Source organism: Cervus canadensis, chromosome 12, assembly GCF_019320065.1.
Source record: "Cervus canadensis isolate Bull #8, Minnesota chromosome 12, ASM1932006v1, whole genome shotgun sequence".
In the NCBI taxonomy this organism is placed as follows: domain Eukaryota; kingdom Metazoa; phylum Chordata; class Mammalia; order Artiodactyla; family Cervidae; genus Cervus; species Cervus canadensis.
In genome coordinates, this window is record NC_057397.1 from 32,816,220 (window position 1) to 32,877,167 (window position 60,948).

A 60,948-nucleotide genomic window follows, 5' to 3' on the forward strand; every position below is an offset into this window, starting at 1 on the left:
GGTGTCATCTGCATATCTGAGGTTATTGATATTTCTCCCGGCCATCTTGATTCCCGCTTGTGCTTCATCCAGCCCAGCATTTCTCAGAATGTACTCTGCATATAAGTTAAATAAGCAGGGTGACAATATACAGCCTTGACATACTCCTTTCCTGATTTGGAACCAGTCTGTTTTTCCATGTCCAGTTCTAACTGTTGCTTCTTGACCTGTATACAGATTTCTTAGGAGGCAGGTCAGGTGGTCTGGTATTCCCATCTCTTTACGAATTTTCCATAGTTTGTTGTGATCCACACAGTCAAAGGCTTTGGCATAGTCAATAAAGCAGAAGTAGATATTTTTCTGGAACTCTCTTGCTTTTTTGATGATCCAATGGATGTTGACAATTTGATCTCTGGTTCTGTATGATTAGCTATAAAATTTTTGGCAGGTTAATCTTGTTGAATCTCAAGATTCAACAAGAATCTCCTCATCTGTAAAACAGACATCTTAATGTCTGTCTGGCAGAGTGTCTCTGAGGATAAACTTAAGAACTGCACGGAAGAGGCCTGCCTGATACCGAGGTGAGTGCTCGACTAAATTTGGCTCCCTTCCCTACAAATTTATAATCAATTAGCAAATGATAAAGGTATTTGACACAGTGCAGAATCAAACACTTTTTTTTTCATTTGAGAGTGATTATTGCAGGGGTTGGGTTTTTCCCAGTGGCTCAGTGATAAAGAATCCATCTGCAATGTTGGAAATGCAGGGGACTTGGGTTCGATCCCAGGGTCAGGAAATTCCCCTGAAGGAGGAAGTAGAAACCTGCTCCAGTATTCTTGCCTCAAGAATCCCATGGACAGAGGAGCCTGGCAGGGTACAGTCCATAGGGTTGTAAAGAGTCAGATACGACAGAGCGACTGAACACACAGTCGCTCACATCACAGGGGTAGTTTCTGGAATCCTCTGGACACGATAGAGATCAGACTAGATTTTCCTGCAGTTCTTTAACCATCTTTGTGGTTCTTTGTAGAATCCTCTCCAGTTTTTTTAAAATTCCTCTTCAATTGTGGAGACCACAGCTTATCAACATCGTGTAGTCACTCTCGCTGCTGCCTAGCCATATAAACCCAGTCAGCTGGTCCCAGCTGACCAACAGGTTGTGTTCCAAGAGTTCAATAGTATGTGGGTTGTTTGGAACACAGAAAGCCTTTCCCCACAGAAACAGAATTATAGATAGTGGCTTGTTTCCCAGGCCAGTGCGTAAAAATCTAGTTAACGCACACACAGCTGAACCAGGACCTGGCAGTGACAGTCACTAAAGCCCTTGACTTGCCTTAGTCCCAGTGGGACTCCTAGTGCCATGGAGCCCTGAGAACCTCTGAACCCTTGCAACCCCAAGACCTCTGAGGGAGGTAAGAAATGGGCTGACAGCCTTTTCGGAAACCACAATTTGCAACATTATTTCGAAGAACACTTCTTTGAACTAGACTTTTACCTGCAATTGGGGCTATTAGCATATACGCAAATAATCAAGAATTACCTTATGATAAGGGGCTTCCCTGATGACTCAGATGGTAAAGTATCCACCTGCAATGCAGGAGACCCAGGTTTGATTCCTGGGTTGGGAAACCTCCTGGAGAACGGAATGGATACCCACTCCAGTATTCCTCCTTGGAGAATTCCATGGACAGAGGAGTCTGGTGGGCTACGGCCCGTTGGGTCGCATAGACTTGGATACTACTGAGCGACTAACATACACACACACTCCTTATGATAAATACACCTAAAATATGCTGGACACTTTTCCTAAATCTACCTTAGTTATCTTTAATCCTCATGATAATCTTATAAGAAAAATACTCTTCTCGTTTTGCTGGAGTCTTGAGATTTTGCATGGTCCTGGAACAGGCAGGTAGAAGGTGGTGAGAGTGATGTGGGAGCCAGGCATACATGCAAAGCTGAGAGCTTTTCACTGCACAACACTGCCTCCCAGTGGAGTGTGCTTGACACATACCCCAGAGTCACTAAATCAACCACGTATGATCTCCCCTTGAAGTAACAAGTTCTTCATTCATACATCCAACAAAGAATCTTTGAGTGCTTCCAATGAGCGAGGCCTTGGGAACGCAAAATCAAATTAGACTTGGTGCTCTTACAGAGTAGTTGAGAAATGGAACAAGTAAATCAAGGGTTGAAATCAATGAGACAAGAATATGATCAAATTTAAAATAAAAAATTACCCAGAAACCCAGAAGAGAAATTAATCAGACTAGGGTGGTTGTGATGGTAATCCAGAAAGGCTTCCTGGAGAAGGTGAGATGAGCTGAGTTTTGAAGAATGAGTTGGAGTTAGATATAAATCTAATGACAAAGGGTTGAAGGATTGTCCTTGTATTCAGAAGGAACAGCATATTTAAATGCACAGGGACACTGAACACATCAAAAATATGTCAAGCAGGGATTTCCCTGGTGGTTAGTAGCTAAGACTCTGCATTATCATTGCAGAGAGCCCAGGTTCAATCTCTGATGGGGAACTAGATCCCACATGCTGTAACTAAGACCCAGGGCAGCCAAATAAATAAATATAAAAATAAATATCTTTAAATATGTTAAGTATTTCTTTACCCATCTGATTTGTGATATGTCAGTGCCATGCAAACATGGAGTAGCTGATAATTTACCTTGTGGGACAGTAGGCAAGTGAAAATAGCATTTATTATAGCTTTTTGTAAAAAAAAAAAATTATGTATTTGGCTATGCTGGGTCTTAGTTGCAGCATGCAGGATATAGTTCCCTGACAAGGGATCAAACCTGGGCCCCCTGCATTGGGAGCAGAGTCTTAGCCACTGGACCACCAGGGAAGTCCCTATTATAGCTTTAATTTGCCTTTATTTCCTAGTGATGTTTTTAGATTCTTTATATATATATGAGTGTATATACATGTATTTTTTCTTTGAACTGTGTATATTTTGTTGATTTCTCTATTGGGCATTTTGGCCATTCAAATATTTGATTTGCAAGGAAATGAAAACACTAATTTGAAAAGAAACCTGTACGCATGTTCACTGCAGCATTATCGACAATAGCCAAGATATGGAAATAAACTGTGTTCGTCATTGGACGAATGGATAAAGAAGCTGTGATACACACACACAGACACAATGGAAAATTAAAAAGAAATGGAAAAATAAATGGAAATATAAATGGAAAAATAAAAAAAGAGGGAAATCTTGCCACTTGTGACACATGGATGGAACTTGAGGGCATAATGTTAAGTGAAGTAAGTGAGACAGAGAAAAACAAAGAGTATGATCTTACTTACATGTGAAATCTAAAATAAAAACAAAAATAAAAACATCTTGAACTCATAGACACAGAGACAGATAGGTGATTGCCAGAGGCAGGGGGTGGTGAGTGGACAAAATGGGTGAAGGTAGTTGAAGCTACGAAGTTCCAGTTATAAAATAAATGTCACTGGGATAAAACATACAACCTAGTGACCATGGTTAATAATACAGTGCTGTATATTTGAAAGTTGCTGAAAGAATAGATCTTAAAAATTCTCATCACAAGAAAAAAATGTGTATCTATATATAGTGATGGATATTGACTAGATTTACTGTGGTGATCATTTTGCAATATGTACAAATACTGAATCATTATGTTGTACCTCTGCCACTAATACAATGTTACATGTCAATCATACCTCAGTTAAAGCATTGATTTGTAAGAGCTCCTAACTCATTGTATGATCTTTTTATCTTTTGATTTTTAAAAAAATCCCTTCCTAAAAGCCTTCCCCAACTTGGACTATTTTTTAAAAATTAGGTTCTCTTTTTACCTTCACATCTTTGATCCAGCTGAAATTTGGTCCAGTCAGTGTAAGGAATCTGGTAGTGATGCCACTATATTTCCCATCCTGCCTTGCAGCTTTTTGCCCTCAAGGCTGGGAGCCAGGAGCCAGGCTCCACAGGTGAACCTGGAGCAGAGATGGGCTTCCCCTCACGTGATAGGAGTCCAGGAAAGCTGGGGCCATACGTATGGGCTGCAGCTGGGAGGAGGGTAGTCGTTCACTCTGGCGGGATGGAGCTGAGAGACTCAGACCAAGGGGCTGAGAGCAACTCCAGAACCAAGTCTAAGCTGCCTGGTGTCTCTTCACCACATGCCCCCAGCCCCGCAATTCCATTTCTGTTGAATGAGAAAACCTGGTATTTGATGCAGGCAGCAATAAACCTGCTACAGGAGAGTGAGCTCACAGAGAGCCAACCACACACACACACACACGCACACACACATGCATCCCTCAACAAAAGAAAATAAACAAAACAAAAATTCCAAAGCACAAGACGAAAATTAGCACTAAGGAAACCAACACACGGAAAGGGGGAGAGATAAATTGGGAGGTTGAGACTGACATATATGCACTACTGTATATAAAACAGGTAACTATTAAGAACCTACTGTATAGCTCAGGGAACTCTACTCAACACCCTCTAATAATCTGCATGGCTAAAGAATCTTAAAAAAGAGTGAGTCTCTGTATATGTTTAATGGGTTCACTTTGCTGTATACCTGAAACCGACACAACATTGCAAATCAACTATACTCCAGTAAAAATTAATTAAAAATAATAATTCAGTAGGGGTTTAGACAGGAAAATCAAAATATGTTTTGAAAATTAATAATTTTATATTTCCAAAGCAAGTGACATTTATAATTTGTAAAACAGAAAAAAAAAAAACCCAGAAAGCTGACACACTAAACAAGGTAATTTAACTACTACTTAAAAAACCAAAAAAACAAAACACTGGCAGCCTTTCCACCAAAATCTCTTTTCAGTCTATGAGGACTTGTCTCATTGTACCTTCAGCTGTGCTCACTCACTCCCCAGATAACTAAGCCCCTTCTCTGCTCCTACCCTCCTCATCTCCACATGGCATTACCCTTCCAATATCCTGAGCACGTCTCCCACCCCTCCTCAACCCCCCAAACCCTTGGCCTTTTGAAAACCCCTACACCCTCTGCCTCATTTGTGAATGCTCCCCTTAGCTTCTTATTCTAAACCTAACATGGACACCCACCCCCACAGGTCACTGCTACCCAGTCATTCTCTTCCCAACCCCCCACTCCTGCACCCTGGTACTCCTGAGCCTGAAGCTGTCCTCCTCTTTCCTCATTGATGTTTCCAGGCCATTCCCCTCATCCTGCCTAGATTCATCCAGCTTTGACCTCATATCATCAGACTATGTCACCCACTATCCACAACTCCTTGGGCTGTATTATCACTTGGTTCAGTAATTGGAGCTCCCAGCTCACGGTCAATCTCTTCAAGTTCATTCCTGTCTTGGTTCTTGGTGATTTTTAACATACACACCGATGGTCACTTCCATACCCAGGCCTCTCAGAATCTTGAGCCCCCCATATCATCTCTCCTTCCCCATCTGCACTTACCTCTGTGGTCATTCTCTAGACTTTCTCGATACCAGTCACCACGACCCCTCCAGGCACTGCACTCTCTGAGTGAGACCTCCTGTCTCTCCAGCTCGCTTTTTAAAACATTGAAGTATGTGACATATAACAGCATATTAGTCACAGGTGTACAACACAATGATTTGTACATTTGTACAATGATTTGTATAGCATGATAATATATACATAATCATTTGTATACATTACAAAATGATCACCCCAATAAATCTAGTTAACATCTATTACCACACATAGTTACAATTTTTTTCCCTGTGATGAGAACTTTTAAGACTCATTCTTTTAGCAACTTTCAAATATACAACACATTATTGTTAACTGTAGCCACGATGCTGCATGTGACATCCCCAGGATGTATTTATTTTATAACTGGAAGTTTGTACCTTTTGACCCCTTTCATCTATTTCACCCATACCCCATTCCCCACCTCTGTCTGCTCTCTGTATCAAATGAACTTGTTTTTTTCCCCACAAGATTCCACATGTTAGTGAGACATATAAGTCTTTGTCTCTCTCTTTCTCTGACTTATTTCACTTAGCGTAATGCCTTCAAGTTCCGTCCATTTTGTCCCAAATGTCAAAATTTCTTCCTGTTTTATGACTGAATAATATTCCATTCATTATTTCTTTATCCATTCATCCACTGATGGTCACTTAGGTTGTTTCTGTATCTTGGCTATTTTAAATAATACAGCTATGTACAAGGAGGTTCCAGCTCACTTTTCCTAGATACTCAACCTCCATCTTTTCACTGCCCCATTCTCCCCCAATCCCTCTCTTCTTACACAAGTTAAATTCCAAAATCAAATAGTATAATTACTCCTTTGCATGTACTGTCAATTACCAAGGCCCTTTCTCAACTTATACTAGAAATTTAATCATATATTATATATTCTTTTGTGTCTGGCTTCTTTGCTCAATATTGTATTTATGAAATACTTCTTTTTGTTTGAGCAGTTTATTTTCATTTTGTATGGCACCCTATAATATGAATACCCCAGGACTTATTTCTTCATTATGCACTTGCTTTTGGCTAGTGTTTCGGTGAACATCCTCCCACCTTCTGTGCATACATTTCTATTTGGAGTGGAATTGCTGAATCACAAGGAATGCACTTCTTCAGCTTTAATAGGTGATGCTAAACTGCTTCATGGTGGTGGTACTAATTAATTTATAATCCCATTTGCAGTGTATGAAAGTTCCAGTGGCTAGCATCCTTTCTTACTTTTGTATTATCAATCCTTTTAACATTAGCCATCCTGGTGAGATTGTAATTGTGTAACATTGGGATTTTAAATTTGCATTTCTTTGATTAAGGAGGTGAAGCACTTTCATACATATTTATTGGCCATTTGGAGAACACTCTTGTGTTCTCATTTTACCAATGGGTTGTCTGTGTTTTCATGTTGATTTCTACGAGTGCTTCATAGGACTGTAAGTTAAATGTGTTGCAAATAACCTCTCCCATTCTGTTGCTTACCCTTTTATTCTCCTGCTTTTTTGATGAATAAGAAGTCTTAATTTTAGGGAACTCTCATTTATCAATCTTTTCCTCTGTGGTTAAGAGTCTGTGGTTTTGAGTCCTATTTAAGAAATCTTTTTCTACCCTGAGGTTATGAAGTTAATCTATATTCTCATCTAGATTTATTTTGCTGCCTTCCACATTTGAATCTACAGATGTTCTGGAATTTTGGTGTGAGGTAGTATTCAGCTTTATTTAATTTTTTTCTATTTGGAAATTGTCTCAGAACTACTTGTTGAACTGTTACTCTTTGTATCATACCTTCATTGGGCTTCCCAAGTTGTGCAGTTGTTAAGGAATACACCTGCCAATGCAGGAGACCATTTGATCCCTGGGTCGGGAAGACACCCCTGAAGAAGGAAATGGCAATTCACTTCAGTATTATTGCCTGGGAAATCCCATGGACTGAGGATCCTGGCGGGCTACAGTCCATGGGGTGGCAAAGAGTTAGATATGACTGAGCGATTGAGCATGAACACACACACATAACTTTGTTGTGAATGGCAAGTATACAGATGTGAGGGTCTGTTTCTGTTTCATTTAATAAGGTCTGCTTTTATAAGAATGTATCCATTTCATTCAAATTTTCAACTGTGCTTCCGTATAATTGTTCATAACATACTTCTGTCTTTTCAATGTCTGAAAGATCAGCAGTGATATATCCCTTTTCAATTTTGACATTGGTAATTTGCCTTTTTTCCTTTTAAAATCAGTCTCGCTAGAGATTTATCAATTTTGAAAGTATTTTCAAAGACCAATTTTTGGCTTTTCCATTCTTTTATTTTAAACTTTCTGTATCCTTATACTATAAACATAAAGTTGAGCATATATGTGTCTATGTATATGTCTATGTATCCATGTCTAACAGTCTAGGATCAAATTACATGAAGTAAAAAGTATGTTCATATATCCAGTTTGTAATATATACATGCAAATTAAATGCCTCAGTGGGGTAAAAAATTACAGTACTATACAATCTGCGGTTGGTTGAAACTTGTATTGTTTAAGGGTCAACTGTAAAGTAATATAAGAAAGGCACTTAGAATGGGACACTGACTTGTAATAAGTGCTCAGTAAATGATAGCTGATCTTTTAAAATTCTCTTATTTTTAGTTTTTTGCTTATATTTTGTGCTAGTTGTGTTGTCTTATAAATAGTAAGTCAGTGAGTGTTGTTTTTAAAATGTGATTTGGGAATTCCCTGGCAGTCCAGTGGTTAGAACTCAGCATTTTACTGCTAAGGGCCTGGGGTTTAATTCCTGGTAAGGGAACTAAGATCCCACAAGCCGTGAATCACAGCCAAAAAGAGAAAACTGTGCTTTTATTAAAAACAAACATCCAGAAAGCACACAAACTATAAATCGATAGATATTCATAAAGTGAACAGAGCTGTGGAAACAGCCTTCAGATCAAGCACACCCAGAAACTCTCAACTTGCCTACTTCCAGGCACTGGTCTCACCAAGGGCACCATTTCTAACAGCACAGATGGCTTCACATTGTTTTGCATTTTATCTGAATTTATATAATGTGTGCACCTTCATGTATCAGCTCTTTTGCTCAACACTATGTTTGTGAAATTTGTCCATATTTGTAGGTGCAGCTGCACTTGTTCACTCTTATTGCTGCATAATACTTTATCATGTGGTGTATCACAGTTTAGTTTTGCAAGACTCTTGAGAGTCCCCTGGACAGCAAGGAGATCAAGCTAGTCAATCCTAAAGGAAATCAATCCCGAATACTCATTAGAAGGACTTATGCTGAAGCTGAAGCTCCAATATTTTGGCCGCCTGATGTGAACAGCCGACTCTTGGAAAAGACCCTGATGCTGGGAAAGATTGAGGGCAGAAGGAGAAGAGGGCATCAGAGGATGAGATGGCTGGATGGCATCACCAAGACAATGGACATGAACTTGGGCAAACTCCAGGAGATGGTGAGGAACAGGGAGGCTTGGCGTGCTGCCGTCCACGGGGTCATGAAAAGTCAGACACGACTGGGCAACTGAACAACAACAAATATGGTTGATGGTCTTTTGGTCTTTCTTGGCTAGGACTATCTCAAATGATGCTTCTGTGAACACTCTTATGCATATATTTTAGTGACCCTTATATGCATTTTGGTTGGGAATATGCCTTGAGATGGAATTGCTGGCTCATAGGATATGCATTTTTTCAATTTTACAAGGCACTGTTAAACTGTTCTACAGAGGGGCTGTGCCAGTTTACATTCCCACAAACCTTGCCTTTTAATAAGAGTTTGTAATTGTCATAACTGTTATGACCAATGTCATGTTATTTTGTGGTTTTGTTTTCGGTTTCCTTGCTGTTCTTTTAGATTTAGTTCTCCTTTCAGTATAAACAGAACTTTGTTTTGCTTGCCTTTTGAAATAACTTGGAGGATAAAGAACCTGTTTTTAATTTTACTAATGGTTACTATACAGCAATTCACAATTGTTGTCACAAGTCTGTCTAATTATCAAAATTACAATAAAAACAATTATGTTGACTCACTTTTCATGAAAGGCAAAGATTGCAGTGCTTTTGCTCCCTTCCCTGTCTTCAAGAAATTAATGCTGTGTCATAAATTCTATCATCCAAAATTTAGCCCATCAGAGAGGTGCTAATTTGTAGGGCTTGATATTGGCCCATATTAAATTGATCCAATGGCACAATGCCATTGACCTTGAATGCTGTTGCAAGAAAAGCTATGAAACTCCTGATTGTAATTATGAGGATCTTGTTCATTGCATTACTGTGTTTTCCCAGCAAGGCATTGTTCCCAGATCTCAGAATCAGAAACTGTGCTTTTCATGAGCATGTGGCTTATTTTTACCTTACGAACCCAGATATTTTCCTTTTTATAACACTGATTTGTAAGAAATTTAGAATACACTGGGTTGGCCAAAAAGTTCTTTCAAGTTTTCCCGTAAGCCAGGAAGAACCCAAATGAACTTTTGTCCAACCCAATATTTTATTTCTCTATGTTTATATCTTTGAAAACAATATTATACTCTTTTGGAAATGAGACAAAATATGAATCAGTGTGGCAGGGCAAAGATGGCTTCCATGTCAATGGTGGTTATCTCCAGGGAGAGAAGTGCGAATGAGAAAAATAAAAAGTGAAAATAGTTTATTCATTTGCATTATTTAAGTATGAATTTGTATGTTATTAGCATAATTTTCAAAAGAAGTATGTGTACATTGAAAAGAAAGAAACTAAAGGCAAATACATGTAGGAGCTGGGATAGAACTCCCTAAGATATGAAACCATATAGAAATGATAGAGCGATTTGACCCAAAATTTAAAAACTTTCTCTCCAGCAAAAACACTAAAAACAAAGTCCCCAAATCAGTAGACTACTGACAGACAAGATTAAAAACAAATGCTATAGACAAAGATGAATAACCTCAAAATATAATGAGCTTCTACTAATCAAGAAGAAAGTGAGAAAGAGCTAATAAAATAGGATATAAACAGGCAAATCACCAAGAAGAATGATAAAGGACCTATTAACATATATTAGTTAAACTAATAAGTTAAGAAATGAAGAAACGCAAATCAAAGATAGATTTTCTATTTCAGTCTAAGTTTTTCACTTACCAGATGGGGAAATATTAAAAAAAATGCATATAACTGATGTAGGTGAGAGGGAAAAGGACATGCTACTGATGGTTATAAAAATAGCACAGCCTGTGGGAAGGATAATTGTGTATTATATGAACTAACAATCCCATTTTTTAAACTATTCTACAAATACATGAAGATGCATGAATATATATACATATATACATGCATATAGGCAGGCCTTCACAGACTTGCACTGCAGTATTATTTGTAGGAATACAGATAGTAGAAATTGTTTAAATGATCATTTTGGGAGAAATTTATTAATGGAACACTAAGCATCTAATTCCAGAAAAACATCTACTTCTGCTTTATTGACTATGCCAAAACCTTTGACTGTGTGGATCACAACAAACTATAGAAAATTCTGAGAGAGATGGAAATACCAGACCACCTGACCTGCCTCATGAGAAATCTGTACGCAGGTCAGAAAGTAATAGAACTGGACATGGAACAGACTGGTCCCAAATCAAGAAAGGAATACGTCAAGGCTGTATATTGTCACCCTGCTTCTTTAACTTATATGCAGAGTACATCATGAGAAATGCCAGGCTAGATGAAGCACAAGCTGCAATCAAGATGGCCGGGAGAAATATCAATAACCTCAGATATGCAGATGACACCACCGTTATGGCAGAAAGCAAAGAAGAACTAAAGAGCCTCTTGATGAAAGTGAAAGAGGAGAGTGAAAAAGTTGGCTTAAAGCTCAACATTCAGAAAACTAAGATCATGGCATCCGGTCCCATCACTTCTTGCCAAATAGATGGGGAAACAGTGGAAACAATGACAGACTTTATTTTTTTGGGCTCCAAAATCACTGAAGATGGTGACTTCAGCCATGAAATTAAAATACACTTGCTCCTTGGAAGAAAAGCTATGACCAACCTAGATGGCATATGAAAAAGCATAGACATCACTTTGCCAACAAAGGTCCATCTAGTCAAAGCTATGGTTTTTCTGGTAGTCACATATGGATGTGAGAGTTGGACTATAAAGAAAGCTGAGCACTGAAGAATTGATGCTTTTGAACTGTGGTGTTGGAGAAGACTCTTGAGAGTCCCTTAGATAGCAGGAAAATCCAACCAGTCCATCCTAAAGGAAATCAGTCCTGAATATTCATTGGAATAACTGATGCTGAAGCTGAAACTTCAATACTTTGGCCACCTGATGTGAAGAACTGACTCATTTGAAAAGACCCTGATGCTGGGAAAAATTGAAGGCGGGAGGAGACGGGGATGACAGAGGACGAGATGGTTGAATGGCATCACCGACTCGACGGGCATGAGTTTGAGTACACTCCAGGACTTGGTGATGGACAGGGAAGCCTGGTGTGCTGTCGCAAAGAGTCGGACACAATTGAACGACTGCTGAACTGAACTGAAGCATCTAATAACAAAAATACGGTAGTTTTATCTATACTGACCTGAAAAAGCCCACAATATTTTAATCATGGTTGAAAGAAAGAAAGAGCAGATGGAAATACATAACCTGAATGAAAGCTCAAGTGGATCAAAACTAGATATTAAATAACCTCTGGGCACAGAGGGCACCAGAGGGGATTCTGGCTTCTTCCACTTCCTTAGGGTTTGACAAGGAGGCAGTGTAGTCTTAAGTTTCCAGGTGGTGCAGTGGTAAAGAATCCTTGTGTCAGTGCAGAAGATGCAAAAGATGCAAGTTCGATCCCTGGTTGGGGAAGATCCTCTGGAGTGAGAAATGGCAATGCACTCCACTTCTTACCTGGAAGATTCCATGGACAGAGGAGCCTGGTGGGGTACAGTCAGTGGGGTCTCAAAGAGTCGTACTATAGGACTACACCTTTGTAGTCTTAAAGGGGCACTGGCCTTTCAAGATTAGCTTGGAGCTAGTTTGCCTGAGAGGATTATAGTGTCCTAGGGGTGTGTGTGTGTGTGTGTGTGTGTGTGTGTGTGCACGCGCGCACGTGTGTAAGAGCTTTGTTGCCTGTATCTTTGTTTGGGATCGGGTCATGAATTGGGTTCTGTTTTCACTCGCCACTCTTCCCCCTCTCTGTGACCACCCGTAAGGACCTAGCACCTAGCCAGGGAAGCCAAACAAGATCTTGAAGAGAAGCCAAAACTCCTCCAAACCAGTAAGGCTCCCTCTCCCCACAAAGCCTGCCTCCACATTTCCTCTTACCATTTAGAAGTAAGTGCAAAACGTGTTCTCAAATCTTGTACCATCCCTTCCATCCTGGATCTGCTTCCAAACCCCCAACTCTGATGAGAGGGGAGCCTGAGTTCTCAAGATGCATGGGCAACCAAGAAAGGAGTTGGGTATCTGTTTCTATGCTTGGGCGTGATCTAAACTTCTCCTGGTCTGTCTGGTTGGACTGCTTTTCTCCACTTCTCATTGCCAATGATCCCGTAGCTCACAAGGAGCCTGGCAGGCTACATTCTGCGGGGACACGACTGAGCCGCTAAGCACAGGACAGCACAGCACAGGAAGGTCCTAGGAAGTGAGTGGATGCAGTTAATGGAAGATGTAGGGAAGCACTCCCTGCGTCTCCTGGCCCCTCTGCACCCCCCCACCCCACCACACACACACCCCCTTTAACGACATACACAAGTAACTGGGCCTCACGTTATCAGGAAAGATAGTTTGTTCCCCTTCAGATTTGACTTAACATTTTTCTAGCTCCTTTTTTCCCTCTGTTCCTCCTATCCTTCCTGTTTCTTGTTTTTTTAAAAATAGTCTTTTATTCCCCCCTGATATCCTAGAAAATAATCAAAATAGCCTATGCGATTTCACCACAGGTAATGAAGTTCTGACCTCAAAATGTATTGTTGAATGAAGTCCTGCACATGAAATAGCCTACAAACTTCTGCCAACAGCAAACATACCAAAATGAGGCTACAGAATGTATTTCTTGGAAAACCAAACAAAGGAAATAGGAAGAAACAGGCAAAGTCCATTTCTTTTCTCTGCCCGCCTCCTGTTGCCTAATTCTGTTTTCATGAGGTCTTTGGAAAAGGGCAAGATTCCAGAGTTGTGGGCCTGTACTTATTTGATCCTGTTTTTCATGCCTCCCTTTCTTCTCTTTAGCTTCTCTCTCATGGATGGTGCTCACTTACTACATGAACCGTATTATTACCAGATCACATTCAGTGGCAACACCACATATGCCTTTTCTGGAACAAGCTGTAACAAGAGTCTAAAACATGATTTGCGGTTCTCAAAGGGTTTGGTCAGTGTCCATGCACTCTTCCTTGGGGAGGTTGAGACTTGCTGTGTTTGAAGAGTGTGGGGTCTTTCTTGATAAAACTGTGGTTCCACTTGCTAGGTTTGCAGGATGAATACAGAGCAATGGGGTGACAAGTGAAAATGAAACCCTTTATTGAAAACACAATGCGGGCCACTCCCCACACCCCAGCCAAACAAGTTCCCTTGTCTGTCTATCGAAAGGGAAGTGTGTTTGGCTAAGCAAAGATGGGGTGTGGTGGGCAAATGCAGGGGAGAAGGAGACAAGGGGATGGAGAGGGAAAATGGAACGAAGTTTCTGTGCTCTCAGGGCTCCAGATTCTCCACAGCTTGGAGCTCCACAGTCTACCGCAGCGCCCGTCAACTGGGCTATCCTCTCTAGACCCTGCCACCCTCCCTCCAGGCCCCCTCATAGCTGGGTCCCTACTCACTGATGTTGTGGCCAAGAAAGAACACACGGGGCCTTTCTGGATAATTTTCAGGAAATTTAAGAAGAGATGAGAAAATGAAATGTAAAAAATCAGTGTTTTAGTTTTTAATTTCCCTTCGAGAAATCTCATTGGTGGAGGCCTCCTCCAATGGTCGGATGGCTTAGATTTTCTCTGAGCTAATTAGGTCTTGACATATATTTGCCAAGTATTCTGTACTATTTTTTTCTTTTATTTCCAAAATTTTAAATCTAATTCATGGAGGCTTGAATACAATAATATACCAGCATGGAAAATAAATGCACTTTGAAAGTGAAAAAAGGGAGCCTGCTGTTTGATTTACATCATTTTGTTAACGGGTTAGTCAACATTTACTTAGAACCCTCTGGGTACAGAATGTAATAGGCATGTGGGAAAATTACAAAAGATATGGGAAGATATTTTTTTCTGCCTACAAAAATCCAACTAATTCACTCTAATGGAAGACACCAACTAAAGACATATGAGAACAGCTAAGAATACAAATAAAGGGAACTGGTTGTGTCCACTAAGGACATGTTAATTTCAATTACCCTAGAGTGCTGAAGGCTGGCTCAGACTCGCTGGCAATGAAGTATCCCAGCTGGGGACTTTGTGGCATTTCCCTGGTGAAATCCATCCAATAACAGGTTTCACCTTTCTTAGCAATCTAGGAGGAACCACACAGGTAAATGTGGCGAACTTGAAGAGCTGATTTCCTAACCATAATATTGTTTAACCATAATGATATTACAGTGGCCATCTTTGGATTTATGCCAGAGGCTTTGTAGCTATATCAGCTCAGGACTCTTCTATTTTCCTTAGAGTCAGAAAAAGCAGACATGACACTTGGGTCTGAAGACATCAGTTGCTCGTTGTTGTTCAGTTGCTGTGTCCGACTCTTTGCAACCCCATGAATTGCAACATGCCAGGCTTTCCTGTCCGTCATTATCTCCCGCAGTGTGTGCAATCTCATGTCCATTGAGTCAGTGATGCTATCTAAACATCTCATCCTCTGCTGCCCCCTTGTCCTCTTGCCTTCAATCTTTCCCAGCATCAGGGTCTTTTCCAATGAGTCAGCTCTTCGAAACAGGTGGCCAAAGTATTGGAGCTTCAGCTTCAGCAGCAGTCCTTCCAATGAATATTTAGGGTTGATTTTCTTTAGGATGGATTGGCTTGATCTCCTTGCTGTCCAAGGGCATCAGTGATACCACCCAATCCTTCTGTGCCTCCTTCTGACCAGCTCTCTTTTTGTGGACTTCTTGTAAAATCAAGTGTCTGCTCTGGATAAATAGGAGTGTGTTATGCTTTTTCAAAGCTTCCTTATCTGTGTTTACTGCTGGCAGAAATCTGGAAAGCTGCTAAGAACCTGGCCAAAGCCTCTATTTTGAATGAGAAAGTCTACAGGGTAGGTCCAAGCTCCCTTCTGACTCGTCAAGAGTGTTTCTGGGTCCTTTTGAGAACTATCAGGTTTAACTGCCTGTGCTTTTGAGCGAAGTGCCTTTGAGACCCACTTATTTTCTTGGGCTTCAAAATCACTGCAGATGGTGACCGCAGCCATGAAATTAAAAGACGCTTGCTGCTTGGAGGAAAAGCTATGACAAACCTAGACAGCATATTAAAAAGCAAAGACATTACTTTGTTGACAAAGGTCCATCTAGTCAAAGCTATGGTTTCACTAGTAGTCATGTATGGATGTGAGAGTTAGACCATAAAGAAAGCTGAGCACCGAAGAATTGATGCTTTTGAACTGTGGTGTTGGAGAAGACTCTTGAGAATCCCTTGGATTGCAAGGAGATCCAACCAGTCCACCCTAAAGGAAATCAGTCCTGAATATTCATTGGAAGGACTGATGCTGAAGCTGAAGCTCCAATGCTTTGGCTGTCTGACGTGAAGAACTGACTCATTGGAAAAGATCCTGATGCTGGGAAAGATTGAAGGCGAGAGGAGAAGGGGACAACAGAGGATGAGATGGTTGGATGGCATCACCAACTCGATGGACATGAGTTTGAGCAAGGTCTGCAAGTTAGTAATGGACAGGGAAGCCTGGAGTGCCACAGTCCATGGGTCGCAAACAGTCAGACACACCTGAGCAACTGAACTGAACTAGTGGCTCAAAACAAAGCATGTCAGAGCACCTGTGCGGAAAGACCAATTTTTTTTTTTTAATCCATCACAGAACAATGTTTTGGAAAATAATAATGAACTACTAGGAAAATTTCATTTTAAAAAAAGCCCAAAGACTACTAAACACAAGTTTAAATCTCTCTCTCTTTTTAGATTCAATACACAAAAACTATTCTGTCAAACTTCCATAAAAGTTCTAAATGTTTACTCTGTTTCTAAACTTATTTCACTGAAGATTTGTTACCAACAATTTGCAGGATGAACTTGGGTTCTATCTCTGGTTCCGGAAGGTTCCCTAGAGAAGCAAATGTAACCCATCCCGGTATTCTTGCCTAGAGAATTCCATGGACAGAGGAGCCTGGTGGGCCACAGTCCATGGGGTTGCAAAGAGTTGGACATGACTGAGCACAAGGTCCAATCTAACAGTGCTCGATAAATGCAGGGAGGAGGAATGAAATAATGAAATAATAAAATAATACCAATTAAATGTGCTAGAAAATAAGCACATGTAAGCAGGCACCTTACCTGTAAGATTTAACAATATTGCTGAGAGTGTCCCAAGAAATATCACTTTCACTGGCATCTTCAAAGGAGAAAGACTTGCTGACAAAACAAGACGGAAAATGGATGAAGCTTCCTAACCTGGAACCTGCCCACTATACACCTTTAGGCCACACTTCTCCATGAAGATGGCAGGAACAGAAATACCTTGGAGATACGTTGGTACCAAGGAAAATGGGTGGACCTGGCAGCCCAAGGCCTGTCATCAACATCTTAAAGACCCCACCCTGCTGGCCTCCCCATCCAATGGCACATTTATCCTGGGTGGGCTGCTCTAACCAATGCCCCCTTCGCTCTTGGCCCTAGTGGTACTCAGCCTGGTAAGTACAATACTTCTCAGCTTACAGGCAATTTTCTCAAGAGATGCCTTGCCTCCTCTCCTTCCATCCTTTTCTCTCTCTCTCTCTCTCACATTCGGTGGACCCCTTTACAGTACTTAACTGGTGGCTCAGTGATAAAACATCTGCCTGCCAATGCAGGAGACACAAGAGATGCAAGTTCAGTCTATGGGTCAGGAAGATCCTCTGAAGTAGGAAATGACAACCCACACCAGTGTTCTTGCCTGGAAAATCCCATGGACGGAGGAGCCTGAGGGGTTATAGTTCATAGGGTTGCATAGGGTCAGACACGACTGAGCCCACACCTCTACCTTTCCAGTACTTATGATGTGTCATTGTATTTCTGTACATGGTTACTTTCTTCACACTTTTAGGTCAGTGAGGGTTGGGAATCATACCTGTGATGTCTGTTCCTGTGGATTCTGAGCCTTGCCATGTTGTCTGGAACCAGGGCACTCATATCTGTGTGAGCTACTGCTGGGCCTCAGCAACCACGCTGCTTGTACAGGCTCACCTTGTTTTATTGGGCTTCGCAAATACTATACTTTTTACGACTTGAAAGTTTGGCACAACTCTGTGTTGAGCAAGTCTGTTGGGGCCATTTTCCCAACAGCATTTGCTTGCTCCCTGCCTCTGTGTCACATTTTGTCAATTCTGGCAATATTTCAAGCTTTTTAAAAAATTATTATCTTTGTTTAGGTGATCTATGATCAGTGATCTCTAATGTTACTCCTATGACTCACAGAAGGTTCAGATGATGCTTAGCACTTTTTAGCAAAACAGTATTTTCTACCTAAAGTATGTACATTTTTTAGACATAATGCTATTGCACACGTAGTAAGCTACATTATGGTGAAAACATAACCTTTATATGCACTGGGAAAGCAAAAAATTCATGGGACTCTTTTAATTACCATGTTCTGCGTATTGCTTTAGTCTGGAGCCTAACCCTGCGATCTCTCTGAGATCTGCCTGTAATGGATTTTTTCTCCATTTTCACTTGTAAACTTTTAATTCAATGAACTGACTTTGATAGGGTGGAATCATGAAGCATCTTAATTTTGTGTCACTGTCCCTTCAAACCCACTCTGTGGGCTCCTTCTCTTTCTGCTAGTGGGAATGCACTTGGGCAGGTCCTATAGCTTGTAATGTCTGTTGTGGGTCATAAAAAGCCACTTGTGTCTCAAGACTTATGTTACTAGTTACAGCCACTGCGGGGCCATGATGGAAGCTGTGAACGTTTGCCCACTCCACCCCCAACCTGAGGTCTCTGGGCTGCGGGCCTCACCTGGGTCCTAGCAACTGGGGATCTGATCACTCCCATCAGTCCCTGTGGTCAGGGTCTTTAGTGGGGACGGCGGCCCTGCTCTGGGAGCCCGGCACACAGCAGACTCGGGAAGGCCCTAGCAGGCTTCCAGTGACAGGGGCTGGGGGGCAGTGTCCCCGGGCCCACACCCTTTCCTGCACTTTTCCACTGTGGGTGTCCTGCACGCTGGTGTCGGGTGGAGAGGGGCGTCGCGGTGGGGTTGGGGGTGAGGGGTGGTCAGTGTCTCTCCCCTCCTGCTGGGAGGGGTCCAGCACCGGCCGTCCTGTGGGCTCCCACCAGACCCTTCAAGGCCCTAGGTCTATAAATGGAAGCGAGGCAATGTAATGTTACCTAGCCCAAGCTCACTCTGCTAACTGCAGGACAGGCCAATACATCGGGAGGCCCAGTTGTTGGGGGGAAAGGAATTCGACTTTAATCGGAAAGGGAACAGATGGAGCAGATGGCAGACTAGCGTCTAAAAACATCATCTCCCCTCAGCCTACCTCAGGCTCCTTTTATACAGAGGAAGGGCAGAGGGAAGGACCTACTGAGATGTTGACCAATGGCTGAGCAAGACTGCTAATGGTCGCTCCTAACGGTCACTAACCTGGGGGAGGGGCCCACTGCTGATGCTGACCAACGACTGAGCCAGATGGCTAACAGCTGGGCCCCGCCCCGCCCCCATTACAATCACATCTTTTGCTCTTCTTAGGGGGACACCAAAGAGTTCCTCAGAGATACATTTGAGGAAATTTTTTTTTCAGTCTTTGCTTTCTCTTGCCACTTCTGACACCGTTGACCACTTCCCCCTTGAAGCCCTTTTGCTTGGTTTCCATGACTTCTAGCGTCTCTTCACCTCTTTCGCTTCCCTCTCAGGCTCTCTCAAAGGTTTGTGTTTTCTTGATTGCTCCTTACCTACAGTGTCTCCAAGTTACCGGCCCAGTCTCTCTCCAGCCTTGCATGCTAAGTCGCTTCAGTTGTGTCAGACCCTTTGTGACCCTACGGATTATAGCCCCCCAGGCTTCTCTGTCCGTGGGATTCTCCGGACAAGAATACTGGAGGGGGTTGCCATGCCCTCCTTCAGGGGATCTTCCTGACCTAGGGATCGAACCCACGTCTCTTCCATCTCCTGCATTGGCAGATGGGCTCTTTGCCTGGGAAACCCTCTAGCCTTAGCTGATTCCTTCTTTCACTGGTGGCTTGATTCATTCACTCCTTTCTTCATCACTGGGCCATGGGCACAAAGCCCTGAAGCACATTTTTCAGATTCAAAACTCAGCTTCAGGACTTCCCTGGTGGTCCAGTGGTTAAGTCTCCACACTGCTAATGCAGGGGATACCAGTTCAATCCCTGGTGGGCAAACTAAGATCACACATGCCGCGCAGTGCAGCCAAAAAAACCAAAAATGAAACAAAACTCAGTTTCAGGTCATTCCTCCAGAAAGCCTCTCCTCAGCTTCCAGACAGAATTCAGCCTCATACCTGAGGCACCTTCTGCTTGAGGTGCTCCAAGACTTTGCCCACTGTTGTAATTATTGTCTGGGATGTCTGCCTCCCCCTTTAGACTGTGAGCCCTTAAAGGCAGGGACTCTGTTTAGTAAATTTTGTACCCCTGTCATATCCAGAAAAAGTCTATTAGTGATTATTGAATAAATTAAAATGCTGTGTCTGATTAATGCTGTGTCTACAATTACAAATAACTTTATCTTTGCAATACTCCCTGAAAGTAAGAACAGTGAACATCAGATCTAAGGCTCCTCTTCTACGGGCAGGCTTGGGTGGAGGAGGTGTGGGTGGAGGAACAGATCAAAGACACCTGTGTCTAAAGCCTGGCTTTGCATGCTTGTATGCTAAGTTGCTTCAGTGGTGTCTGACTCTTTTCAACCCTATGGACTGTAGCCCACCAGGCTCCTCTGTCCATGGGATTTCCCAGGCAAGAATACCGGAGTGGGTTGCCATTTCTTCCTCCAGGGGACCTTCCTGACTTATGGATCGAACTGGGCTGAGAATGGACCCTTTCTATTCATATGGTTCTTATGAAGAGTAAAAATGAGGGTTGGGGAAGCACTTACTATAATTACAACTTAGTAAGCCTTCAACAAATGCTAGCAGTTTTTTACTGCATTTCATAGAATCTAAGAAATCATCGTTAAAAAAAGTCCTTATTTTATGTACATTGAGAAAAAATGCTGCCAATCATGACATGCCATTGATTGAAAAACCCCTACTTATTTCAGAGAGGCTGAAGTATGGGGGTGGGAGAGTCCAGTCTAGAATCAATAGAGTATTATTGTATCTTTTGGGGGGAAAAAAAGAGTGTGGAGGATGAAGAATGGGCTGTGGGAGGGTATTTTGGGGATTGATGTGGGAGAGGCTAGTGCTTTGCTCTACCAGAATGTAAAGATGCAAATATCCTGTCCCCAGTTCTTTCATTTCAAATGCAAGATGCTAGACATTGGGACCCTGCTGCATGCAGGGAAAGATAAAGATGCTGTGGAATTAATGGAAACAAGATCATACATTGGCAACGGGGAGAGAAGGAGGGAAGGGATTGTTAGGGAGTTTGAGATGGACACTTACATGCTGCTATATTTAAAACAGATAACCAACAAGGACCAGTTGTATAGCACATTGTATCTGCTCAATGTATGTGGCAGCCTGCGTGGCAGGGGAGTTTGGAAGAGAATGGATACATGTATATGTATGGCCAAGTCCATTTGCTGTCCACCTGAAACTATCACAACATTGTTTATTGGCTATACTCCAATATAAAATAAAAAAGTTAAAAAAAACCAACAGACATTTGCAGAGCTCAAGGGGAGGCAGAGCCGAGTATGAACCTATTAAAATTCAGCATCTCTGAAATGGAAATCACCATATAAAAATACCCTACATAACGGTAACTTCAGTTTTTTTTATTTATGTGAATAGAAATATCAGAAAGAAACTTCCACTACTTCTAAAGCCGGACTTCCAGATCAAAGAGTGAAGTTGTGGATCTACATTCAGCTTGGTCCCTCCCATTGGCCGTTCTATCACATCAGATCATAATAATGTGTAGGGCTTCTATTTGAAATTTTGAAGCCCAGTGTGTGAAATGGGAGAGGATTCTTTCAGCGGGAAGTGTAGCTCCTACATAAAGAAACAGCTGAAATAATCAATACCAAAAAAAAAAAAAAAAAATCACAAGCCAAAACTGTTTCCTTTAGAAGAGAATTTGTGACATTAGTTTTAAGAAAAGGGAACAAATGTCAAGGGCAGCTGGGTTAATGAGTACGGGAAGTACAGCTGCTCTTGCCCATGGAGACTGGAGCGCTGACGTGGACGAGCAGGAGCAGAAAATGACGGTGGTGACTGCCGCAGCCCTAACCAGGCACTTACTCCACGTCCATTCATAATGGGGGATGATTGGCACTGCCGGCAGAACGAGAGACGCTGGACTGTAATTAGAACGTTGGCGCTCATCAAAATCCAGTAAAACAAGGAGAGCCATGATTACTTAAACCTGAAGCTACAGTCCACAAAATGGCTTTGCTTTTCAAATTCTTTATTGTTTCAATATTCATTGAAAAAAAAGGGAAAAACCCACAGACCATGCAAAATTAAGATGCTATATCACAGAAGAATAAATGAGATGAGCCTGCTTTCTGTATAGTGGCCAATATTTAGAGATGTGCTCTATAAACTTCAATGAAAATCACTGCAGAATATTTCACTTCAGAAAGACATTTCTTTTGGCTAAAGGGCTATTTCCCCATCCTCCTCTTGTTCCTAGATACCATTATTTCTGCACTGAGACAGAGCTGACCCACTATGTCATGGTATCGACTGAGAAATGACTTCTAGGTTAGAACTGGGCTTTCTATTCATGGAGAATAACTGATGTGTAGTTACCCAAGTTCTCTTTGAAGATAAGGTTGAACCAAGCCTCGAGTATTTTCTTTTGAACTCTTTAAAGCTTCATATGTGTATTAGAATTTGGTTAATCACCAGTCTTCTAACGTAGTCCTGGTAGTCTTCTAGACCTTAATCCTACAGAATTGAATTCATTTTTTAAAAGCACTTAATCTTTTATTAGCATAGATACAGTATAAGCATTTTCCCCTCTGATCTGAGTTACAAATAACCTGTGTCTTACTGTTCTGGGTTTTTAAAAACTGCTTGTTTTTGCCTGTGCCCTGTGGCATACAGGATCTTAGTTCCCCAACCAGGGATCAAACCCATGCCCCCTGCAGTGGAACTGTGGAGTCTTAAACACTGAGACTGCCAGGGAAGCCCCTACCTCTGTCTTACTGTTCTGTTTGTTGTGAATGAAATCAGCAAGAAATAGAAAAGGACCACTCTATTTGATCAGATCACTAATAACCTAAATTTGGTGAAGTTGCATTTTTGAAACATTAATCTCAAATTGTTCTCACAAGGAGTATTACCATAGTTTCTCATATTTGAGGGGGGAAGAAACTATTAGTCCCGAAGTCAGTCAACCAACATATAACAAGAGTAACAACCTCAGTCTTCAGATTTTGGTCTGTTTCATATATTATCCACACTTGGGTATCTGCCACATCTAGGCCCTCCAGTTCAGTTGTAATTTCTAGGACATTTTATGAGATCAGCTCAAATTTCTTGATAAACACTATCTTGTAATACACCCTTTTCATTTCCCAGGTAAATATGCTCATTTACCTGATGGAGTTTGAATCTGTTAGAAGGTAAGGCAATTCTAAGCAGCTAATATAGGTATCTGATTTTTAAAAAATCATTTTTTAGAGATTACACATACTATTTGCTTTTATGATTATTGTATCACATAAATGTAATTCATTCGATACAGACTTGAAAGTTTGCTTTATGGACATTCATGTTGGGTAAAAGCATGCATGCAGTCTTCCAATGACTAAATGCTGTGATGGTGACTTGAACATCTCTTGCAGCATCGCTGGCCCCTGAGCTCAAGGGCAGCAGCCATGGAGCCCTGTCCTTGCGCAGTGAGTAAGTACTCATCAGCCTCATGCAATGAGGTCTTACAGGGAAAAGCAGTTAACAACTAAAATTACTTAATAATACTGTGAGCCATTCATTCCATGAACTATTTGTCACAGACTTATGAGCTAACAAATAACATTTGATAGGCATCAAGCATGGAGCTATGCACAATCCATTCTTAGAATTAGTTCATGGGGACAGGACAGTGCTATCACTCTCAGGAAACTGAGTCACAGATGTTAACTAGATCATACAGAGCTGATGGGTGGAGTCAAGATTTGAAGTTTGGCCTTCTAGTTTTGCCACTATGTACTTATTAATGTTCATGGAAATCAGCAAGCTATTTATCATTAAAGTTTGGATCTTCAAAATAAGAGATTTCTTTCTTTGGCTGGTGTAAATTCAAAGTTACTAATAGTTATGTGATGGAACCTAAGCTTCTTAAGTTTTCGATTTTTTTTTAGAACACAAAATGTTTGATTTCAGCTTTAAGCAAATGTAATAATCTTTTCACAAAAATAGTTAAGCTAGGCAAATTGGCTTAGCCTTTCCTTGAATTTTGGGTAAATCTGGTTGATGTGTGACACACAGGTACCTAGTGCAGCTTTTTGTTAAGCAAGTCATGCTTAGGTAAGCACAAGACTAGTTTCTTTTTTTAAAGACTTGGCTGTCTGCTGTCTTCATAGGATAGAGCTGAGCCCTAGGTGGGTGCTGCCTAATGTGAATGGCTAACGGCTTTACACAGTGTTTAGTAATCAGATGGTCAAAGTCCTATTACTGAAGTACAGTTGATTTACAAAGTTGTGTTAGTTTCTGTGGTGTACAGCAAAGTGATTAAGTTATACCTATGTACATTCTTGTTAATTAAAATTTTTTTTGGCCACACCACATGGTATATGGGATCTTAGTTCCCAGACATGATTGAACTTGTACCCCCTGCATTGGAAGCACAGTCTTAACCACTGGACCTCCAAGGAAGTCCTCATATTCTTTTTCAAATAATTGTCACTATGGTTTATTACAGGATATGGAATATAGTTCCCTATGCTGTAGGTTTGCCTTCTTGTCTTCCATTCTAGTGGGTTGAGCTGTATATCCAGGGCTTCTAAAACATGTACTCAGTTCAACCCCATTTACTCTCCAGGCCCTTCGTTAATTAACTATGTCTTTAATTCTTTCAACACTAGCTAATTTCTATTCTGCATTATCTTTTGTGTTGAAGTTTTATAGTAGATGATGCTTTGTAACTGAATCAAGTATCATACCTAGGGTGAAAAACATCCCTTGGGGGAAAAACATCTGTTTAAGCGCTAACCTATAATTTCCTTCAGGGTTACTCTGAAGGCTACTCTTTAAAAAATGCAAACAGGTGATCAATATCAACTGATTTTTACTGATTGTAGACAGGCCACAGAACTAGTTTTCTGTGAAAACATCTGGGAACACCTTGGAGATAAAGGGTGTCATTAGCTGTTGCCAACATCTGTGTGACATGTTTCTCTCCCATTCCCTCACTTACACAAGCATTGCTCCAGGATTAGTTCTGAACTTAAAGACTATGCACAACTAATTTTAGAAGAATGTTAATCCATTTTTTTCCAGAAGAGTCCACCTGGGCCACTCACAGTCATATCCTAAAATGCAGGCAAGAAGGCATCTTTTGGAGGGAAAGACACCCCCAGAGTGGCAAAGCAACTGGTTCAAGGTCACTCCCTGATGCTTCCGCCCAGGCTTCAGTGTGACAGGCTAGGGGACACGCAGCCTCTGGGGGCCTGTAGGGGAACTTTACTTGGAGGGGATCTAAGGGCTTACTCTTTACAAGTACACTGTTGCATATGTGTGTTTTGTAATGCCAAAGGCTTCCCATCAAAACCCACAGCATATGCTCAGTGGGTTTGCAGCACCTGTAGTAAGCGCTGTAATTTCACAGTAAGAAGATTCCTCGACTGAGTGTGGAGTCACTGCATGTTGGGTCCCCACTGCTGCCATTCTAGGTGTGTCAGAAAGCATGTATGCATGTAAAGGATGACCAGTCTGGCTGTAAAAGAGACACACTGTTAAGTTTGTTTAGCCCAACAGTCCCTGAATTTGGTTATAAACCATCTTTTCTCAGACATGCTCTCATAAATAATACATGAAACTAATCATGCTTTTTGGTAGAACATGTGTTACTTTGGAGGAAAGGCTATCCTAAATGCTTATCAAAAGCATGCTCTTTAAACATGTGTACAGGACTTCCCTGGTGGTCCAGTGGTTAAGAATCCGCCTGCAATAACGCAGGAGACATGGCTCTGATCCCTGGGGTCTGGGAAGATACCACACGCCTCAGGGCAACTAAGCTGGTGTGCTGCAGCTACTGAAGCTGGTGCATCCTAGAGCCCATGTTCCCAACAAGAGAAGCCAGGACAACGAGAAGCCTGCGAGAGAGTAGTCCCCTTTTGCTCCAACTACACAAAGTCTATACACAGCAGCAAAGACCCAATGCAACCAAAAGTAAATATTAAAAAAAAAAATTCACTTATAAAAATAAATGTGTTCCTTTTAATGAGATTAGACACTAAAAATAGTGTAAAATTTGCTAACAAAGAAAACGTTCAAGATGCAGCTTGTGAAAGTAAAAATTTTTATTCTGATTGATTTCTCAACGTATAGTTCAATATAAGGCCAGTTTTTAATGGCAGAGATTTGGTTCCACGGAAACTCCATGATGCTACAGAGAGCTACTACTTTTTCCAGGAAGTAGGTAAACAGCTGGAAACAGAAAGCACTTTCTAGCAGCATGGCAACTCATTAAACTGCAGAGTGACCAGGTCTGCAACTTTTATACTAAAAATGGTGCAAACATTAGCTGGTGACAGAAGTGAGAAGTGGGGAGCAAGATGTGAACATTGAAAGGAGCGATATGTGTCTTGTAAAGATGACAAAAACCCAAGGACAGCTATAAAGATTTGAAAGGATAATTATAGAAAAGGGAACCAAATATTTTACCCAAATGTTTTTTAGAGCCTTTCTGTAGAGATACAAATATATATATATATATATTTATCCAAAAATATGTTTTATACAGATAAATGGTTTCTCAAATAAGGATGGAACCAAAGCTACAGTTATAACATAAAGCACTGTCTTTTGTAAGACTATTTATCCACCTGAATTTTCAATTTGAGGTTAGTGCATTAAATATTTTCAAATATTGACATCCTTTTCATGTATATAAATCAAGGAGGCATTATTTTTTAAAAGGGTTTTCAGGTTAAACAGTATTTTTCTAAGATCCTGTGCATATCAAACTTATGACAAGCCCCATTAAGAATCATTATTTAATAAACATATCAAAAAGGGCTATGGTCAAATTTTCTTCTTTATAGGAAACATTTAATTTTCTGATTTCCAGTTTACAAGTGTTGAAAATGCACAAGAAAGCTATTACTTCACAAGTACTTTTATGTTAAGATATTTTGATTCAATATACATGGCAATATATCTCCACACATCGTAACCAAAAGTATGTTTTTTTTCCTTAAAAAAATGGGGATGTAACATTAACAATCACTATAAAATAAAGCACACAAGTATTTTGGTGAATTTACAAATCTTTTTCCCCAAGTGTAAAGGCTACAAAAATTCCTAAAAATTAGAGAACACTGAAAACATATTAAAATTTGACATCCAACTTTATATTATTTCCATTTTGCCCTGAAAGATAACTTAAAAAATATGACCCTGCTGGAACAGGCCATCTTGCTTAATATAAAAAATTGGTGAGAGCAAGAAATTGTATCACTGATATGTGTAATTTTTGTAAATAGTTATCTCTTCAAATCATTAGAAAAATGCTTAAAGATAAAAAACAAAATAAAATAAAATAAAATAAAATATGATGGTGGTCCCTAAACTATTTTGAAGGCAGGTAGCTTAGTCTAAGCTAAAACATTTTTTTCACTCATAGGAATCATCCTCCCCTCAAATGCCCTTTAAAAAAATGCATGAAACAATGCAATAGTAGCAAGAATCAAAGAGCAGAAAATGTATTTTCAGGAACAGAAAAAAATCTCTAGTGCTGAAAGATATAGTAAAAAGCAGATTTCTTTGGGGACATTAATCAATTAGATTATAATTCATTATGAAGATTTCTCTTTTCTATTACGGGGAGAGTCTGCTCCATTTGAAGTTACTGTTCCATTGACACCATTTTCTGAAAAGAGAAGAAAAAATCAGGATTACTTTCTTTTATAAATAAGCGTAAATGACAGTATCTTTTATACATAAAGGTACCTTCAGAAAAGAAAATTTAAAACCCAATATATATTCTTATGCCCTTAGGTGAAACTTACTAGTGCTTAATCCATATGAGTATTTAACCAATCATAAAACACGCTAACAAGTTAAACACAATGAACTGAAAGCAGCAAATTAAAAGGAATTATAATGTCAATTATATCTCAAAAAATAGTTCAAAAAAGGAAAGCAAGAACAAGAAGAATTATACAACAAAGTCTGCAAAGCAACACTTTCATAGAAAAACAGGAATATTTTTTACACTGGACAGCAGACAAGGGAGGTTCTTGGGGATGTGTTTCTTTACAATATATTAAAAAATTGCCATTTAGGATAACTCATGTTTAAGAGTGTTATAATGGCCTTCTTCAAGCTAGGGTGGAATAACTGATGTCAGACCAATCCTCCCTCCAAAAATACCCATAAAAGGAGAACATAAAAATGGCTATTTGAAAGCACTGGGGAAAAAAACAAGTCAGCTAAGAATATTTCTCCCCCAAGGGATTTGCCAGCTACTAAATGAGCACATAGCACACATATATACACAAATGTGCACACACACCAAGCAAGACTCAGAGAAATCCAGCAGAAAGTAACTCTGTGAACAAAAAGCTACACAGAGAATTGGGATGTCTCACAATGACAGGGAGATAAAAATAAGTATTCAGCGCCTATCAGAGAAGAAAGTCCTTAGAAATAGTTGGTGTCCTAGGAATGAGGGTGAACTGGAAATAGATCAGCTTCAGTGACATAGAATGATCCACTCATATTTAATCCAGAGTTTCTACTGATGCAGCCACAGTATCTACATTCTTTTACACAAAACATTCAGTATTCAATTAAAAATTACCAGGTGTGTCAGAAAACAAGACCAAATGACTGAAAACTAAGAGAAAAAAAAATATCAGAAATAGATCCTCAGATGAGCCAGATGTGGAGCTGTCAGACAGGGACATTAATAGAACAATGACTAATAAAAATAAATGCAAAGACAAGTAGTTTCATCCAAGGACTCAAAGATCTTTAATCCTAGGACTGGAAAATACCACAACTAAAAATATAAATTTAATAAAAACTTAACAGCAGATTAGACACAACAGAAGAGATTAGTGAACTAGAAAAAAAATACTCATATTGAAACTCAGAAAAAAAAGGATGGAAAAAACCAGAAAAGCATGAGAAGATATAAAAGGACAGGATAAAGGGGTTTAAACACATGTACTGGAATTCCCGAAGGACAGGAGAAAGAGAATGGGGCAGAAGCAATATCTGAAGAAATAATGGTGAAGAATTTCCCCAAACAGTAAAAGAAACCAAGCCAAGATTCAAGAAGCTAGGTAAAACGCAGGGCAGGATATACACAAAGAAAATCAAACTTACGCACATCACAGTGTAACTGTCAAAAAAGAGAACAATTTCATCAGACTGGAAGAAAAAACTAAAATTACACACTGCTTACAAGACACAATTTATATTTAGGGACAAGAAAAGGTTTAAGGTAGAAAAATAGGAAACAGGAAAAGGTACACCATGATATAATATAACATTTTACTACAAGAAAATTGGTGAGCCAGAGTGAATTCAGACTAACTAGAGATGAAGATGGACATGTGACAATAACAAAGGACACATTCCACAGGGATTTATAACAACCCTAAACTTTGATGCACCTGTAATATATCCTCACAATATTTAAAGCAAAAATGTACAAGCTACAAGGAGAAGTGGGTCAATACCTTTTGTAATAACTGACTGAACAAGCAGAACTCCTTCTACCAAGTCAGTAAAGACACAAAAGAATGGACCACACAAATGGACCTGATGCCTACCTATAGAACAACATACTCAACAAACACACAATACACATCCTTGAGAAGTCCAAAGGGAACATTCATCAAAACTGAACAAATGATGAGACATAATGAAGGTCCCAACAAATTTCAAAGAACTGAAATGATTCAGAGTATGCTTTTTAACCACAGTGGAATTAAGGTAGAAATCACTAGTAAAAACTAGAAAATACCCAAATATTTGTAAACTACACAATGTACTTAAAAGTAATCTATGAGTCAAAGAGGAAATCACAATTGGAATCATAAAATATTTGAAGCTGAATGATAATGAAAAAGATGTATCAAAACCTGTGAAATAAGGGTAAAGCACTGCTGAAAGGGAAGTCTGCCCTTAATTGCAACTAATTCATGAGAAGGGATAAAAATCAATGATTCATTTTAACAAAGCCACAAATAACAAAACAGCAAATTAAAGGGAAATAAGAACAGAAATCAATGACAGAACTGAGACAATCAGCAAAAGAAGACAAATGTTAGTTCTTGGCTGATGGAAGTGAAAAAGAGAAAGGCATAAATTACTAACATGGGAAGTGGAAAATGGGAATCATTGCTGTTTTACAGGCATTAATAAGTAGATACTATGAATAATTTTACATCAATACATTTCACAAATTTAGATGAAATGGATAAATCCTTGAAAAATACAATTTACCAAAAAAGAAATGATAAGAAAAAATTTGAATAATCCTATTATCTATTAAAGAATGCAAATCTGTACATTCCTATAAAGAAAAGTCTAGGTTGGATAGCTTCACTGGTGAATCCTTCCAAACATTTAAATAAGAAATGATGCTGGCATTACATGAAGGACAAACCTGCCCAATACCTTTTATAAAGTCAGCAAAACTCATCAAAAACTGACAAAAGGGCTAATTTTAGCCTAATCTTTTACATGAACACAGATGCAAAAATCCTAACAAAATATTGAAAAAACCATCCAACAAAAGAGATATTATCATCAACTTGGATTTAGGCTAGGAAATACATTACCAAAAATACATATCTATATTCTTTATGAATACAGATATAAAAATCCTCAAAAAAATACTAGCAAGTCAAATCAAGTGACATTCAAAGGATTATGTACATTACCAGTCAGTGAGCTTTATCCCAGGATTGCATTATATGCTTAACATTAAAAAAATCAATTAATATAATCCATGATAATAATCTAGAAGAGGAAATGGCAACCCACTCCAACATTCTTGCCAAGATAATCCCATGGACAGAAGAACCTAGTGGGCTACAGTCCATGGAGTCACAGGAAGTCAGACACACTTGAAGTGACTGAGCACGCATGCATGATAATTAATAAAGGATACAAACCATTTGATGATCTCAACAGTTGCAGAAGAAGCAAGTGATAAAACCTAACATCCTTTTACGATATAAATTACAAACAAACTAAGGAAAAAAGGGAACTTTCTCTACATGTTGAAGCCCATTTAGGCAAAACTCACAGGTAACATTATACTTACAGGTGAAAGACTGGATGTTTTCCTGCTAAGATCAGGAATAAGGTGAGGATGTCTGTTTTTGCTTATTCAAAATTGTTCTGGAGGTTCTAGCCAGGGTAATTTGGCAAAAAAATGAAATAAAAGGCATCCAGACTGAAGAGGGAAAAGTAAAACTATCTCTTTGCAGATGACATGAGCTTGTATATTGAAAATGCAAAGAAATCCACAAAAATGCAATTAAATAATGAAATAAAACTTTAAAAAACCCCAATAAGTACAGCAATGTTGCAGGATACAAGATCAATATGCAAAAATTCCATTGCATTTCTATACACTGGCAATGAAAAATCCAAAAATGAAATTAAGCAGACAATTCTATTTACAACAGCATCAAAAAGAAAAAAATACTTAGGAATAAATTTAATGAAGAAGTGCAAAACTTATACACTGATACCTATAAAATTTAATTGAAAAAAATTAAAGAAGACCTCAAAAGACATAAAGACATCTATGTTCACACTCCCCAAGGCAATCTACAGACCCAAGATACTCCAATGAAGTCCAGCTGACTTTTTTGCAGGAAAATGATAAACTGATCCTAAAATTTGTATGGAAATGCAAGGCACCCAGAATACCCAAAACATGAAAAAAACAAAACTGGCAGACTCACATTTCATGATTTGAAAACTCACTACAAAGCTACGGTAATCAAGAGAAGGGCATAAGAACAGACATTCAGATGAAAAGAACAGAACAGAGCTAGAAGTAAATTACTACTTTTATGATCAACTGATTTTTTAACAGGAGTATCAAGACAATTAAATGAAAACTAGTTTTTTTCACAAATGGTGCAGAGATAATTGGATATCAACATGTGAAATGATAAATGTATTAGTACAATGTTATACTTCAGAAAACAGTTTAGCAGTTCTCTGTTAAATATACAGTAATGATATGACCCAGCAATTCCACTCCTAGGTATATCCCAAACAGCAAAAACCAGGTGTTCAAACAAAAATATGTACACAAATATTAACAGCATCAGTCATAGTAGCCCCAACATTGGAAACAACCCAAATATTCATCAATTTATGGATAAACATAACACTGTATCTTCACTCGTTTATTATTTGGCCATGGAAAGGAATGAAGTATCGACACATGCTATGTATCATATATATAAATTTTAAGCACATGCTATGTGGAAAAAAAAAATGTCCAGAAAAGGCTAATCTATAGAGACAGAACAGTAAGAGGTTGCTAGGGGCAGAGGAAAGGAGGGAATGGAATGACTGCTAGTGGGCATGAGGATTTTTCTGGGTGATACAAATCTGGAATTAGGCAGTGGTATTGAGAAAGCTGTATGCAGGTCAGGAAGCAACAGCTAGAACTGGACGTGGAACAACAGACTGGCTCCCAATAGGAAAAGGAGTGCATCAAGGCTGCATATTGTCACCCTGCTTATTTAACTTATATGCAGAGGACATCATGAGAAAGCTGGGCTGGATGAAGCACAAGCTGGAATCAAGATTGCCGGGAGAAATATCAATAACCTCAGATATGCAGATGACACCACCCTTATGGCAGAAAGTGAAGAGGAACTAAAAAGCCTCTTGATGAAAGTGAAGGAGGAGAGTGAAAAAGTTGGCTTAAAGCTCAACAGTCAGAAAACTAAGATCATGGCATCTGGTCCCGTCACTTCATGGCAAATAGATGAGGAAACAGTAGAAACAGACTTTATTTTTTTGGGCTCCAAAATCACTGCAGATGATGATTGCAGCCATGAAATTAAAAGACACTTATTCTTTGGAAGTAAAGTTATAACCAACCTAGATAGCATATTTAAAAGCAGAGACATTACTTTGCCAACAAAGATCTGTCCAGTCAAGGCTATGGTTTTTCCAGTAGTCACGTATGGATGTGAGAGTTGGACAGTGAAGAAAGCTGAGCACCGAAGAATTGATGCTTTTGAACTGTGGTGTTGGAGAAGACTCTTGAGAGTCCCTTGGACTGCAAGGAGATCCAACCAGTACATCCTAAAGGAGATGAGTCCTGGGTGTTCATTGGAAGGACTGATGTTGAAGCTGAACTCCAATACTTTGGCCACCTCACGTGAAGAGTTGACTCATTGGAAAAGACCCTAATGCTGGGAAGGATTGGGGGTAGGAGAAGAAGGGAACAACAGAGGATGAGATGGCTAGATGGCATCACCAACTAGACAGACATGGGTTTGGGTAGACTCTGGGAGTTGGTGATGGACAGGGAGGTCTGGGGTGCTTCGATTCATGGGGTCGCAAAGAGTCGGACACGACTGAGCAACTGAACTGAACTGATGCACAATTTTGTGAATATACTTAAGAATTACTGAAATGTACACTTTAAAAGGTCAACTTCTCGTGTATGAATTATATTCCAATAAAGCAGTTATTAAAAAACATTTAATCAGAGATACTCTATATAAGTGGGAGGTATATAGCATGTTTGGGACTTCCCAGTTAGTACTAGTGATAAAGAACCCATCTGCCAATGCAGGCGATGTAAGAGACATGGGTTCGATATCTGGGTTGGGAAGATCCCCTGGAGGAGGGCATGCCAACCCAGTCTAGTATTCTTGCTTGGAAATTCCCAAGGACAAAGGAGTCTGGTGGCCTACAGTCCGTAGGGTCACAAAGAGTCGGACACGACTGAAGCAACTTAACACACACACACATACACACACACACACACACACACACAGAGCTAATGCCATACCTAAAGGTGAAAGACTGGATGTTCACACACACATCATGCTCATGGGTTCAAATACTCAATTCTCCCTCAGTTGATCTATGGAGTCAATGTAATATCAACCCGACACCCCAGTGAAGCTTTTTGTGTGTGTGGAAACTGACCAAGATGCACTAAAATTCATATGACACGCAAAGGGTCAAGAGTTGCTGATACAAACCTGAATAAGGACAAGACTGGAAGACATAAACTATCAGATATAAAGACACAAAGGGAGCAAACCACCACTGTTGATAAAGATTTTAAAACGGAATTTCTTGTCTTACACTTTCAACTATACAAGTTGACAAGTTATTCCACTGTCAATGCATTTTCAATCAAAAGCGTGAAGGAGAAAAGAGGTGAGAGGCAAAGTAAAAGATGAAGGGCCAAACAATCAGGAGTTATACAAGAGCTGTTCCTCTTGGGACTAAAGGGCAGATGGAAGGAGCTGAAAGAGGTCTTGTTTTTGATGTCCGAAAGTACTATCACTCTTTAGGATACTCACTCATTAAAACTGCCCATGTATACACTGGTCTAGAGGGGCTCAAAATCACCAACTCTGGAGGACTTGTGAGAGAGAACTTTAGTGTCCATGTACACATTGGTCTAGAGGGGCTCAAAGTCACCAAGTCTGCAGAACTTGTGAGAAAGAACTTCAGTGGACGGTTTTTGAGGGGAGTAACTGATTCGAGGGAACCACCAAACTGGAAGATGGGGCAAAATGATTTTCTTTCTAATTTTGCTAGTAAGTAGAATTAACTCTTCTTTTTAAGATTTTAAATCTTAATAAGATTATAAATAAGACCCCAAAACATTAAAAAAAAAAAAGTGTTTTCTACTTCAGGTTTTTCACTGTTTACTGAGTACAAACCTGTTCCTTTTCTAGAAGATCTGCCTTTAGTCACTGGTGGCTTCTTCTTCACAGCTGGTGCCTGAAAAGTAGAGTGTTCTCTCCACCTTCGAAGTTGAAAATTAATGAACTTCCACATCATGAATGCTTGGGTAATACAAATGGATGCCAGAACAGCAATTCTGAGAATACAAAGAAAGAAACAGAAAATTAACGTGCACCCAAGCAATGCCATTGAATAAAGTAGTCTCTCTTGCTTTGACAGTATTAGCTTAGCGCTAAATTCCCACTACATTGACAAGGATTATATTAATGAATAATTACCCCACTAATAATTAACCCCAGGTGGCTTAATGGTAAGGAATCCACCTGCCAATGAAGGAGATGCAAGAGACTCAGGTTTGATCCCTAGGTTGGGAAGATCCCTTGGAGGAGGGCATGGCAACTCACTCCAGTATTCTTGCCCAGAGAATGCCATGGACAGAGGAGCCTGGCTGGCTACAGTCCACAGGGTCACAAAGAGTTGGACATGACTAAAGTGACTGAGCACAATAATTAACCCCAGAAGTTAAATAAATGCTTTAGTAATTTTTTTTCAAACTTTAAACTTTTTATTTTTTATTGGGGTATGGCCGATTAAACTGTTGTGGTAGTTTCAGGTGAACAGCAAAGGGACCCAGTCACACATATACATGTATCCACTCTCCCTCAAATCCTTCTCCCAATCCAGGCTGGTGCAGAATACTGAGCAGAGTTCCCTGTGCTAGACAGTAGGTCCTTGTTGGTTATCCATTTAAAATACAGCAGAGTGTACATGTCCACCCCCAACTCCCTAATTATCCCCTCCCCCGGTAACCATAAGTTCATTTTCTCCCGGTAACCATAAGTTCATTTTCTAAGTCTGTGAGTCTCTTTCTGTTTTGTTAGTTTATTTGTATCTAAATGCTTTAGTATTGATACTTTAATTTATACATGAAATTGCAATAGGTATGAAATCAAATCAAATGAGTATTTTCCTCTACCTCTCATAATTATACCTTTATATTTTAGACAATTCATATTTTAAATGGATAATACATACTATATTGTAGGGCAAGGTGAGAAAAGTGTTAAATCAACCCTACCTAACAGCCAACACATTGAAGTTTCCAGTACTGAAATCCAGCTTCTGGTTCTCTGCTCTTGCCAGGCCAAAGCCAACAGTGAGTACCGAGAGAATTAAAGTCAGAAGTCTTCCCAAAACAAACAGAACTGCCCACAGAGAAAATCTGTGGGAAAAAATGTCAAAGTCAGATTCACAAAATTGCAAAGATAAGATGCTAGTAGAAATCAGATTCCTGTTAAGTAACTGCATATTAAAACAGCCATTTCGTACAGTTCTGCAAAAAGGATTCTGAAATAAAATGCTAGGGAAATGCTTCATATTATATCACATTCTTGGAGATTGTATAACAGCATATTTCAGGTTCTAGAAGTCCAGTTAAAGAAATATGTTTTTTTTTTTCGTTTAGCTGATTTTCTGTGTATGTGTATGACAACTATTAATGATTCTCAGAACTCCTGGTATATAGAACAATTTTGGAAAAGGCTGAATAAAAACAAAGGCCATGTATTCCATTCTCATGAGAGTCCACGTTTCACTTTTTTTCTCCCCAAGGCTCTTTACAAGACATACTACATCAATGCTGTCCAAGTATAATTTTCCCATCAAAATATTTTTGTATCTTTAAGGCTCTATAATCTATTATTTCAATTTCTTCTGAAAGTTCACTTTTCCTCATTATTCCTTCTCCAAAAGAACAATGTGCACTAAACAAGATAGGAAAAGTTGTATCAGAAAAGTAAATCCTCAACCTTCAAAACTACAATATACTATCTCTCAAGCTAAGAAAGACTATTTTAGAGAACAAAATACCAACTTCAATTGTTAAAAAGTGTCATTTTATTTAAAGTAGCTTATAAAACATAATTGCCCATAGCATGGACCTTGGCAATAGCACAGACCTTTGCAACATAGGCACTGACTTTAATTACACAGAAACAGAATAGTTGAAAGACTCACCCTTTCTGATACTTTTCATCACTAAAGTAAAACAGGCGGGAAATGTGGAAAAGAAATTCGACAAAATAGTGTAGCACCAAAAGCACAAGTCCTAGATGATTCAAGCTGTTAAAAGAACACATTTAAAATGAAAAGATTATTACAAATTAAGACAGAGTAGCATACTATCTGCCCAGTCCATAAACACATCCAAGAAAAATCCCAACTCACTTTAAAAGATACGCTCCAGCAATGTGAAAGAGGTAAAGGCCAATGTATACAAGCTGACGAGGAATATCTTCCTGTAAACAGAAAATGGCACAATGGGTTAACACTGGGGGAAGTAGTTCTGTTTGGAGAAGCAGTGTGAAAATGGAGTCACAGAAGACCTAAAGGCCACTCTGCCCGGCACCCATTCCAAGTGCTCACCCCAACTGGCCACAGTCCTTTACCCTCTCTTGGCTTCATCTACTCATCTGGAAATGTGAATAACACCTGGGTTTGCTTGAATCAGATGAACTCCAAATCCCTTTTAGTACTGAGTGGTTCTTTTTATAATAAATAATATTAAATGACACAATCTTAATAACCGTAAGTCCTTCTAATATTAAAACCACTATGTTTATACCAGCAGAGATTCTTTTGTTTATCCAAATAGTATTCACGTTTTTTAGTCCCTTTCATTTCACTGTCAGTCAAGTCATTAAAACCAAAGGTTAAAATTTATCTTCTCACTTAGGACACCATCTACTTTTATATTCTTTCTCCTCTTAATAACCCTGTAAGTCAGGTATTCAGATTTCACTTTTGCTTTTCCTTCCCCGCTAACCCCATAGTTCTCAGTGACTTGGTTATCTTAGAAATAGTGGTTTTCAAAGATATTTAAGTCAAGTGACTCATAAAATTAATTTGGGGGTCACCCTAACATCTTTTGAAATATGAAATATAATTTAAAAAATGCTAGAGTGTACAGCACATTGTATTGTTTCATGAAAGTTTTATTCCAGATTTTACACACACCTGTACACACACAGAATTATAATGTAAACTCTACAGTTTTTCACCCTAGGTTACAGTAAAAAATGTTTGCAAAAAATGAACAGCAGGTCCTATAAACACTTGTTAATTTAGGAAATGCCTGTACCGCTCATTTCTACTCTGTTTTTGGCAGTTTACCACATATATGGTTCTACTAGCCTGGCTAGTACTATTTATGTACTGCAGTTCTAATTAAAATGATTACAATATGGTTGATGTCAGCAAACTGTGCACCATTTTCCTGGAACCTCACTAGACTTGTCTCTGGCATACAGAGAGCTGAACACAGATCTCTTCTCTTTCAGTCCCTACAATTCAAGTACAGTTACTTCACCAAATCTTCCGAGAAAGAGTAGAGAGTTTGTAAGTGTAGTTTTGAAACTGAAAAGTCTTTTCCAGTAAGAATGGTACAAAGATCAAGTGTTAGAGAATGTACGACAGTTGAACAGAACTATATAGAATCTTCTATATAGTTGTCTCGGGGAAAATTTCCAAGATACAATACTAAGTGTACAGTGGAGCTTCCAACTGGAGAGAGAACTAAGGCTGGCTGACAATTTTCTCCACATAATTCTCAAACTTCCAATGAAATATTTCTCCTTACTAAAGGAGCGAGAGAAAAAGATGTGATAACATGGCAAAGTTCAACCACAAGGAAGTCTCTTTACTCTCTTAAAATCATTTCAGACCAGCTCAGCTATAGTGTTATAATTGCAATTTGACATCCTATGGAAACAGAGGTGTCACTAAATACATGGTACTTGTATTTCTGAAAGTGTGGTGTATATATCATTGGCACTGTACAAAATGATTTTAGATAGTATACAACAAAACACTTTAACTTTCACGATAATTTTATTTTTCATTTTATTGTTTCTAAAGATTTTTTTTTTTTTAATGTGGACCATTTAAAAAGTCTTTATTGAATTTGTTACAATACTGCTTCTTTTTTATGTTTTGGTTTTCAGCTGCAAGGCATGTGGCTTCCCAACCAGGGATCAAACCTGCACCCTCTCCATTGGAAGTCTTAATAACCACTGGACTGCCAGGGAAGTTCCTCACTATAATTTTAAATACATTTTAAGTTGCAGCGAGGTGGCATGTAAGTGACTACATATAAGAAACAATGCCATATTCCTTCAGATGTGCTACACAATGTTCCAGATTTCTGAGGGGAAAACAATACCAAGAGGACCCTTGATACTTACAATAAAAGCTTTTTAAAAAGCTTTAAAATTGCTGATTGGACACTAAACTCATTTTATTACATAACAACTTGTATAAATCAATGTAAAAAACTAATTTGCTGGAATAACTGCTGGAAAAGCTACAGCAGTGTAACTGCTTGGAAAGATTAAAGAAAAAAAGATTTTTTTTAAAAAGAAGAAACACAAATAGGTTTTAAAAATACACCATTTAGCAGAGAACATAAGCTGCCTATCTTTTTTCCTGTTAGACAAATCTAAAAACACTACCATAAATTACAAACATACTATATTTCAAAAAGTCATTCCATTTCTCTTTTTTCTCCTTAAATCTCAACCTAATTATGTGAGGCAAGGTTTCGCTTGCTCTTAGGTAAAGAAAAGTCCACAGCTTCTTCCCTAAATTCAAGTTCAACTTTGCATCTCAGCCCTGCCTTTCTGATAGCAACTGAGTCAATCATGGTGAGTAAAATACCACCAAAGGTCCCATCACCACAACTGTCAAATCCTTAGCAAGAGCTTTTCCAAAAGGACAGAATACCAAGAAATCTTTTTTCTAAGTAATAGAAACCAGAGCCTTCTACAAACTGGCCAGTGTCTCTAAAGCAATGCTTGCAAATTCAAAGCTGAACCAGAGAAAAGTGTCAAAATAAATGAGCGACAGGGAGGGGTCTACTGCAAGGACTGGTGGAGAGTGCAGGTTAAAGGTGTTTCCCTATTAACAATAATAAGGTGACAGGTGTGATGTAGCATGATTTTTAAAATGAAACCAGACTTCCTCTGATGTTCTTCAATTCTCATAGGGTTACAGCCCTTCTGGGGCTTTACATGCCTGTGGCCAACAATAAAGAGCTTACCCAGCACCACGGTCTCTTGGGGCCTACATGCTTCCCTGGGGTGTGGGGATCAGTGAGAAAAGAGAAGGCTGGGTGAAAAGATCAGTGAGAAAAGATGTCGGCACTCTTAGAGGCAGTTCACGGTATCAGTTAACCGGCCACATCACAGATTTCAATTAGGGAGTTAGCATGCCATCAAAGGGTGGCTCATAACTGTTTTAGAATCTAGAGTCTAGATGAATGCAAACGTGGATGAGAAAAAGCTATTTTGGTTTTCCAAGACTCACCACCCTATGATTTTGTTATGTAAATAAACTCTTTTTACCAGAAGTCAGTAATGAGGTTTTGTTTATTTACAAACTTTCTTAAACCTGAATGGAAAAAATATGTAATGAAATGAGCAGTTGCCAAGTACTTATATATCCTTAATGCTAATATTCAAGTAGTTTATATAAAGACAAAGTCATAGACTAATGACTTAAAATTCTGATAAGTCTCCTTTTTCATGGAATACCTAATAAACACAGTACACTTAAATCAAAACAAATGCTAAAATTATAAATAACTTCAGGTGACATTTTTGGTTGTTATTCTAACATCTTTTATTAACCAGGTCAGCTGTATACTTTAGTAAATTTCTATTTTTATAAGGAAATGTTTTTCTTAACTACACAGTACTAAAATATGAACTTTACTTTAAACTGAATATCGCATATATGCCCAAATATAAGGCAAAGATTTTCCCCTAAACCAAAAATGTAGTCATCTCATATGTAAATTTTTTCAAAGCTCTCATACTACAGAGATCTGTATTGATTATTTTAAACAACAAATAAATGGGTTAGGATACATAACCTGAGAAAACTCAACCAATGTCATTTCTAAATGCTTACACAAGGTTAGTGGAGGAATCAATAAGACAGAGTAACGATGTACTTTGGAAAAACTGATTTAAATGAGTCAAGGAAGCTCCAGTGATGAAGGACAGATATTAACAACAAGTCGCACATGAAAAGTGTGAATTTAACCCTCAGGAAGGAGTGGGCAAAAAGCTTTTTAAAAATTTAATATACTTTATATCATATACAACTGTATGTATGGATAATTAAACCAAATAATCTGAATATCAGAAATAAAACATTTGGATATTCCATCCACACTTCCCTGAAACTTCTTATATTCGAGATGGCTAAGAAATTACATTTTGAATCCTCTTATGGACAAAAGAGAGGACTGTTTATATTGAAACATACATATTATATGCATTTAAAATATCCTTCTTAAAACAAACTGAGTTATTTGTGACTAACACACCTCTTGAATTGCTACTGTGTTCCTTTTTCCATTTCTCTGTAGGACTGGGTCAAAACAACCACTGTTCTGATTTTTTTCCAGTGAAGAGTTCTTCCAAAAATAATTCTTATAGAGTAAATTTTAAGAAACCGTTGAACACATATGCAGCTGTTACTTTCAAATTATGTTAATTACTTGCAACAGTTACTTTCGACTGTCATATGTAGGTGTTAAAAATAGTTTCAGTTAAGTTCTAAGTTATGCAAATTATTCCACAAAAATTAGATTGCATTTTTGGAGAAATGCCATCTGGCAGGAATTGATAAGAAAAGAGCTTTGAGAACTAAAATGAACAATTACTTTGAAATGTCCCTCTCTACTTACATGGTCAATGAACAATATATAGACATATGAACTCATAATGAAACCCAGAGGTAAAACATCCCATAGATACAAAAGTACATGAAGATCTAAACATCTGAGCCATGGTACTAAGATATCAAGGACTAGGACGGTCTCAGCAGTGCTCCACGGAACCTTCTGCAATGAGGGCTGGGTTCTCTGTCTCTGATCCAAACTGGCAGACTGTGAAACCATGTGTGCCGACGAGCATTTGCGACATGGCTAGTGTGACCAAGAAAGCGAATTCTGTTTTTGTTTAATTAGGTTAAATGTGTCTTGTGGCTACTGTTTTGGACAGTGCAGCTATGGGACACGTATGGTTCACATTAGGTAGGTAATCACTAAATATGGAAGGGTTATTGGAAGTGGTGTGGCTAAAAATTTTATATTAAGACAGTTCTAAGTCAAAGGTTTTATGGATCTTCATCCTAATCCTTATAATCAACTAAAAACCATTCTACTTTACATGGACTCTAATTTGGTGCTATTCTCTAATCACGGCAGACATCAGTGATGACTGACACATGACACAAAAACCACAGACACAACACAGCAATAAAATCAAGCACTTATACTCATGAATTAACTACTCAGAGTACATATAGAAAGAAGTGTTTGTGGCTTTTAAGAAGGCAGAGATAAAATGGTCACTGGATGGGTGGTTACAGTTCTGTTTTGGAAAAGCTTCTCAAAGTAAGGGGATTTTAAAACCAGTGTTTTAAATGTGGAAAAATGTAAAATACACACAATGAATCCCCATGTACCTGTCTCCCAACTATGGCTGTTAACTCATGACTTTCTTTTTATCCATCACCTGCACCAGCCCCCCCACATGTCAGTTCATATATAGGGATTTTAAAAACAATCTCTCCCCAAAGGAGAATAAAAGTGCTTGATTAATTTATTAGAAAAGGTATCCCGGAGAAAAGAACTATGTGCTGGGATTATAGAATTAGAGAATATTAAAACTGAATGAGGTACAAAAAGGGAAGAAAAAGGGACCAGGGGACAGGGGCACAGATGGGAAGAACCCTTGGAACATAGGTGAGCAGCTAGATTTTAATTTAGAGCAAAAAGGACCTAGCACAGTTTTTAGAAGAGAAAGAGTTAAATCAAGGAAACAAAGTTTACTCTGTGACACCAGGTAAGACTGACTTCAGAGGTACCGACGGTAAAACGACACAGGAGGCTACTGCAGTGCTCCAGGAGCTGAGTTACTCTTCAAACAAGACAAATGAACATCTTCCCTACCTATTTCACTAGGAAAAGAATCAAGGTGAATATTTAACTATGGTTTACTTTTCTCAATATTGAATTTTTCTCTGGGACTTATACACAGTACCATTAGTTGCAGAATAATCTAATTAATCCGTTTGGTCTCATTTGTGAAACTGCTAAGAGTTTGAATATTACATTGCAAGATTTGTTTAAATTTTATTTTAAATTACTACTAATACAATTTTAAAATGAGAAATTAGCATGTCAAATGTAAGCTCTCCCCCTCTTAAGTTGAAATGAATAAAAGTTTCTGCAATAAATACTTAAAGACCTTTAGTCTGTGTGGAAAAAGGGGAGGTGAGAGAATAGCGGGGGGATGGAAGAGGGGAAAGGGAGGCTAGAGATGTGAGGAAATATTTAATTTTAAAACAACTTCTCAAAAAAAGGCAAAAATGACAACACAATTACAAAACTCCTGCTTACTTTTTTGCTTTTCTGGAAGTAGAGTTCAGGAAAGGCATGAAACCAGTATGCCAACTGTGATATGTAGAAAAACTTCATCTGAAATCTGTGTAACACAAGAAAGGAGAACATATCGTTTAAAGCACAACATCTTTAAAGAATAAAGTAAAAACAAACACTGGAAATCAGGACATGCTAAGTAGCTACCTTTGTGTTACCATTTCAGGTCCCCTTACAAAACTTCTGTACTTCACTCAGCAGTAGCCCCCTTCTCCAGCCCCCCAGGGTCTCCCCCCCATCAGTCAGTTCCTCTGGACTAAACAGCAGGAGCAAAGACATGATCCACAGAACCCTGGGAGCAACCAAGCAAGCTACCAGGGAACAGAGCCCCTTGCCTGTGAGTGAGTGAGTGCTGATGAGTGTGCCTGTCAGCTACTGAAAATGTGCAGAACATGTCCCTGAGGGAATCAAATCACACATCTGTAAGGGTTCCGCAAAAGGGAAGTGGGAAGGGCAAAAAGATGGTGAGGAAGTGAAGGTGCACAAATTCACCAGCACTGGAAACTGAGACAATCCCAATTTCAAACAACCTCTGGATTTTTCCTTAGGGAAACATGGTAACTCTACCTGGTTGAGACACTTGAGAGCACCCAATAAATGGAGGCAAACTTGGATTCAAGAGAGGAATAAGGCACTGCAGGGCTCCCAGGAGACATATTCTCATCATCTAGAATCCACAGTCTCTTCACACCACACCCCTCTAGACCTCCTCTTTCTGCTTTCCCTCCCCCTCTCCTCCAGAGGTCTAAAGTGGAAAACACAAAGCCTATCTGAATAATTCTGTAGGGAGAGAGGGGAAGGGGTTCAGGGAAGGGGAGAAAATACAGTCCCACATAAATATGATGTTTATAACCCCATTCTACAAAAGTTCATCGAATTAATACACTTATTAAAAGTTAGAATGGCTCAGCAGAATATGGTAAAACTGTAGGTCATGTTGCTGCTGCTGCTGCTAAGTCACTTCAGTCGTGTCCGACTGTGCAACCCCAGAGACGGCTGCCCACCAGGCTCCCCCGTCCCTGGGATTCTCCAGGCAAGAACACTGGAGTGGGTTGCCATTTCCTTCTCCAATGCATGAAAGTGAAAAGTGAAAGTGAAGATGCTCAGTCGTGTCCGACTCTTAGCGACCCCATGGACGGCAGCCTACCAGGCTCCTCCCTCCATGGGATTTTCCAGGCAAGAGTACTGGAGTGGGGTGCCATTGCCTTCTCCGGTAGGTCATGTTACTCTCTTCATGTCTTTTTCTCCAATTCTCCCCTCACAATGCATCCACTGACTACTGCCTAGATGATGAGCCCCTACAGCTGGCACAGCAAAGGATATGCAAAGAGACAGTTCCTTCTGCTGTCAAGTACATACAGTCTTGGTGGGCATGGGCACAACATAAGACTGACTTACATAAATGAGACAACTACAGAGCAGCCAAGACAATGTATAAACATAAAATACTGCACAACAAAATGAAAAATTCAAGAAAGCAGAAGCCCACGGAGGCTAAAGGAGCAAGGAAAATATGGAATAGATGTTTTAGAACTGGGCTTGAAGAATGAATAACTTAGCTAGCTGACTTGGCGACCCCTGAGCTTCTTATAGCACTGTACAGAAACCTTGGGGGCCAAAAAAGTGAAACAGTCTCTACCCTCAAGCTTACAGTGTTAAGAGAGAAGAAATGGAAGAAAAGAGACTAGGGTAAAGAAAAGGAGCAAGAGTATGTAGAAGATGGAGCAGGGATGAGGGAAAAGAAGAAGACAGAGGACTAAATTAGGATTACTATTAAAATCAGTTTTCTTAAGGTAACAGACACACTGAGAAGACTATACACATAACAAAAGCACGAAGGAATTTTTTCTTCTTATGGCAGCGTGACTGCCAAAGACATACCCATCGTACGAATTTGCCTCATGTCTTAAAAGAGAATAACAAATCCTGCTTAAAAGTGACATGACCATGGCCCTTAAGTGAGAAAAGTCTACTAAAAATGACTTACGTCATCAGGTTATGGGGATAAGCCCTCCACAAGATAGTCGGGTCTGAGATGTAGTTTTCCTAAGAGAGAAGATACAATAATTAGCCTAATGAGCATGTAAATTCCTTAGAAAATAAGACAGTATTTTCATTTCTTGCACATTTACAACTCTCTATCTCAAGTTCCAAAGGGTCCACAGAAGTCAAACATTTTAGATGTTCTAGTTATTTTTCATTCGGTTGAACTGCTTACTTTAGTGAAGTGAAAATCAATGAGTGATGTGAAGTCCAAAAAGACGTTAATTCCTGGCTTTTGAAATTCTTTCGATCCAGGAGAGTAAAAAAGACACATATGTAAACACAACCAAAAAACAGTAATGGCACATAACAGTCATCCAAGGAATGAATTTTGTCTCAGGTAATCAAAGAAAGAGTTCCAAAAGAGGGGGCACCTGACAGGAGACAGAGGATCAAGGTGGTGTCAAGTTTTATAAGATTATGTCCACAAAAGGAGAAGGAAATGGCAGCCCATTCCAGTATTCTTGCCTGGAGAATACCATGGACAGAGGTGCCTAGTGGGCTGCAGTCCATTGGGTCACAAAGAGTCAGACATGACTGAAGTGACTTAGCATGCATACATGTCCACATAATAACCATGTCTTTTTCTTAGATAACCAGATCTGTTTAGTGAGAATTATCACATATGTATATATAGAAAAAACTGAAGCAAATTATCCTTAATATCTATTGAGGTTTAACACATTTGTTTTTTTAAAACTGTGTAAGGCAGAATTTGTATACATCAATAATAAAAAAAAAATTTCTGTGTATATAAGATTTTAAGCTGAATTTTTTGTTCATCTATAATCACTAAAGCAGCAGTTTACAATGGAACAAGCTCTGGACTTGAAAAGCTGAGTTTTAGTCTGTCTCCAACTGTGTCATACCCTGGAAAATTCACTTGGCCTATTTATTCATCTCTAGTATACATGCAACCTTGTGAAAGTATCACTGATAACTTACCCTTTCTGCTAACACAGAGCCTCTTGCAAATGACTACAGATATGAAGACAACATTCAGATCGACTAAAACTGAGTAAGGCTTTCTGGAACACTGAACATAGTTGGCAATTTTTGCTGTATAAAAACTCAAAGAGAGGCTTACTGATGAAACTTGATTTATACTAGCTCAACAGCAGAACTCCTAATCTTAGTTAAGAACAACAACAGAAGAGGAATTTTTCTAAGGTTCGGGGTTTGCTTATGAGTGCTAAAAATAGGACATCGTTTCCTGTTCTGAGTATCTAATTAAATACTCTGAGAGATGAGAATTTAAGCGTAGTACATACTTACAGATACGAGAATGAATGTGCCCCAAATACAAGAAAACAGGTAGAATGCACTAAGCTGACCAGATTCATTAAACTTGCTGTGTTTCGTTTTGGAGAAATGCATTCGCCTGTTAATTTTCTAAAAATAAAAACAATTGTAAATTTAAGATTATAAAACGTATTTAACATAACTATCATGGTATGGAGAGCTAGTATTTTATAAAGTATACATTTCTAAGATTGTATACTTACATCCAACACATATTCTTGAATTATGGCATGAATAATTATCGCCACTAGCATGTAGAAGAAAACTGTAGCCAAATCTTTGATACCATAGTAATAAAGGAACGCTGATTCAGTAGCTTGTTCTTCTGAAGGTCAAAAGGACAGGACACACACACAAAAATATGCATAAGATTATAAAAACAGCACTGAGTACAACACAGTTATGGAAACAAAAGAAGACTAATCTAATAAATAAGTTTACAGAAACATCACGGTAATATGCTTTTGGACACCTTGAGTCTTAGCAGCAATGAAAACTGAGATTACCTAGAAGTCTAAAGTTTCAGCAATTACTTACAAAGACTTGACACAGGTTAGTTACAGCCATTAAAGTCAGAGCACAGGGGAGCGGAGGCCACACTCAGACCCCTGGAGATCCCAGGGGTGGAGCAGGTTATATTTCAGTTATATTAAAGTAAGTTATACTTAGCCCATTTGCCTGTGTTTTCAAGGAACTTTTGAAACTTTCAACTTTCTAGCTCTATTTTTCAAACTAGATACCATATTTATGATTCTGATGGAAAAGCTGACTTTGATTTGATTTAGTTTTGAACTCTAAGCAGGGGAGACAGAAGCAACTGCTACAATTGTTTTCAGTCTTTAAAACTGCTAATTTTCCAGAACAAGACTTAAGCAAATACTTGTGAATTGATAAAAGAGCTTTGTTCTTCTCTGGCATACTCAATTTCTAAACAACTTTGTGGTTTTGAGTAATCTGATATCTAAATTACTAAACCAAATATTTACAAAATGATAAAACTGAACAAAAACCCAACTCCATGTTGTGTAATTTATCTTACATTCTAAATAGAGAGACTGGGGACAAATTTACTGCCTGAATATGTTATCTAGTTAAGTGAATACCACATCCCTCATCCATGCTAATAAATTAATTACTATATTCAACTATAATCAACTTTAAATAACTACTTGATTCTCACGTAGTATAATCTAGAAAAACAACTTGAAATAAAACCTAAAAATGTAGTTTGGATGCTATTCCCAAGCTATCTCTTAGAGCTTACTGTCATTCTCTCATCAAAATAACTGATAGATGGTAGAGCAGAACCAAAAAGTAACAATAAAATGGGCTTAAGAGGGATGTTATTACAGTTCCCAAGCAGAACTCATAGGTCAAAAAAACTGAACCTGAACACTGGGCCTTTAGAAACCTTGACTGAACAATGACACTTCAGAAAATGCAAAATATCTATTCTTAGGATTTTCTTATGAAAAGATCAAAGGGAAGAGAAGGACAAAAAAAACAAAACAAACAAAAAAAACCCTGTTCTTCGATGGAATTTCAAGCCCACTTACAAAAGTACACAGTAAACATTAAACACATAAAAACTGATTTTCATACAGGGTGAAGTCAACCCAAAACATCAGATCTTGCATTATTACAAAATCATCAAGAATAATATTCATTCTCATCATGAATGAGATCTGTGAAGATAAAGAAGAACCTAGTGTTCACAGAAATTTCCAAGTCTGCCCAGCTGAACTCTTCTACTTAACCAGGAAATTCCAAAAGAAAACTACTTACCTGTGGCAGGGAGGGTAACATTATACTGAAGAGTAACAAAAATGATAGAAACTTTTGCCGTTATCTGGAAAAAAAAAAGATCAGGTCAATTAGTGACACTCTCCCAAACAGCAACTCTGGGGGAAAAACATTCCAAGTTCTCTGCCTGCATCTGAGAACCAAGGGCCCCCCAGCTCCTGTGTCACCCAGACAGGCACAAGTGGGGTTCCCCCTCGCCAAGGAGCTTGAGGTTAAGGTAATTCACCAGAGCAGTCTGCAATTTAGATGGGATTGTGCAATTCACTCCTAACTTTAAGATTTCAAAAAAGAGAACTGCAGTTCCAGTAAACAGTGTTTTTGATAAATAATGTTTCTCTCTCTAGACCTGTACAATGAACACAAAATTGCCATCAAGAAGATTTTTAAATGTAAATTAATGAAAGAAAAGGGAGCACCGTTACCAGGACGAAAACAGACGGAAGGCAGGGTCTGTGGTGTGTGTGTTAATCTCCTCACACCTGGCATAGGTACGTGGTCACAAATATTTAACTGACCTGCTGACTGGTACAAGCAGAGTGGTCACGACAGGAAAACGGAACGCTTACTCAGTATTTACAGGCACAAACACTGTACCAGACAAGAAAGGATAACAAAGATGATGATGTGATCCAGACGACAAGAAACTTATTTGGGTTTTGGAAGAAACAAATGGCGATAATACCAAAGAATCAGAGCCAACAGGAACTGAGGAGAAACACTGCATTTTTTCTGTTGTTTTTGATTTCTTCCTAGGGTGAGGAGTGAGGTTTTTGATTTCTTCCTGAGGTGAGGAAAGGCTCTGCAGGAGATGTGGTCCCTCGCAGGGGAGGGGAGGACAGCCCAGGCGAGGAAAAAGGGATGCGCAAATGTCAAGGAGCTGGAACCAGGAGGTCAGGCGTAGCAGGTGGGCGTGAGGAAGGGCCTAAGTGCTGATCTAAGCAGTGCAGACTTCATTGTAGCCTGACCAGACAATGTGAGGAGGGAGTTACTGGTGTTTAGAGAGACTGCTGACTGTGGCCCAGCGCTGGCCCCCCAAGTCACCCTCAGATCCACACTCCAGCTGGCAACTGGAATCCTGCCCTCCATCAGGTGAACACACTCCCCAGGCCCGCCCACCCTTCCTCCACCACCTCCGAAGGTCCTCCAGTTGAGTCCCATTCTCCCCAGGATGAGAACTCCAGGGTCTGGCCCTGCCTCCTGCCCTCCTCCCACCCAGGGCTCTGTGCGCGCATGGTTTTATCGGAAAACCTCTCCACTCGGGACTCAGGTCAACTACACCCTGTCAAGGAAGCGTTCCCTGCCTCTTAGGATAGGTCATTTCCTTTGTTAGACTGCCTCAGAGATCTGGGTTCCATTCTTACAAAATGCACACTCTCGGCGTGCTGATATTCGTAACTGCTGTTACCCAATACAGTAACCTCCGTGAAAGCCGGGACCACACTGGTTTCTGTTCATCACTAGACGCTCAGAGTCCAGCAGGGCGTGTGGCATTTATTCAGTGATTGATCAACATTACTTAATAAATATCAGACAAGAAATAAATTGGAGTAAGGAGGCAAGTCAAGTATGAGAGAAACCCCGTGAAAGCTAATAAGGCTTGAACTAAGGCAGCGGTGGTAGAAGAGAAGTGGAACATTTGAGGCAGAATAAGGCTAGTGGAGATGATGGAATTCCCATTGAGCTATTTCAAATCCTAGAATATTTGATGATGCTGTGAACGTGCTGCACGCAATATACCAGCAAATTTGGAAAACTCAGCAGTGGCCACAGGACTGGAAAAGGTGTTTTCATTCCAATCCCAAAGAAAGGCAAGGCCAAAGAATGCTCAAACTACCGCACAATTGCACTCATCTCACACACTAGGAAAGTAATGCTCAAATTTCTCCAAGCCAGGCTTCAGCAATATGTGAACCATGAATTTTCAGATGTTCAAACTGGTTTTAGAAAAGGCAGAGGAACCAGATATCAAATTGCCAGCATCCACTGGATCATCGAAAAAGCAAGAGAGTTCCAGAAAAACATCTATTTCTGCTTTATTGACTATGCCAAAGCCTGACTGTGTGGATCACAATAAACTGTGGAAAATTCTGAAAGAGATGGGAATACCAGACCACCTGACCTGCCTCTTGAGAAACCTATATGCAGGTCAGGCAGCAACAGTTAGAATGGGACATGGAACAATGGACTGGTTCCAAATAGGAAAAAGAGTACGTCAAGGCTGTATATTGTCACCCTGCTTATTTAACTTATATGCAGAGTACATCATGAGAAACGCTGGGCTGGATGAAGCACAAGCTGGAATCACCACTGCCGGGAGAAATATCAATAACCTCAGATGTGCAGATAACACCACCCTATGACAGAAAGTGAAGAAGAACTAGAGTCTCTTGATGATAGTGAAAGAGAAGAGTGAAAAAGTTGGCTTAAAGCTCAACATTCTGAAAACTAAGATCATGGCATCCGGTCCCATCACTTCATGGGAAATAGATGGGGAAACAGTGGAAACAGTGGATGACTTTACTTTCGGGGGCTCCAAAATCACTGCAGATGGTGACTTCAGCCATGAAATTAAATTATTCCTTGGAAGGAAAGTTATGACTAACCTAGACAGCATATGAAAAAGCAGAGACATTACTTTGCCAACAAAGGTCTGTCCAGTCAAGGCTATGGTTTTTCCAGTAGTCACATATGGATGTGAGAGTTGGACTATAAAGAAAGCTGAGCGCCGAAGAATTGATGCTTTTGAACTGTGGTGTTGGAGAAGACTCTTCAGAGTCCCTTCGACTATAAGGAGACCCAACCAGTCCATCCTAAAGGAGATCAGTCCTGGGTATTCATTGGAAGGACTGATGTTGAAGCTGAAACTCCAATACTTTGGCCACCTGATGCTAAGAGCTGACTCATTTGAAAAGACCCTGATGCTGGCAAAGATTGAGGGCAGGAGGAGAAGGGGACGACAGAGGATGAGATGGTCGGATGGTATCACTGACTCAATGGACATGGGTTTGGGTGGACTCCAGGAGTTAGTGATGGACAGGGAGGCCTGGCGTGCGGCGGTTCATGGGGTCACAGACAGTTGGACACGACTGAGCGACTGAACTGACTGACTGACTAAAGGCTTGTTATGCAGGAGGGAAGAATCAGAGATCATGTGCTGATGCTTCAACAAGTAGGTGAAAAACAAAACTATTAATAAAAATGGGGCATACAGGAGGAACAACAGGTTTTAGGCAAAGAGTTTTCAGTAAACTTAGATTTCTTTGAGATATGCAGGTGGAAAGACCAACAGGCAGGTGAGGCCCACTCCTGGAGCTCCGCAGGGAGGGCCAGGCTCAAGCATTTTTGGAAGTCTCTCTTTACAGAGAATAGATGGTACACAGTGGAGGCTGTGGAAATATGTAAGTCCTCTGTAGAGAGTGTACAGGATTTAATGAGAAGCAGGACAAATCAGAACCATGGAGAAAGCAGAGAAAAGCTAGTGGGGAAATAACAAGAAATGATCAGAGAGGAAGAGCAGAGAATGAAGAGAGTGGACACCCCAAAAGCCAGAGGGGAAACATTTCAGGACGGTGTGGACAATAAAGCCAAAGCTTCAATAGAAACATGTTAGGAAAAGAGTACAGTGGACTGGACGATTTAAGAAGACATCAGTGGTCACAGCGTTTGAGTGATTCCAACAGAGAGAGCGCAAGGCACATGACAGTGGCGCGGAGAGCCCAAAAGGAACGAACACGGGGTTCCCAGTGAGAGGTCCCAGGTCAGGCTTAAGTTGTTTCATGATGGGAGGGACTGAGCTGGTGAGAGAGGCCGGTCAGGAAAGGAGCTAGGAAGAATTTAACATGCAAGGGCATAATGGGACAGAAAGATCTGGTAGGGAATGAAACACAAGGATAGCTACTGCTGTTCAGTCATTGAGTCATGAGCGACTCTACAACCCCATGGACTGCAGCATGCCAGGCTTCCTTGTCCTTCACCTATCTCCTGGAGTTTGCTCAGACTCTTGTCCATTGAGTCAGCGATCCCATCCAACGATCTCATCCTCTATTGTCCCCTTCTCCTCTTTCCCTCAATCTTTCTCAGCATCAGGGTCTTTTCCAGTGAGTGGGCTCTTTGCATCAGGTGGCCAAAGTACTTCAGCTAAAGGTTAATCTTAAACTGTTTTCCTCTTACACTAAGCAGAAGGTAAAAATGATGGGACAGATAAATTCAAAATATAAGAAACTGAAGAAATTCTCCATGGCATGGAGGGGAAGCAATGTTATCTGTTAGGCACAGCTGGGGAATCCAATGATGAGTATTTTTAAAGTTCCTTTAGGGAAAGGAGCTGGCCAGGGAGAAGTAAAAAGATCCCTATTGCTTTTGTCTGAGGTCAGAAACCTTTGACTTGTAATATTATCTAGCAGCCTGAGTCCACAACTTTCTCTGACAACCCTGAGCAATCCACAGATGGGGAGGCAGGGAAAAGGCAGGTGCCAGGGGGAACCACAGCTGGATACGTATAGGTCAAACAGGGAAAAAGACCAACAGGGAAAGGGAGCCGAGGGCCCGGGGAGTGTGTGGACAGTGAAGCCTGCAGGGAGAAAAGCAAGGCAAGGGGAGGCCACTATACTGGAGAAAAGGAAAGGGGACCAGGCCCCACCAAAGCCTGGACTAGATGGGAGACCCAGCAGGTGAGCAGCAGAGGTGGGGAGAGGCACAACATACCGGGTGTAGCGGGGCTCTGCCATCCCGGAGTATTGCAGGCCTGTGAGAGGACGTCAGGGTAAGGCCCCTCAGTGAGTTGCTTTGCTGGGTAGATACAGTGAACCACTTGACTAGAAGAGGCCAGTAAGGCTTTTCTGTATTACATTCTGGGTCATTCACACGGATACATTACAGCAGAGCGATGACATGTGTTTCCAGGGTAACACTGCTTTTCTGCAATTCTTTTAAATAAAGCTGACTGATGACTAAACTTTATGCTTTAATATCTTGTTTAGATTTCATATACAAACACACTTTGTATCCCTGTTTCTAGTTTAAAATATGAAGTCACCACTACCGTAGCTGAAAAAACTTCTAAGGTTTTTTTTTTTAAACAAATGACAAGGGAAATTCTTCAAAGATAAATTTAATATCAAATTCCCAAAGCAACAAAAATTAGATTATCCTTTCATGCTAGGCTTCCAAATAAAATTAAAATCTGGCTTCCAGCTAGTTTAGCATGTGACAGTATGTAGAAGAAGAAGAAAAATACAAACCACATACCCTACAAAAGTTTATAGGACATTTTTTTAAAAGAGAAGAAAAATTAAACCAATAATCATGCCCTTAGCCATTTCCAGGCCTCCTAAGTGTCATATCCCAGGCAACACTGTTTTCGTTAAACTAATATTACAGTTAATCAATAGGAAGACAAATTAGTTTGGAATAAAATATGCTACAGAAATGCATGGGCTTCCCAAGTGGTGCAGTGGTAAGAATCCTCCTGTCAGTGCATAAAATGCAAGAGACAGGGGTTCAATCCTTGGGTCGGGAAGATTCCCTGGAGGAGGAAATGGCAAATGGCTCCAGTATTCTTGTCTGGAAAACCCCATGGACAGAGGAGCCTGGAGGACGATAGTCCACAGGGTCACAAAGAGTCGGACACACTAAGCATGCACACACAAGAAACATGTAATGTGTTCAAAAGGAAAACTGAGTTTATGACAGTTTGGGACACTCGAAGCACTGCTCTCCATTTGTGAGAAAAATATGAGACTTATTCAGATATATCTTAAACAGGTTACCATGACACTTAATGAATTATTTAACTCTGCACTGATTACAATTATCATGAGTACCATAATATTTCTTTCATGGTCACCAGCTGGGGCTTGGTAGCTTATCACACAGAAATGTTAACTACGTTGTACTTGCTAGAGGAAGGAGTGACTACTACATGGACTGGATGTCTTAAAGATAAAGGCAGTTTCTGAATATCAAATCCTACTTTCTCACTGACATAAAAAATTAAGTTCTTAAAAAAAAGAAGGAAAGAAAACGGTGGCATTAAGACAAGCCACACTTAGAAATAAAACAAACCTCCAAGTCTGTTCCACGATACTTGCAATTGTAAAGGTCCCCCTAACCTGGCATGGCGTGAACAACCTGGACTCCTGAGTATGTGAAAAGTTAAGTCTCTTCCAGTAGATCTTCCTCGTGGAGACTCCTAACTCCTCTTCTGCATCCTTGCTTTTGGAAAGCTTCTCAAGTATCCTTACATCTTCTAACTATTAAATTTTCCTCACTCCAGTATGAAGTCATGAATTATACACCACGATTTGCAGTTATGTGGACAGAAACTGACTGTACTAAAAAAAACATAATTTCAAAATTCACAGCAATTTCTGAGAACACAAAATTCCCTGTAAATTAAAGTCTTCCATTTCCCCAAAACAAACTATTGCTTTATCAAGAATGAATGTGTGTGCTCAGTCATGTCTAACTCTTTGCGACCCCATGGACTGTGGCTTGCTAGGCTCCTATGTCCATGTGATTTTCTAGGCAAAAATATTGGAGTGGGTTGCCATTTCCTAATCCAGGAGAATCTTCCCAACCCAGGGATTGAACCCATCTCCTGCGTCTTCTGCATTGGCAGGCTGGTATATACAACTCTTTAGATGCTGTTAAAACCTTCTCTCACATAAAAATTCTGTCTTCTATTTTTTGACCTTGATAAATACTTAAGGAATAATGAGCTATCATTTACAGCATGTCTCCTGTAAGCTAAACTTTCAACTATGAATTACACAAATTAATTTAATTCTTAGAGTAATCCAATGAGCCCTATCTTACAGAAAAGGAAACAAGTTCGAGAAGTTAAATGACATGGCCTAGGTTACCAAGTTAGCAAGCAGTAGAGCCCTAACTCCCTTTAGCTTCAGCATTTATACTACAGTCTTCATTTTGGCTAGTAATACTGTATCTGTTATTGCTTTGTCAATTTCATCATAAATCCTCTGACATTTTCTCAATATATTTACACAAAAGGCTAACAGTTCTGTTGCAAAAATATCAACTCTATTATTCTAGCACAGATACAGTCATTCAATAACTACGTTAATGGTGAGATTCATCAGCAATTACTTTGAAAGCATCAAAACAAACCGGTAAATTTTTTTCCCATGTGTAGATAACATGCTTTTAAATCCTAAAACTTTAACATATAGCAAGAAAAATGTCATGGGACATACACAAACTTTCTTCTGTATACTACTTCAACATTCTTTTTGAACTGACTTTAAAAACTTCTATTTAGATCTTTGTTGAGTCTATTTAAATCAATAAATTTTACAGATATAAAGGTGAAAATCCCTTCACTGTTAAAAAAAAAAATCATTGATGTGAGGAAGTTAACTGGTGGTGAACTTCCCTAGAAATGTGGTGAGAGAACATAAAAAAGTTTACATAAAAACAAAGTTAAAACATTTCTTAGTGTCAGCATTTCTGATTTATATTCTATTTCATTCAAAACACTGCAAGTACATTTTGCAGATAATATTACCCCTAAATTATATCTTCAAAGTCAGGAATTTTTACCATGTGGAGATGGGTTATGGCAAGTCTTACAAAACTGTTCAATATAAGACCAAAGCAGAAGGTATATGTATTTAAGTATAATATTCAGAAAGAGTACAAATGTTTAGCATTGCATTTTTAATATCGTACATATTCATACAGTACTTTATAAACCATGAGATGCCTTCATACCATGCTATCTGATCCTTCCAAGCGGTGAGAAGAGCACACGTATTTCCTTATACAGAGCAGAAAAATTGAGGCTTACCCTTAGGTCATTTAGGTGGTAAGTAGCACAGGCCCAGCCTAAAATGAACTATATGACACATGTTAGTTCCCTTCTACCTTCCCATTTAGGAATACTCACTGCCTCCTTAACTGTGGACTAAGTGGGCAAAAATGACACTATCAAGAATTTAAAAAAAAATTTATCTAGATCCAGAAAAAGCCCATTTGAAGATGAGCAAAAAGTTTGAAAATATTTAAGTATTAAAATATTCAATTTCTAATAATAACATTTAAAAAAGCCACATAGGCTCTATTTTAACAGTTTAGTCATCCTTTGGTCACTGGCAGTCTCATTCCAACTAGTTTTTCTTAAGAGTTTTTTTTTTTTTTATTTAACTAGTTTGTTTAATCACTTTTGAGGTGGAAGCAGGATTTCTTGTCTTTAATTGGATACTGTTCACACTGAACTGCATATGAAAGTCTTTACTGCTCTGTCTATATTTTGCTAACATTTTTATTGGAGCATAGCTGTCTAAAATGTTGTGTTACTTTCTACTGTACTGGTAAAGTAAATCAGCTATACATATACATACATCGCCTTTTTTTGGATTTCCTTCCCATTTAGGTAACCACGGAGCACTGGGTAGGGTTTCCTGAGCTAACCAGTAGTCAAGAATTCTTAATGTCACTCATTAAACAAATATTTTGTAAGCACTTCTAAATGCCGGGATATATTCTAGGCGCTGGAAATTAAGAAAAACAAAACCAAAAAAATTGTGCCTTCACTGAGGTTACATTCCAGGAGGGAGACAATAAATAGGTAAAATAACGAGTGTATTTGGTGGGGGGCTCAGAAGCTACAGAGAAAAGTTAAAAAAGGAAAGAGGATAAGGAACGGGCGTGTGTTTCGGGGAGCGAGGGGAAGGAAGCCGTAGGATGTTACCCGTTCACCTGGCAAAGTTTATTACCCACATTCAACAGCTGTTAAGTAAGTCATCACGATACGCACTACGTGGGAAGAGAATTTACACACTTCTGACATTTCCATCCTCTCCTACTTCAAGAAACAAAAAGAAAATTATTCGACTCCTCGGCACTTCTGCTCTGTACCCCGATTTCCGTATCAGACCTTGTTTCTTTAAGGAGAGCAAGCGCGGGGCAAAAAAAAAAAAAAAAAGTTCGATCACTGGTAACAATACCAGTTTGGGAGACCGAAGTTCTTAACAATCGGGTGGGTGATCCCGCGGCGATCGCTCGCTGCCCCGTGTGGCCACCGCCCTTCCAGCGGGCAGCCGGCGCCCGGCTCCGTCGGTTTGCCCCCCAAACCCCGCGCCGCCGCGGCCCCCGGCTCTCCCCGGCCCCCTGCGGCCTGGCCGGCCGGCCATTCCCAGCCCGCCCACTGCCCGCAGCCAGCTCGGCGCGCAGGGGCCGCCCCCGCTGCCCGCCGGCCCCTCGCCGGCTGCCACGTAACCCTTCGCGGGAACCAGGAACTGCGCGGCCGGCGGGAGGGGGCGGCGTGCGCGGTGGCCGAGGGGGCGACGCGGCGGCCCCGGTCCCTGCGGGCGGGCGGCGGCCAGGCCCCCGGGGCTCCGCAGCCCCAAGCCAGCGCGGGGCGGGGCGGGCCCGCTCTCTGGGGGCCGGGGAGCCGGGACCTTCCCCCCGCCCCGGCCGGGGTCCCTCAGCGGTCCCGGACCGAGGGGCTGAGCTGGAAGCCCGGGCCGGCGGCGGGGCGGGCGGTTGGGGCGGGCTGGGCTCACCTCGAACATGAGCCCCAGCAGGAAGACCATCGCCACACAGGAGACGATGTCCGCGTGATTCTGCAGGACGAATTCGTGGCTCAGGACCGGGGGGCTCTTGCTGCTCTTCTTGCGAATCGCCATGGTGAAGCCGCCGCCCGTGCCTGCAGGTGCTCCGCCCCGGCTCCGCTTTCCCAGCTGCTCACCGACTCCCTGCCGCCGCCGCCTCCCTCTGGCTGCGCCTCACAGCCCCGCCGCTGCCGCTCGCTGGGGCTTCACTTCCCATCCCACAGCCAGTACGCAGCCGCCTGGGCCACCCGAAAAAAAAAAAAAAAAAGGCGAGCCCACGGCGGAAGCGAGCATGCGCACTGGGAGGGACGGCGCTCTATAGTGCCGCGGCCGCGCTTGCGAGCCCACAGCGCCGCCTAGGGACTGGAGGCCGTCCGCCCGCGGCCGGGCCGGTGGAAGGAAACTGAGCGGTGCCCGGCCGGCTCCGCGCCCGGGCGGGGGTTGGGAGTCGTTTGAGGCGCGAGCTCCCTGCGCCCCTTTAACAGGCTGAGTCCGCCCCGGTGTCCGAGGGTGACCACGTGCTACGGCGTGCATTGCTGTAAGCGTTTCCCCGTGCCCTCCTGGCCACACTAGGCTTGGGTGTCAGTGCCTGCTTCCACGTTGATTGTCACTTCTTTTGAAAGCCAGTGGCCACTAGCAAGATAATCTTGCTGACTACAACTTAACTACATAAGGATAGGGCCATTCTTTGGTGTTCGCATCTGCCTTAAAAGTTAACCAGAATTACTATTAACACGCCTGAGGACTTTTGCTTGTTCTTTGTAGCCTTGAGTTAGTTTTTAAAAAAGAACAACTCCTATTTGGTCTCACCTGTCCATTCCCATTCCCCAACGGGTGTCCGACTGAAGAGATTAGCTTGGGTTTTACTGGCTTCTTACTTTTTAACAACACTTCTTGGTTATCGACGAGATGGTTTTTAAAAGTTTATGGATTAGACATGTCCTTCTTTCTCATAATTCTACCCAATATAAGACGTCTGGTATACTTTCTCCGAATGAACCGTATCACTGTCTACGCATTTGCCAAATCTAGAAACCAAGTCATCCTGGAGTGATCTCTCTCAGTGTCCTTCCATATACAGACCATTGTCACACCCAGGCCATTCAGTCCTTAGCCCCATCTATCACTGCTGCAGCCTCCGGCGGGGACTCATCTCTGGAGTACAATGGTACAACTCTGGTGAATCCATTAATGGTTTAAGAACATGGGTTTTTAAATCAGAATTCTGATCACTTATTACCTGTATGATCATGGACAAGTTACTTCATCTCCATGAAACTCAATTCCTCATTTATTTATTTAGGTATTCAAAAATTTTATTGGTTATCTACTGTATGCTAAGCACTGAGGATAAAGAATTGAAGGAAAAATACAGTTGAGCCTATTCTTGCAGGCTTTCATTCTAGTATGAGAAGAGGGTCTTTACACAAGATTTAAAAAGTGAAACATAAACTGAGATGAGAGTTCTGGAGAAAAATAAAGGGGACTAGGGAAAATGGGAAATTACATTTGTCTGATGACTTGAAGAGGTGAGGGAGCAAACCATGTGGATATCATCAATAAAAAAGAGAATTGTACCTATTTTGGCAATTAAATGAGATGATTCAAAGAAAGTGCTTAGTAGGGAGTTAGGTATGAATGTTAACTATTATTATTTTCCTCCTTTCTGATCAAACAATTACTAGTTTTACTTACTTGCAGTTCCCTTTCAATTTCATATTAAAATGATGCTTCTAACAGAATTTTTCAAAATTTTTTCATCATTTCCCTTCTCCTTCAGAGAATGCTGTGCGTGCATGCTCAGTCACATCCCACTCTTTGCCAGACTGTAGCCCTCCAGGCTCCTCTGTCTGTGGACTTTCCCAGGCAAGAATACTGGAGAGGGGTTGCCATTTTCTCCTCCAGGGGATGTTCCCGATCTAGGGATTGAACTCCAGTCTCCTGTGTCTCCTGCATTGGAGAGAGGCTGAAGGGTCTAGGGAAAGCTTTTTTTTTTTTTTCTTATATGATCTATTTCTTAAAACTTAATTTTCTGAAGTGTAGTTGATTTACAATGTCTTGTAATTTCTGCTTATGGCAAAGTGATTCAGTTATACATATATTCTTTTTCATATCCTTTTCCATTATGGTTTATCTCAGGATATATTTCCCTGTACTATACAGTAGGACCTCACTGCTTATCCATTCTATATGTAATAGTTTATATCTGTTAATCCCAAACTCCCACATCATTCCTGGATATGATCTGTTGTATGTTTGCACACAGAGAGAATGACCCATTAGAGACGTTTCTTCTGTAGGAAATTCCTACAGAACTGTAAGAGGTGATGGCGTCTAGTGTACAAGCGGAGGACCCATGGTAACAGGGATGGTGTTCCCATAGTAACCAGAGGAGAGCAGAGTCTGTGGATAGGTAAGAATGGCCCGATGAAGTTATCTTCTGGTTGCTTCTATTGTCTCGGTAAAATACAACATGAAATCATCAGGAGCGGGTATAGCATATTGGAGATTGAAGAGAAAATGGGATAAAATTGTGGAAGGGCGAATGGATTAGAGGAATGTAATCAGACAGCAGTGCCTCCTTGAGACTTGGGGACCTTGGGGACCTATATTTAAAGTGAGACTCTGGACTTCATGGTGATCCAATGGTTAAGAATCTGCCTGCCAATGCAGGGACAAGGGTTCCTTCCCTGGTCTAGGAAGATCCCGCATGCCGCGGAGCAACTAAGCCCATAGCTACTGAGCCCGTGCTCAGGATTTGGTCTCCACATCAAGAGAAGCCAGACCTGAGAAGCCTGGAGAGGAGCCCCGCCTCTCCCCAACTAGAAAAAGCCCGCACTCAGCAACAAACACCCAGCATAGCCAAAAAATAGAATAAA

At 40.1% G+C, this 60,948-nt stretch overlaps 1 protein-coding gene across 1 annotated transcript; it reads right to left on the reverse strand.

The window, feature by feature from the left end:
- Nucleotides 1-26,193: 26,193 nt before the first annotated feature.
- Nucleotides 26,194-58,951, reverse strand: TRAM1 (translocation associated membrane protein 1). The gene is made up of 11 exons (XM_043483448.1): nucleotides 58,022-58,951; nucleotides 48,480-48,543; nucleotides 46,898-47,019; nucleotides 46,668-46,784; nucleotides 45,337-45,395; nucleotides 43,311-43,395; nucleotides 37,067-37,137; nucleotides 36,857-36,961; nucleotides 35,919-36,062; nucleotides 34,816-34,976; nucleotides 26,194-27,782 (listed from the first exon to the last, which is right to left on the reverse strand). Exons 1-11 carry the CDS (start codon nucleotides 58,142-58,144, stop codon nucleotides 27,709-27,711), a joined length of 1,125 nt encoding a protein of 374 aa, XP_043339383.1. The 5' UTR covers nucleotides 58,145-58,951; the 3' UTR covers nucleotides 26,194-27,708.
- Nucleotides 58,952-60,948: the final 1,997 nt, after the last annotated feature.

What these genes read in the sequence shown, in the direction of transcription:
- TRAM1 (XM_043483448.1), bottom strand. Translation starts at nt 58,144, where the DNA reads ATGGCGATTCGCAAGAAGAGCAGCAAGAGCCCCCCGGTCCTGAGCCAC. An exon ending in TGCTGGGGCTCATGTTCGAG is followed by an intron (nt 48,544 to 58,021) that starts GTGAGCCCAGCC and finishes TTTTTTTTCCAG; the next exon opens with ATAACGGCAAAAGTTTCTAT. An exon ending in TGTTACCCTCCCTGCCACAG is followed by an intron (nt 47,020 to 48,479) that starts GTAAGTAGTTTT and finishes TTTGACCTTCAG; the next exon opens with AAGAACAAGCTACTGAATCA.